The 68,039-nt window shown below is 46.1% G+C and overlaps 2 protein-coding genes and 1 pseudogene across 18 annotated transcripts; 2 read left to right on the top strand and 1 right to left on the bottom strand.

The window, feature by feature from the left end:
- The first annotated feature begins 1,747 nt into the window (after nucleotides 1-1,747).
- Nucleotides 1,748-27,340, top strand: LOC120093159 (natural killer cell receptor 2B4-like). 12 transcript variants are annotated; one of them, XR_015636150.1, is made up of 8 exons: nucleotides 1,748-1,890; nucleotides 3,238-3,437; nucleotides 5,569-5,663; nucleotides 19,306-19,629; nucleotides 19,718-20,054; nucleotides 23,698-23,802; nucleotides 24,270-24,424; nucleotides 25,884-27,339. XR_015636150.1 is itself a non-coding variant. In XM_087582002.1 (8 exons), exons 4-8 carry the CDS (start codon nucleotides 19,617-19,619, stop codon nucleotides 25,899-25,901), a joined length of 774 nt encoding a protein of 257 aa, XP_087438128.1. In that variant the 5' UTR covers nucleotides 1,748-1,890; nucleotides 3,238-3,437; nucleotides 5,569-5,663; nucleotides 19,306-19,616; the 3' UTR covers nucleotides 25,902-27,340. The 12 variants fall into 12 exon arrangements, 10 of the variants coding, with proteins under 10 accessions (XP_087438128.1, XP_087438134.1, XP_087438126.1 ...); XM_087582002.1 differs by having other exon boundaries at nucleotides 19,718-19,993; nucleotides 23,491-23,802; nucleotides 25,884-27,340; XM_087582008.1 differs by having other exon boundaries at nucleotides 19,718-19,993.
- Nucleotides 22,845-23,269, bottom strand: LOC148001812 (large ribosomal subunit protein eL31 pseudogene; annotated as a pseudogene).
- Nucleotides 27,341-37,428: 10,088 nt separating the features above from the next.
- Nucleotides 37,429-59,420, top strand: Cd244l1 (CD244 molecule like 1). Of its 6 annotated transcripts, none has more exons than XM_087581554.1 (6): nucleotides 37,429-37,641; nucleotides 50,887-51,207; nucleotides 51,296-51,571; nucleotides 55,199-55,303; nucleotides 55,771-55,925; nucleotides 57,972-59,420. In XM_087581554.1, exons 2-6 carry the CDS (start codon nucleotides 51,057-51,059, stop codon nucleotides 57,987-57,989), a joined length of 705 nt encoding a protein of 234 aa, XP_087437680.1. In that variant the 5' UTR covers nucleotides 37,429-37,641; nucleotides 50,887-51,056; the 3' UTR covers nucleotides 57,990-59,420. The 6 variants fall into 6 exon arrangements, 3 of the variants coding, with proteins under 3 accessions (XP_087437680.1, XP_087437681.1, NP_071595.2); XR_015635374.1 differs by lacking the exon at nucleotides 37,429-37,641 and adding an exon at nucleotides 42,652-42,860 and having other exon boundaries at nucleotides 51,296-51,632; XR_015635375.1 differs by lacking the exon at nucleotides 37,429-37,641 and adding an exon at nucleotides 42,652-42,860 and having other exon boundaries at nucleotides 51,296-51,440.
- Nucleotides 59,421-68,039: the final 8,619 nt, after the last annotated feature.

The raw sequence follows: 68,039 nt of genomic DNA on the forward strand, positions 1-68,039 counted from the left end.
GCCAACCAATGTGCGAGGACACATGGGATTTGTCACTGGTGCACATGCTTAGGGAGGCCACAGGTTGATTTAGGGATATCTGCCCAGGGGACAGGGTTTCTCATTGAACCGAGAGGAGGATGGCTGACCAGAAAGTCCCTGGGATCTGCCTCCACCCAGCATTGTGATGCATGTGGCCACCTGACTGTTAAAATGTGGGTTCTGGGATCTAAACTGAGGTCCTCAGGGTTGTGCAGGAAGCCCTTTGCCCACTGAGCCATCTCCTCAACCACTGTGAGTGAATAGTTCTCCAAGACTCACTGGCTGTATTTCTTTTTCAGCTACAATTCTCATTTATTCATGCAAAGTTTCTTGGTAGATTGTCTTTTCCCCTTGGACTTATTAGCTGATTAATAGGAATTCTTTATAAACAAGAATTACTTGCTATTGACCCTTTGGTATGTGTGTCAAAACATATGTCCTCATTATATCTTTAATTTTATTGATGGTTTCTTTTGAAGTTTTGAGGTACAGAACTTCTTAGTGTTAAAGATTGTTTTTAGTCTTTTATGATTAGCCTAGCTTTAGGAAATAAAGATGTTATAGTTTATAATTGGGTTTTTTTTTTTGAGACAGCTAATTAACATTTATTTTTCCAAATACTTGGTGTCATCAGACCTCATTGTTTTTGCCAATTAAATGTTCTTAATTTGCATATCTCTAATTTTTAGGGTGACTGAATCTCTGTGTATGAGTGTGTGTGTGTGTGTGTTTGTGTGTGTGTGTGTGTGTGTGTGTGTGTGTGTGTGTGTGTGTAGTATATGCATATATTGTTCCCTCTAGGCTACCTTAGAACCCACGGTGTAGACGGGGATAGCCTTGAACTTGCCTCTGCTTCCTGAGTGCTGAGACTACATCCAGTGCTTGCTGATATTTTCTATGCTCTTTTACTAAAAAAGTCACCTGGTTCTTCTGTGAACAGCTCTGGCTTATCAGAGAGGTTCACTGTAAATTCCATGAAATTCCGATGACCCAGAGAGGTAAGTTTGAATAAATAAATCTCTTGGCAACAAATACACTAAATACATGTGAAGAGGCTTTGACGCACTCTTGGAACCACAGAGTAGAAAGAGGATGAGAAAGCGAGTTGTCTCCTCACCTTGAGAATTAGAGAAAGCAGGAGGGACAAATGTGCATGGTGGCGGGGGGGGGGGGGGGGAATCTCGATCTGAGAGGCAGAGATTTACAGATTCAGGGAAGGGACTAGGACTCAAGACCTAATAGTCGGGCTTATTACGTGGGATGGAATGGGGACTCCAAATGTAAACACGCACCATCCAAAGTCTCTGATCAGGATTTATAAATCTGGGGGTTGGGGATTTAGCTCAGTGGTAGAGCGCTTGCCTAGGAAGTGCCCTGGGTTCGGTCCCCAGCTCTGAAAAAAAGAAAAAAAAAAAAAGGATTTATAAATCTGAAATTATGCTTTGAGGGCATCGACTGCAGGAAGACATGCATTTTGTCTTGCACGCCTTTCTCGTACACTTGCGAGTGCTGTTGCTCTGCCCAGAGGGAAGGCAGGATCGAGGCACTGGCAGAGAGCAGAGTGAGGGAGGTAACAGTCCTCAGGGCTCACAGATGTGCTAAGGGTCCGGGTCCCTGAAAATCTAGTAGGAAGGGGGCAGTGGAGCCAGGATGGGAAGGAAAAGAGGAACCCAGCAGGACAGGAAGAGGAAGTGAGATCTAGTCTCTTGATTTTTTTTTTTTTTATGACCTTGTGTGGGTGTTTAAACACAATGCGCATGGTCTTCTCGGCAGCAGGCAGCCAGGGAATCTGTCAGCTCTGTCATGGATCCTACAAGATGTCGAAACAAAAACACGGAACAGAGTTAAATCTTCCAGAATGTAGCTGAGGTGTGTAAAATCAGTTTCATTTACAGTCATTACAATGATCTGAGTGGATGCTTGCTAGGGGACGATGATGCTGAACTCTGGTCATGTGCATGTGTATTTTAGGGGCTCTGGGGAGGCACAGCAGAAAAAACCTGAAGGGAACATGGACTTGTACAAGTTACTTGATCATTGAAACTTCAGTTGTTCAGTTAAACTTAGAACTTTGAAAGCCTGTATAATTTACAAAGCAGGCAATCAAGTACCCAGAAGTCATTGTGTGTGGTATATACGTGTGCGTGTTTGGTATATTAGTATGTCAAACTCAGAATATAAAAACTTGAGAATATGATGGTGACTGGCAAAGTCTTCTCTGGATGAGGCTCAGAGGGAAGGCAAAACCTTTCTCAGGGGTCTGAGTGTGAAAGTTTACAGTGTGCAGAAACTGCACACACACCCCCCCACACACACCCACACACAAGAGGAAGCACTTTTATAGCTCTCTTGAGAAGTAACAACGGCAAAAGGACAGTTTCATGTTAAAAGCTTAGTCATGATGGTGAGGTGGGTGTGGTTTGTGTGTGGATTTATATTTCTGGAGCATGGTTCCCAGTGTGCTGAGAAGTGATTGGGTCAGCAGGAGGAAGAGCCTAGTGAGAGATTCTTAGGTTACATGAGGGAAACTATGCACAGAAGGAATCAAAGTACATCATCATGGACCTAGTATGGTGGCTTATACCTGTAATCCCAGCATGTGGGAAGCTGAGGCAGGAGGATCACTATGAGTTTGAGGCCTGCTGGGTTATATAATGAATTCTGGAATATATAGAATGAAACCTTTCCTCAAACAAAAACAAAAACAAAACAAAAACCCAAAAAACAAACCAAAAACAAACCCCCTACAAAACCAACACAGAACCAAACAAAACCAACCAACAACAATGAAAAACCAGTGTGTCTCATGGGACCTCTGAGCTGTGCCTAACTCCTGAGTAGCTCTCTGGCTTCCTGTCTCTGATATGGTTGCGTATTCTCTTGCCACTGTGATACCATCCTGACATTCAAGCAGAACATAGACAGTAATGAGATCGCTAGAAAGGAAGCCATTGAGCATCCTCTTAGTGTGTGTGTCACGGTAACTAATTCTTAAAAACTGGCTAAATATATCTGAAAAGCCAGGTGGGTCCTTTTTGAAAGGCTCATCTTTAACTCCTGAATAATGGTTACTTTTGAGAGGTACACAAAAGGCTTAACCTTACCTGAAGAAAGGCTTTGGCCTTTCCCCTTGGCTCTCAGGAGCCAATGCCTAAGGTCTTAGCCTTAGTGGCTAATCCTTGGAATCTTGCTGACTAAGAACATCTTCATTTATAGGACTTTGGACTATGGCAGTCTGTGCCAATGAAGCGATTTCCGGTGGAAGACTTGGTCCCCTTAGCATCGGATCAGCCTCTGAAGGGGTCAGAGAGAAAGGGCAGCTCTGTTCATGGTGACTCTCTCCATATATGTGACCAAGTACAAAAAGTCTGGTGGCAATACTCCATACATCCTGTCACAAACAATTTCCAGGAGAAGTAAGTTTTTTCTTCCTTTTTTTTAAAATTCATTTTTTGTAATTTATTTTATATTTTAAATGATTTTTAAAATCAGTAACTTTAGTTATATTGTTACATCATAATTGATACTGAAAGACATTTGGTTGAATTTAGTATCAGTCTGGGGACAATTTTGCACACATGTACAATGTACTATAACCATGTTTTGAGAATTAGGCTCTGTCGGCCTACCTCTCTGAGGACCAGAACTCTGTTCATTGGAATAGTCTGGACCTTGCACGATGTTCTTCCTCCCTCGACTCATTTTTGTCTGTAATTTAATTTGTGCTACGAGTCATCTGGAAGTAGCTTTTAATGAATTTTTTGGGTTTTTCTACTGAGTTCACAAACTTCAAGGTAGGCTCGGGGCTCCCAAGTTTGCAAAGTGTCTTGGAGGTGGGTAGCCCTGGGAGGTGGGATTTCCTAGGACGATCTGACTCTCTGTAAAGTAGCTAAGGCAGAGGAGGATAGAGCTTGAGGAACCTTGATCTCTTGGCTGCTGATTTTCAAAGCTCTTGATTAAGCCTCTGTTTCAGACTTTCAGAGACCTGGGGGAATCTCGATCTGTCTGTCTGTCTGTCTGTCTGTCTGTCTGTCTGTTAGTTCATCCATTCATCTGTCCATCCATCCATCCATCCATCCATCCATGAATGAAACACAGAACAGCCTCTGAGTTTACATGAATTTTATCTGGTCTTGAATCTTTATAATAAAATGGTCAAGTCTTAGAAGCTTCCCATCCAAGAACTTGTCATGAGGGGAGAGAACTATGATCGAAGAGCTTACCACTGTATCTCAGTGGGAATGAGAATGCCTTCTTTAGGGAACTCATTCATCCCTTTACCAAATAATGTTGAACCACCTGGAAAAAAGCAGGCTCCAAGACTAAGGAGAGCATTAGGGCTGGACAGCCTCAGGGCGGGACAGGGCAGTATGTAGAAAGGAGTAGCAATTCTATGTACACGGTAGAACTTGTCAGGAGCAGAAGATAGAAAGATGCACATGGCGCTTCTTCCAATTCAGTGTCCAGGAGGTGGTAGGCTGTTTATGTTTGGAAGAAAGGATGGAGCTGGTCCTGGGGTCAGGATTGGTGAAGCAGATTTTCCTTTCCAGAGACCATGTCTTGTGTATATTGCTTTACCAACCTGTTACTCAATATGTATTCCAAGATGGCTTCTGGCTCAAGGCAATGTCCTGCCTCCTCCTCCAGTGTAAGGCTGCTTTTACATTCACGGTTGTTCATTACTTGCTTCCAAAAGCTGAGCCTTGTCTTCTGCCTGTCATGTGAGGAAATGTAGTCTGTTGCATTACGTCTTGGACACTACCTCTCAAAGTCAAGGGTGCTGGTAGGCCCCTGTGCGGGAGCTCCAGGGGTTGAGGGCTCCGTCTTAGGATGAGATGTGGAAAAAGCTCTGTAGGCTGATGCTAAAGAAGCAGAACCTCACTGAAGTCTGCTGGGGTTGTTTAAGTACCACACCCCGGCTGGGTGTCGTCTACCTCTGTCTTTCATGGGTCTGAGAGCTAGACATGCCAAGATCAGGAGGCTTCATAGTCAGGTTCTGGGAAGGCTTCATGTTTTCTCAGTCATGGTAGAAAGAATGAGGGATGAACAGAATTTTTGGAGCCCGAGGGGGGGGGGTCTCCTGACCCTGCTTTTTAAAATAAGACCATTAATTCAATTCAGGAGAGCTCGGTTCTCAAGGCTTGATCACGTCCCCAAACACTCCACTTCCTAATACCACCATACCGTTGCTTAGATTTCAAGATATGAATGAGAAGGGTGGGGGACACTCAGATTCATTTATTTACTGATCTTTTAAGATAATAATTAATAATAAAGAAACAAACAAATCAGAATATTTGATCCTAGCACTCGGAAGGCCTAGACAGACAGATCTCTGAGTTCGGGGCCAGCCTAGTCTACAGAGTGAACTCCAGGACAGGCAGAGCTGTAAAGTGACCCCATCTTGAAAACAACAACAACAACAACAACGAAAACCCAAAACCAAGAGTCTGTTTGGGCTGGAGAGATGGCTCAGCAGTTAAGAGACTGCTGTTTCAGTCAAGTCCCAGCACCCACATGGCAGCTGACAGCTGTCTGTAATTGCAGTTCCGGAAGATCTGATGCCCCCAACACAGACATAAATGCGGGCAGAACACCAAAGCACATGACGTAAAAGTAAACGAAGGAGATTGCCATACGAGGTAAGGGGTTTTACCAGGGCATTTTCACACCAGCGTGTCCCGGAGTGTTATATGCAAGCTCTCAAGGGTAGCTATTGATTTGGTCCTGAAAACTCTCTTGAAGGAAAGCCAAGTATTCACGTATCTGCTGGTCTTTAGGGGGGGAAACCCCCGTATATTTGTTTATTCATGTGTGTGTTCGTTTGGGTGTGTGGGGACGGCAGAGGTGGAGTCCATCCTCCCTCTTCATCATGTGGACTCTGGTGATCTCGTTCGGGTCTTCAGGCTTGACGTTGAGTACCTTCGCCATCTTGCTTGCCCAACTGCTGTTGAGCCAGAGGACTTAGAAAGCAATTTTGTTGGTGCTACACAGGTTGCAAGGTAATGAGCTGGAGTTCAAGTCCAGGTCTTTGACTGCAAATTGATCGTCTAGTCCAGAGCGTCCGTGTTGCCTCCGCTGGCAGCCACCTGTCTCGTCAAGGTTTGGTCAGGCTAGAAATAGATCTAAGGATGGAAAGAGGGGATGGGCTTGGAGGAACCACAAGTATTTGTTGCTAAGGAGCAAAAAAGAGGAAGAAAGCAAGAGGCCTGGCTTCTGGATATGGCCTTGAAGTAAAGTGTTCTGGGGGAGCAGGGGTGCTGGGTACCACTGACTCTATCCCTCCTTGGAGTTCAAAGGGATCTTTGCTGCCTGCTGTCCTACAGGATGAATCCAGCTGTGGAAGCTAGGGAGTAACACAAATGGTTTCACATCCTTTGGTGGAGGGCGGTGAAAGGAGGAACAGTGTTTGCATACGCTGAACATTTGAAATCATAGACTTCCTGGGCTGATTAGATTATTTCCGAGCAAATCTCAATTTTATGTCTCTTCCTTAATCGCCCCATACCACTCTTCCCTTTCAACATTAGCTCCCACTTCCTCAGGGTCCTTCTTCTCAGCCCACCCTACCCCCAAGTTCTTTCAAATTTCTGTTTCCACGGTGCGTGTTGGTAAGGGGCCGTCTTGAATAATCGCCAGTGGTTTTTCTCCACACTGCTGGTGCCACTGAGGATTCAGCACCAGGCTGAGGAGGACCAAGGGCTGAGATTTTGCAGCTGGTTTTGTGAGTCACTATGCACTCTGAGAGAGCACCCACCCACTGGAGGCAGCTTAGCTTGTGGGAACCCAACTGGAGGGACTGAGGCTTTCTCAGTGGCCTTGTCAGTGTGCACAGCAGAAGTGAACAGCCTTGAGTTGAGGAAATTGTGGCTGGACAGGCAGGGAGGTAGTTCTGCTGTGTCCTGCTGGCTGTTAGCTGCAGAGTCTAGATATCAGAGCACCTGGAGGAGACAGGGGCCCCTTAGCCTGCTCTGTTGTGTGGGGATGTTGCAGCAAACTGTCCTGTTGTCACTCTTCCTGCTCCTCAGAGCTCATCAGGGCCAAGGTAAGGATCCTTGTGTTGATGTGGGGTGGGGCCTGGTATGGACTCATGGGGGCCTGAGTGTGTGAGGGAGATCAGAACTCAGAGCCTCTAATCGTGCCATCTACCTAGTCACCTGGGACACAGGGAGCAAGAGGAGAGACTAGAGAATGTGGTCCAGGCCCCTCAGGCCATTGTAAAGTGCTTGGAGTTTAGTCTGTGTGAAAAGTGTGGAAAGTCAGGGTGATGTGTGCCCTATGTTTCTCTGGAGCTGTGTGTACACTAGGTTTCTCTGGATCTGTGTGTGCACTAGGCTTCCCTGGAGAGAAGTGGCCATTAGCTTGCCCTGGAGCGATGTGGGCATCAGCCTTCTTCTTTCTTGCTCTAGGAGCACCAGCCACGGCTTTTTTTCTTCATCCCGTCACAGTTTTGCCCAAACACCACCTTGTCATTGTCACTTTCCCCCACTGAATTCAGGTTTTTGGTTGTCCATTCTGAAGAAAAGGATGGGCTGGGAGTTGTGAGGAGTCCCTGGATGCTGTGGGTCTGGGTGAGGTAAGGTGTTGAAAAGAAGGAAGAACAGGCGGTGTCATGGGTCAGCCCTGGGGTTGCTGTACTTTGCGTGGGTTGTGTTGAGCCTTGCATTTCTCACGGACCAGTTTCTAATTGTCACTGTGCTGGAGGTGACCCAGGGAGGCTCTAGCAGGCCAGACTGTTTCACACTTCTGGTCACCTCACCTCCTCCCAAACAAGGCGTGAGTGAAGAAGCAGCTGCTTCTTCTTCTTTTTTTTCTTTTTTTCGGAGCTGGGGACGGAACCCAGGGCCTTGCACTTGCTAGGGAAGCGCTCTACCACTGAGCTAAATACCCAACCCTGAGAAGCAGCTTCTTGAGGAAGAGATTTGGGCTCGGGACTCAAAGGGACTCTAGTTCTGCAGAACTCACCCCAGGGGCAGCCAAATGATACGCTGACAGACAAACCTTTCTTACTAAAGTGTGACATCTGCACATAGATGTACGTGACGGTGGGTTGCTTCCTGGATGACTTTGGGACAATTGTATGCTCACGTCCAGTCATCATCTATTGTCTTTTCCATGAACCTAGGCAATGTTCTCACTTCAAATCTCAGCTTAGTTTTCCCCAGATGTAAGTGGCGTCCCATGGTATGGCCTCCTGGCTTCTTTTGCTTGACATGTTCATGAGGTTTGTCTACGTTGATAGCTGTAGTTCATCTCTTTACTGGGAGCTGTGAGTCTCTGGATGCCTGCGGTGAGATAATACTATTTCATCCCAGCCTCAGGCCGTTCTTTGTTCATTCTGTTATAGACGCCCATTCGGACTTTAACATGGTTCCTTCCACAATAATGCTTTCCTAACACGCCACAGTACACTTCCAAGGTCCAATCGTGGGAGCGTATGTTCTTAGCAGGTGTTGTCGAGTTCAGGAGTTTTCAGGAATGCTCGAGCTGTGTAGTACCCGGGATTTCAAGTTGCCTCAAGGCGACTGGCTTTTTGTTCTGAGGGCCCGTGAACAGAAAAATTGCAATGGTGTGGAGTCCACAAAGCAAAAGGTCAAAGCCAAGGGTCCTGTGGCTTTATAACTTCTTTGATATTTTGCACAAAATCCCCATAGCAGAGCTACAGAGTTGAATTAATTAAACAGATTCATGGTGGCCTTACTATGTTATGAGAACTAGGTAAAATTTTGCAAGGAAACAGTTGAAGAGCTGGGGTCGATCTTTTTTTTTGTTTGTTTTTTTTGTTTTTTTGTTTTTTTGTTTTTGTTTTGTTTTTGAGATAGAATCTCACATATTCCAGGATAGCCTGAAAGACAGAACTTTGGTCATGGGAGGCAAGGGTCCAACTAACTAAACTATATCCCCAACCCTGGATTTCACCCATGAAAATCTTCTAGTCAGAGAAATAGGTGTGTACAATACCAACTCCAAGGGAAGGCAGAAGAGGCCCTGACAGTCATGGTACATTGAAAGGAATCTGAGAGGATGCTGGATTCTTCTAGGTGGAGAGACAGGGGAACTGGCTTACAGTGGTAAGAGCTCAGAAAACCGAGTACAGAGAACCAATCCGGGCACAGAAAAGGCCTAAATAAAAGCAAGAAAAGAAAGAGTTCGAGTGAGAGGCATAGTATGTAGTTGCCTTGGAGAAAGCAAATACTTCAGTGGACTGGGGATAGGAAGGGACACAGCTGGGGCAGTTTTGACAGACAGGAACAGTCAGCTTGCCCACGAGAAGGAGAGGTGGTGGTCAGTCAAGACAGGGCTAAGGAGGAAGTGGCCTGTGGCCTCTGCAAGAGACTCATTGTTTTGTGAGTTTGCTTTAGCTGGTCCTGTTCACTTCCCAGCATTGACCCAATCTCTCTTGTCCCTCCCCCGAACCTGGTTACCTATGCCCAACTGAGACAAAAAAACCCTCAACATCCTTTTGCAGGCTGGCAGGATTATATCCCCACTCCCACCCCCAATCCATCCCCACCCCCATCCCCGTTTCTACACCTAGCCCCTGGCCCTCTCTCGGGCACTCGGGTCTCCCAGCTTCCGGTGAGCAGAGGGTCTAGGCTGGTGACCCCCCTGCTGAGTCAGAGGTCCCCTAGACCATTGTTTTCTCCTTGGTGCTCACCCCACCAAGCTATACTAGAGTTTATCAACTGTCCTCACTTCCCTAAGCTGCAGTACAGTCTAGCAAACTGCCCCCATTCTTCTTCTATAGACTTAATATTTTACCTCATCCGTTCTTAACCATCGGAAAAGAGCCCCCAAGGCTATGAGCAGCAGCAACAGCCTTGGCTGTGGCGTCCCTGACCACCGGAACTGGCTGCGGCCACTCCCTTCTGAAAGGCAACCCTGTGTAGGCGGTTCACCTCTCTCCCTTTCTCGCTCCCAGCGTGCAAGAACTTGTGAAGTTATTCTCCCTTTCTCTCGTTATCTTTTCACATTAGCATTTCTTTTTTACTCCCTTAAAATATCTGCCTCCGTGGGATGGGAACGAGGGTTTTCTGTCCCTCACAGGTCCGGCCTTTCCTCTGTCTTTACTCAGGCTCCAGCTGCTAGGCTCCTGCAAGAAGCTCAGCTCACCCCAACTCCTTTCTCCTTCCACTAGACTGTGGAGACCTGAAGGAGAAAAGCCCAGCAAAGAGCAGGCATAGATTCACAGCCTCTGAGCTCAGCCGAGTTCCTTTCTTCCTTCGAAAACATTGATTTATTCTTTGAGGATTTCATACAATGTATTTTGATCATGTTCTTTCTTCTTTCCCAACTCCTGCCAGACTCTTCCATATTTGCCAACATCCCCACCTAACACACACACACACACACACACACACACACACACACACACACACACACACACACACAAAGTGTTGGTCAGCCACTCTTGAACACGGGTCCTATTCTGGAATGTGGTTAATATATCGTCTCCTGGTAGCTATAAATTGTGAATAGCTTCTTAGCTATTGGGGGACCTGGGTCCGCGCCCCGCTGGGAGTCCCGCACCCCAACGCGAGTGCGCCCTGGTCTGCAGTGTCTTTTTCTTTTCCTTTTTTTCCGGAGCTGGGGACCGAACCCAGGGCCTTGCGCTTGCTAGGCAAGCGCTCTACCACTGAGCTAAATCCCCAACCCCGGTCTGCAGTGTCTTTTATCCTCCCCGAGGTTGCAGGTGTCTGAAAACCTTTCAGAAAATGGAAGCATGGTTAGGGATTTTTTTCAATCCTACCCACAATTTCCCGGTGTCTCCTACCTGGTCTGCTCCAGCACACAGTCCCTTGGAGAGAGTGTGGTTGCTACCTCCAGTTGTTCTGTTTTTGGCCAGCACCAGCTTCCCACTCCTAGTTAAGTTTTCGCCCATCTGAAAAGCCCAAACCAACAACTGTCGTGACACCTGTGGGTCCGCCTAACCTTCCCACCCTTTAGATGGTCTTGTTAGGTTGGGCTGATCTCAAACTTGCTATGGGTCTGGGGATGGCTTTGAATTTTTGTCTTGTTTACCTAAAATGAAATACAGGGGTATAGTTTAGTAAGTGCCCTCAGTACAGCATAGCATTAATAAGGGCTACAGATCCCATACTTTCTTTATTATTCAAATTTTATTTCATTTTTTTTGTTTTTTTTTTGTTTTTTGAGACAGGGTTTCTCTGTCTAGCCCTAGCTGTCCTGGAAACTCTCTCTGTAGACCAGGTTGGTCTTGAACTCAGAGATCCACCTGCTTCCTCCTCCCAAGTGCTGGGATTAAAGCTGCGCGCCGTCACCGCCCGGTCCCACACTTCATTTCAAAGAAGTTACAGCCTCGTTAAGGATACTGCTTCTTCTGCAGAGTCCATATTTAACTGTGTGACAGTGGAGAACGGTGTTCTCTGTGGGCCTCTGCTCTGCTGCTGGCTACACAGTAGTTTACTATGTTTATCTGTGGTACTGAATATTTTTTAGATGACGCATCCTTAGATATTTGTGCTACCTCTTACAGGCTTTTTTTTAAGGTTTACACCTTAAAAATTAAACTCATGCTGTTTATCACTCCACTTTCCAAACATGTTGGGGAAGGCTTTGCTGCAGTCATTCCTACACCAGTGTTGGCACCCGGCCCGTGCTGCTGCTATGCCTGTGGTGCCCTCTTCCTTACTCCTTTCTCCCACTAGGCTGACCCTGAGGCTTTCTTCTAAGGGCAGTGTCTAGCCACTTGCACTGAGTGGCCACTTCTAATACACTGGTACGAACGAGGAAGGCATGCTCTTCCCGTGTGCCAACGTCATTATACCGTTGTGTCCTGACCTGTACTGGCTGAAGCAGCAGAGGTTGTACGTAGTTCTGGTAGCCAAGCTTGGTAGTGTAGGAGTCACCAGGTGGTACTGTGTGGCGGGACTAGGGTCCCTGAAGAGGGCCCAGTAGAGGCCATTGGTGAAAGTGCAGCTCAGTTGTAGCAAGAGATGCCAGGAGTTTTGAGATGGCAGTGTCATTGGGATGATCACCGAGGACAGCAATAGCAGTGGAGTGGAGTCAGCCAGAGCCTAGAGGACAAGCTGTGTGTGCTTCAGAGGGCAGAGCTGGAGAGGTGACCCCAAGCCCCTTGGAGGAGCCCAGAAGATCGTGACAGAATCCCAGAGAACTGGACATGGAGTTATTTACACTGTTGGAGTTTGGCTTTGCTTGTTCAGATTGTGACTGTGCCCAGGTTCTTTACTCTTGGAGAAAGTATTTAACTTAATTTTAAATTTTTTAGGAGGCCACAGCTGAGAGACGAAACCTTTAAAAGAGATTTTTGGATCTTTAGAGGAGATTATTTTAAAGAGAGTGAACTTTTAATGTATTTGAGTTTGTAAGGACTGTGAGACCTTTGAAGTTATTATGATATTAATATCGTAATGGTAATTATTGTGATGCTAATACTAATATACCATCCTGGGGATAAGTGAGAAAGATTCTAATTGAAAAGTCATATGCTTATGTGTAAAGTTGACAAGGGTCAGTTGTAATAGCTGCTTTATGTCAACTTCAACCAAGCTAGAGTCATCAGAGAGGAGGAACCTCAAATTGTAAAATGCCTCCAAGATCCAGCTGTAGCAAGCTTATGAGGCATTTTCTTAATTAGTGATGGATCCAGGAGGTCCCAGTCCATTGTGGGCAGTGCCTTCCCTGGGCTGGAGGTCCTGGGTTCTATAAGAAGGCAGGCCAGACAGGCCATTTGGAGCAAGCCAGTAAGCAGCACTCTTTTATGCCTCTGCCTCAGCTCCTGTGTCTAAGGTCCAGCCCTGCTTGAATTCCTGCCCTCGGTGCTTTTGATAATGGACTATTATTATGAAACTGTGGAGTGAAATAAGCCTTTCCCTGTGCTTTTGGTCATGGTGTTTTGTCGTAGCAGTAGTAACCCTAAGTAAACCGTGACCCAATCAATGCTCCTGATAGCTCCATTCTTAAACAGAGAAATGATAAAAATATTACCTACAGGTGTAGGGAGACAACCAATCGTTAACAGCCAGCACTGAGCAACTGAGACATCCCTGTTGATGTGCCCAGTGGCTGAGCTTCTGACCTTGCCTTTGGGCTAGTAGGATGTATCCAACCAGGCTGGATGGCCACGTCTGTCAGCCACTCCTCTTACAGTCTTCTGTTTTAATGGCTCCCCTTTTGTTGATCAGGATTCCATTTTTTATTTAAAATCCTGCCCCGCCCCGCCCTGCCCTGCGGATTTGTATTCTATGGCAAGCACATCAGGGTCTTTTCTCAGAATCTTTAGATTTGGCACTGCTGGCTGCTCTCGGCCCTGTTTCCTGTGAAATACCCAGGACCCATCTCTCATCTCAGCCTTATGTGGGATGGAGTTTGGCTCCCAAAGCTTTCGGCTCAGCTCGAGGCTGACGAATTGCACATCATCGACACAGCTTCTTGTTGACTGGACCTTAGTCTTGACTCTTCGTGTAGCTGATATCGCTGGTCAGTCCTGGGTGCCTCAGATCTTCCCTTTCATCACCTGTTATCTAAGAGGAGCACATCTATCTTCCTGTGTGTTGACCAATCAAGAACCCTCCTCCGACCCACTCACTTAGATTAGTCTCTACAGTGTTATCTGGTTCCTCCCCCTCTTCCCTTCCACAGCATACAGAGTAACGTCAGGCTTCTAGGAGTTGAAGCCTTATGACACATGTCTATTTCTTTACCAACGCTGCCGATCACACAATCAGATGTCTCACTGATCCTGGTTATTTTATCTCTGATGTTCTGCATAGGGGAAGAGCTTGCCTTCCCTCGCTCCCACCACGAGGACTGGGGTTTAATTCCCATTATTGAAAAAAAAAAGTCTGTAATAGGTTCATGCCCTCTGCTTGGGTCCTTTACCAGAGAGGATTTAAACTCTCTGATTCGTGTCCTGGAAATGTTGTTCTGATAGCCCCTTCCGTGGCTAGAGAGCTTTCTGATTTCTCACTTCTCAGTCAGGCACATGCTGACATGGAGGCTTTCCCAGACCAGGCATCTAAAGAAACGCTCATGCTATTCTAAGCGCTCTGGTGTTACCTTTTAAATTAAAATGCTTTAAAAAAGAATTTAAAATCACAGGCACTCAGACTTCTCTGAGAAGTCTTGTCTTAATTTTCTGCTTGCTAACAGCATGCAACTCCAACGGAAATGTGATCTTCGGGGGTCGGGTGGGGTGGGGGAAAGGACCTTGATTCTCTTCCTCACCCCAGTGCCCATTGCTTCTCAATGTTTCCCCTCAGCGGACATTTGGCAATGCCTAAAGACATTTTTGTTTGTCATGATTGAGGCTAGGTAGATACCACTGGCATCTAGTGGGCGAGGCTTGGGACGCTGCTAAATGAGGTATAGCACAAGCTTCCTCCCAATACCCAGGTGTTCTTGGGTCCTGAATATTAAGGGCTGAATTCAGCCAACCCCCGTTCTAGAGCAACGCCCAGCACAAAGAGGAAATTTGACGCCCTCTTCTGGCTCCTTGGAGTAACTGCATTCATATGCCCTCACCCACACGTAGATCACATATGTGTTCACATAATTGTTTTTTTCTATTTCCGTGGCGAACGTCACTGATATTCTGATATGGCTTGCATTGCTTGCATTAATTATTAATAATAATGACTCTTCAAACCCAAGGATGTTTAATGTCTTTCTATTCTTTTGTTCTTTCCAACATCTTTCATTTTGTTATGTACATTTCCTTATGGAGGTCTTTCACTTCTTTTTTTTTTTTTTTTCCTTTTTTTTGGAGCTGGGGATCGAACCCAGGACCTCGCACTTGCTAGGCAAGTGCTCTATCACTGAGCTAAGTCCCCAACCCCTCACTTCTTTAATTATATTTATTCCTAGGATTATTTTTTGGTAGCTCCTTAAATTTTGCTTTTTTTTTTTTTTTTTGACAGAAGGGTGACTATTTTTTTCTTGATTCCACTTTCACGGGAAATTTTGTTTTAACCTTTCACTTCCAGTTTATGCATGTCCTTAGAGATAAGGTGTGTTTCCTTCCTTTGCGTGTTCTCATTCTCTGTCTCTCTCTCTCTCTCTCTCTCTCTCTCTCTCTCTCTCTCTCTCTCTCTCTTTGTATCCCTCTGTCTTTTTCTCTCTGTCTTCCTTCTTTCCTTTTCGCCTTCCTTCCTTTTCCCTCCCTCCCTTCCTTCCTTTCTTTTGTTTTTTCCTTCCTTCCTTCCTTCCTTCCTTCCTTTCTTCCTTCCTTCCTTCCTTCCTTCCTTCCTTCCTTCCTTTCTTTTTGAGACAAGATCTCATCTGTCTGAGGCTGGCCTCAAACTTGTTATGCACCCAAGGGCAACCTTGAATTCCTGATCCTCCGGCCACAATCTCCTGAGTCTTGGGATGCACATTTTATGTAGTGTTTGGGTGTAGGGGGCCAGTGAAGTCCTGATTGAGTCCAGTTCTGAGCCAGTGTGTATTGCTCGACATGAGCCACGTTGAAGACCCCTGAGAAACTGGCAGAGCCTTTGTTTACCCCGTGTCATGCTGTTTTGGTGAAGTCGGTCTGTGAGAGCTAACCTGGGCCATGCTTGAGTTTCACAGCTTCGAGGACCTACACGGCTTCAGGGATGCGTGAGGACCATGTCACAGCTGGAGGGGATGTGGGCTAAGACACACATCTGGCCCATCAGTGCCTAAGTCTTCATTGGATGCAGGGCCTGTCTGTGTGTGAGCTTTGTCCACAGGGGCAGTTTCCCCTCAGCTCTGGTTGTTCCTATGACAGGTCTGTCACTGAGCTCTAAGACAAGCCTACTACCTCCCCTCAGCTGTTGGAGTCTTATTTCCTGCCCTGCTACCTGAAGTTACAAGAGAGAGGTGGAGCATTCAGCCTCTCGGACTAATGTAGTTCTGGTAACTCAGTCTGTGGTGGGTATTGGCTTGGTGGTAGGAGTTGGGGGCTCTGCAGCACATGTGTGGGTTTTACCACGTCAGGCCTGTTACGTGGTTTCAAGCCTAAAGCCGGAATTTAACTTATTCACTCTCACATGCTGGAGACATCATGCTTTACACTGGACTGATTGGAGTTGGGGCGCATGTGACATGGACAGTGGTTCCCTTCTGTATTTGTCTTTTGTTATAATTGGGCACTGTGGTCCCCACTGGATCTTCTTAGGTTTTTATCAAGGTAATTTGGTGTGGGGAGAAGATACTGGATGATCTTACTTAGCTGCCATCTTGTTCTCCCTCGGTCTGCCTTTTTTTTTAATGTGCTCCATTGTTAAGAACCATGTGTGGGGCTGGAGAGATGGCTCAGCGGTTAAGAGCACTGCTCTCCCAGAGGTCCTGAGTTCAAATCCCAGCAACCACATGGTGGCTCACAACCATCTGTGATAGGATCTGTTGCCCTCTTCTGGTGTGTCTGAAGACAGCGACAGTGTATTTATAATAATAAATAAACCTTAAGAAAAAAAAGAGCTCTTGCTCTTACTCATCTCTTGCCTTTACTCTTCTCTGCTCTGGTGTCTTCTTCCCTGTCCCTTCTTGTCCCATCCCTTCCCCTTCCCTCCATGTGCTCATGGCCAGCCTCTGTTCCTCCCCTCTTCTACTCTTCTTCTCTCATTAAACCTCTCCATGTGGAAAAAAAAAAAAGAGAGAACTATGTGTGTAACCATCTCTCTCTTTACCCTCTGACCCCTACTCCTCCCCACTGTAGTCTCGTTAACTCAAGATTGTCATTTTTGTTGTGTCCAGCCTCTGGATGGCACCCTGAGGTAGCCGTCTAAAGTCTACCACTATGTTATAGCCTAGGCTACCACCACCACATTCACTAAATCACATCTTGATTCCTAGGGAGGGAAGTGCAGACATATACCTGTAAGGCACAGTTTTAGAATTTTGGTGAGCACTCCTGCAGAGACCATCAGGTTCCTAAAACAATAGCAAACATTAACCATTAGTGAGCATTGCGCACAGTGCACTGTGCTAAGTGTTCTGAGAGGACTGTGAGTCCAGGTGTATTTTAGAGCACAAGGCCAGCTGTGAAGTCAGCATTGTTTTCATTGGGTCTGGCTGTTCAGGGTTCCTGGAAGTCACTGTTTGGCCATGTGTGCTTCCCTCAGTAGTCAGGGAGTCAGGCTTTCTTTTGCCTCTGTGACAAATACCCGGAGGAACAAATTTCAAATGGGGAAAATTTATATTCGGCCTATTGCAGAGTTTCTATTTGCCCCTTTCTTTTGAGATGAGGTCTCATGTAGCCCAGGCTGGCCTCTGATTTGCCATGTAGCTGAGGATGGCCTTCAATTTCTGATTCTTCTGCCTCTACCTCCCGAGTGCTGAGAGTACTGTTGGGTGCCACCAAGTCCTGGTATTAAGAAGTGCTGAGAATTGAATCCAGGGCATGCTAGGGAACATCTCCAGCCTTATGTCAGAGGCCATAGTAGATGGTTGGCTTAATCCTGTGCCGTGAGACTATGATGAAGCAGTGTCATGGTGGGAGGATGTGACAAAGGTGCTCACCTTCTAGCAGCTGGGCGGCCGAGAGACACAGTCAGAAAGGGAAAGACGTAGCCTTGGAAGATGTGTCCTTAGTGACCCACTGGCCAAGCCCCATCTTTGTGGAGTTGATTGATGAAGTCAGTGCCCATGAGCCAACCACCTCTCAATGATGTCATCAGCTGAGGACCAATCCTACAGCACATGAACATTTGGGGGGGGAAAACTTGGCAGCCAAGTTACAATGGGGTGGGTCATGCCAGTAACGTGGTGTTTCTAACTTTGGTGGTTATGAAATCATCCTCTAGGAAAGCACGGGGAAACATGTCTGTCATTCCAGCTCAATAAGGTAGTGAGCTCATGGCCAGCCAGGGCTACTTAGTGAGATCCTGTCTCAAAATCCCAAAGGAAGGGTCTGAGGAGATGGCTTAGTGGATAATAATAGCACTTGATCTGAAAGCAAGAAGACCCGAGTTCAAATCCCCAACACCCATTAAAAAGCCAGCCTAGATCAAACAAAGAGTTTCAGGTTCGGTGAGAGATCCTGTTTCCAAAAATAAGGCAGAGGTCCAGAAAGCTGGCTCAGTAGGTCAAAATACTTGCCTCGTAAGTCTAACAACCCGAGTTTGATCCCTGGAACACACACACACACACACACACACACACACACACACACACACACACACACAAATACTAGCACTCCTAAGGGGAAATGGGAGGCAGAGATAGGAGAATCACCTGGAAGCTCACAGGCTAGCCTGGAGTACACAGAGTAGGAGAAAGGACAGGAGGAAGCCTGCCTCAAAAAGGTGGGAGGAGAAAAATCAATTTTTGAAAGTTCTCCTTTGGTTCCCAGACGTGTGCTAGAGCCTGAGTGTGCCCCCCACCCCCATACACATAATATGGAGAGTGATAAAGACTCTTACCATCTGCCTCTGGTCTCCACATGCACAAGTGCCTGCGCACACACGCACACATACGCCACAGTAAATTATGTTAGAAGAAAAAACTGAACCAAAATCTCTCTCTAACACCAAATCAGTTGTTCATCATTTTGCTGTGTAACTGGAGTTATTTACTTAAGTATTTTCTTTTTTAAAATATATATAATCTATTTTTATTTTATGTTCGTTGGTGTTTTGCCTGATATATGTCTGTGTGATGGTGTCGGATGCCCTGGAACTGGAGTTACAGACAGGCATGAGCCACCATGTGGTTGCTGTGAATTGAACCCAGGTCTTCTGGAAGAGCAGCCAGTGCTCTTAACCACTGAGCCATCTCTCCAGCCACTACTTAAGTATCTTCTAACACAATTCCTTACCTTATAGAAGTGAGGCTAAGATCTCCACGGGGTTCTTGGGAAGTTAAGTACTGGCAACACATTTGAAACTTGTCTGTCATATAGACTCAGGAGACTCTAGTTTGGGGCTGGAGGGGTGGCTTAGCAGTTCAGAGAGCACACTGCTCTTCTAGACAACCTGAGTTCGGTGCCTAGCACTCTTGTAGGACAGCTCACAACTCTCTCTAAACACCAACTCTAACGAATCCAGTGCCCTCTGCTGGCCGCCTGGGCACCGTCCTCACCTGTACAAACCAATACACAGACACATGTGCATCTACATATGTAAAAAATGAATCTTCAGAAGAGATTTTAGCTGCCATTGTTGGTCTGTGAGTTCCTTCCAACTAGAGGGTGGAGCCTGGGATGTGGAGAAACAGACGGGTCTCAGGGTTTCTCCTCATACTTGCTCCAGGTCCTTAGCCTAAGGAAGTGACGGGCAGCTGCCTGCACTGCTCAGGTCTCATACCCTTTCAGTTACCTGCAGACAAGGTTCTCTTTTCTAGATTGTGCAGATTCTTCTGAAGAAGTGCTTGGAGTCTCAGGAAAGCCTGTCCAGCTGCGGCCTTCCAACATACAAACAAAAAATGTTTTTATTGAATGGAAGAAGAAGACAGGACATCAACAGACTCCCCAGATCATGACTTGGGATACTACGGAAAACAAAAGCTTTAATATGTGTTGTAGTGATATCTATGGTTTTGAGTCTTAGAATTTTGCTCTTAGTATCAAGTCAGCTAAGCTAAATGACAGTGGTCACTACGTGCTGGAGATCACCAACAGCCAAAGAGGAATAGTGTGCACTAAAAACTTCCAGATGCTTATATTTGGTGAGTTTTAAGCACTGTCTACTCTGTCCCTCTGATTCCTGTAGGATTTGCATTTCCAGGACTCTCTGACCAGAACCTCTGTTTCCAGATCCTGTTGAGACACCTCACCTGATTGTCCAGGGGAAGCTCTGGGCTAACGGGACTTGTCAACTGTCTTTGTCCTGCTTTGTGCCCAAGGATGACAATGTGAGCTATGCTTTGTACAGAGGGAGCATGCTGATCTCGAATCAAAGGAATGGCACCCACTGGGAGAACCAGACTGATGCCAGCAGCCTGCACACATATACCTGCAATGTTAGCAACAAGGCCAGCTGGGCAAACCACACCCTGACCTCCCCCCAGAGCTGTCAGAGTGTCCCTTCGAGTAAGTGGGGGCACTTTGGCTCACAGCAGGGATCCTACAACCAGATTCACATGAGACCCAGGTATGAGGTCACATGGCCTTCTGGTCTAGTGCCTTGGGCCTTTCCTCAGAAGGTGCCTGGCCTCTCAGGGGCACAGGCCTGTCTTAGTCTGGGAGGACTTATCTCTTCTTCTTTTACTGGAAATAGTAGTTTCCTTCCTTGCAGGGATTCCTAGTTGTTTACTGATTGTTGTGATGCCCTGAACATTGTCCTCCTAACTGGAGATATTGGGGACCCAGTTTCTCCTGTCTTCCCTCGAGCTGGAGAGTTTCCTGGGAGGTAATAACCCTGTACCTTGTCCGTGGGGGCCGCAGGAAATGCCCAGGTACTTAGCAGAGTTCTGCATTTACTGCTCATCTTGCGTCACCTGAGTCAAGGTTGTACTGCTTTTTATTAGATAAAGGCTTAATACGTTATCGGCATGGCAATTATAAGAAAACCAATCTAGTTCCAACCCAACCCAATGCACCTGTCTTACTTCACAGACATCGCCCTACTCAACCTACCAAACTTCCTCAATAGAATTCTACCCACCTAATCCATCTCCCCAAACCCAACCCAACCTATTCAACCCAACCCAATCTACCCAGCCCTCTCAGCCCAATCCTACCCACCCAACCCTACCCAAACCTCAGAGTCTCTATCCTTAAATTTGTAGCAGAAAATGTGTATAGCTCCTTACTTTGGCCTTGGGTTTTTCTACCATGCTATATTTAGCTTCATGAAGTGTAGTTTCTTATCCCGTGATCAGGTACATCTCCCCTTTTCTCAGAGGAGAAAAACACTGAAAAAGCAGAAGGACTAAGTCCTCAGAAGCTTTCCCTGGAACACCCTTAGGTTCTAACGGGACCGGACAGGACTGAAGTATTTCTGTGCCACATTCAGGCCTGGACTCTGGCTGCAGGTCTACGATCAGTCACTTTAGGCATAAGGAAACTGGCATGGTGTGGGTGGAACTGGCTAGAAAGAGCAGCCCCATCACGTCAGTGTCCTGAGTCACTACTCCACACCATGGCCTGTGCCTCTGAGCTTCCTTCCTTCGGTGGCAGATCCCCAAGTGAGTGTAGTTTCCAAGTTCTGAGCATTGCAGCCAGAGCAAAACACCCAGTTCTTAGCCGCCAGAAGCTTGGTGCTAAGAGAACCAGGAGTTCCTCCTGTAGGAATCCTGAGCTAGGATCCCTCTGTGGAATTAGAGACCTGAACAGGATTAACTCATAGTGTAGACACTGAAGGAGAAGACAAAAGTAATAAGCTCACATTATAAAGAATCTCCCTGCCAATACATTTGCTTAAAAACAGTAAGTTACACAAAGGAGAATGCTGTGCAAGTGCCACCTTCCCCAGGAAGTTCAAAGGAGATGACTGTGTCCTCTCACAGCTGCCCATTAGGCTCCTTCCCCACACCTTGCCTCTGCTGGGAGGTTGAGAGAAGATGACCCTGGCTGATATGGTAGTTGCTCTCTCTGCCTTATCAGAAAAAGGGCACTTCTGCCAGACGGGCAAGGTGACTGTGGTTAACAACTGCCCTGGAAAAGCATCTCTGGCCCATCTCAAGATACCTAAAAATATCTTTTCATTGGAAATGCCCCCAAAGAACTCAACTCGCAGTTTCCGTCTCTGTAAGATGTGTTTAATTATTCCAAGTTTCCGGGACATAAAAGAGATTTGCAGGTGAAAGCGCGTGTAAAGATGTCATGTTATAGTGAGAACTGTGAAGAATCTTTGCTCAGAACCAGGACCAGTTCCCATCTTGCATTTGCCAAAACGCGTTCCACTCTATAATTTAAGAACCTTTCCTTAAGAGGTGGGCCAGCAAAACTAAGTTCTTCCTGGGTAGTGAATGATCAAACAGGAGCGAAGGAAGGCGTAGTAACGGGAACACTGGTTTAGGGGCCTCGGTCATCATTGCTTATTATATCTGTAGTTCTTGGATCCCAGGTAGATTAATTCATTTCTATGAGTTTCTCTGTTAGGCAAATGAGAGTAATAATCAGAGATCAAACGAGAGTAAGATCAAACGAGATAATGTTTATGAAAAACTCATTAGTGGACACCCGTGATACACAATTCTTTGCGGTTCTTCTATTCCTCCTCCTCCTCCTCCTCCTCCTCCTCCTCCTCCTCCTCCTTCTCCTCCTCCTCCTCTTCCTCTGCCTCCTCCTCCTCCTCCTCCTCTGCCTCCGCCTCCTTCTTCTCCTCTTCCTCTTCCTCCTCCTCTTCTTCTTCCTCCTCATCTTCCTCCTCATCTTCGTCTTCCTCCTCCTTCTCTTCCTCCTCCTCCTTCTCCTCCTCCTTCTCCTCCTCCTATTCATCCTCCTCCTCTTCCTCCTCCTCTTCCTCTTCCTCTTCCTCCTCATATTCCTCTTCCTCCTCATCTTCCTCCTCATCTTCCTCTTCCCCCTCATCAACTTCCTCCTCCTCCTCCTCTTCATCTTCCTCATCTTCCTCTTCCCCCTCATCTTCCTCCTCCTCCTCTTCCTCCTCGTCTTCCTCTTCCCCCTCATCTTCTTCCTCCTCCTCCTCTTCCTCTTCCTATTCCTCCTCTTCCTCTTCCTCCTCATCTTCCTCCTCCTTCTCCTCCTTCTTCTCCTCACACTCCTCTTCCTCCTCATCTTCTTCCTCCTCCTTCTCCTCCTCCTCTTTTTCTTCTTCTTCTTCTTCTTCTTCTTCTTCTTCTTCTTCTTCTTCTTCTTCTTCTTCTTCTTCTTCTTCTTCTTCTTCTTCTTCTTCTTCTTCTTCTTCTTTCCTCTTCTTCTTTTGTTTGTTTGTTTTGTTTTTGTTTGGAGGTAGTTTTATTTGACATCCAGCAGGTTAGTCCTCATCCACATTGATCGTCTGTAGATTTTTGAATGTGGTAACAGTCATGTAAGTGACCAGTGTGTAGAGCTTGTTTGCTGAATCCTCGTCCTCATAACGCTTTCTGGACAAAGGTACTCGGATATGGTACAGAACATTCCTTATTCCCTTGGCCCAGATGGCTTTATTGAGCCTGGTGTCAATGCGCACATCTGGAGTCCCCATTTCCTTCATGGCAAATTTCCGAATTTCTTTGAAAGCCCTGAAGCTTTCCTGAAGCCCACTCCATGGATGCGCTTGTGAATGTTGATGGTGTATTTCCGGGTCAACACCTCGTCAATGGCAGAACGGCCCTTCTTCTTCTTGCCACCCTTCTTTGCGGGAGCCATTCTGTTGGGCCCAAGTTGGAAAGGTTGCCGTTCTCTTCTTGTTGGTTGCATTACCGATCAGCATCCACGGGTGACACAGGAGGTGAATGTAGAAGTTCAAATGAGGAAGAACCAGGAAGGAAAAATGGAAGGCTTGTAGCAGTGGGTCTGTGGTGAATGTTTGCTGCGTTAGAACCGTAGGTTGATGAAATAGTTGCGGTACAAGATGTTTTACAGGTTCCAGATCATGTAATTAGCTCTCAGAAGCAGGAAACCTTATCTCCTTTTTTCAGGTGAGGTGAGTAAACAGCGCCAGTCTTCTGGAATTTATAAGCTGGACCAGTCCATCACCCAATTGAGGAGGATCGATAAGGGTGATGGACCCCTAAGATGTGAGGAGACAGGCCGCATGAGAGAGATAGTTCAATCCCTTGGGATAGTTCCTGAAGCTAATGAAGGGGCAGTGGGCGCTCAGTCTTCTCACCTTCTGTGTCCCTCAGAATTCAATTATCTGCCCTTTGTGGTATCCATCGGTATCCTCGTCAAATTTTTTCATGGGGCCATCGATTGCTTCTGTGTGTGGAATAGGAAGAGAAAGCAGTCACGTAAGTAGACGGCTCCTGAAGGGATACTGTTGCTTGGGGTATCAGGTGTAGTGAGTTGACCCTGAGTCCATGGGCTATACGCTATACACAGCATCTTCTTTTCCTGGGAAAGGTGTTGGGATACATGTGAATACAGGTTGGGGAGGGCAACCAAAGTACAACCTCCCGTTCACAGTATCTGTGGTGGCTTGAGAATATTTACAGCATGGTCCCCAATAATGCTGAGTTATCTAGGGCACTGGGTTTGGCTGGTGACTTCCTAGCTTGGTAGAGTATATATGTCATGGCCAATGGCTCTATTGTGTTCTTTATGCATTCTGGCAAGAGCATTAACCTGCCTAATTTCTAGAGCCATTTTAAAGATCGTGAACTTTTTTGGTGGAGGTGTGACTTGTGAAGTGGAATCCTGGACAGGAAACCTTCTGAAGGTTTCTGAAGTTCTAGTCTTTATTTTCTTCCTCACACAGAGTCCATCGCTAAGGAATCTTTGACCATATATGAATACGTCAAGAACGCACAAGTCAGCAGGGACCAACGAGGACATTTTAGGGCCTCTGGATCTTCCTCAGATGTTCGGGGAGATGAGAGGGGACAAAGAGAATCGGACAGACGTCTTTTCCAGGTGATCTTTAGATATCTTCCATCTCTTTTCTCCACCAGTTTCCTGGCTCTGTCCAAAGAGGAAAAGGAGAAAAGAAACAGAGCAGAGAAAATGGAAATGAGGCAGAAGGGGCATCATGGTGCTGTACTTAATCTGCCCAGGGGTAGAACTCAGTAGAAATCAATAGCAAAGGGCAGAATATGTCTACTACTGTCTTCCCAGATGGCAGAGTAGGCTGGAAGGAAGCTCTTGGTCTCTCAGAACACTAGGACACAAGAGGATGGGCCCTGGTGCTCCATTATCCGCTCCAAATCCCTGGTGCTCCATCACCTGTACCATCTCCCTGGTGCTCCATCACCTCCTCCATCTCCCTGGTGCTCCATCATCTGCTCCATCTCCCTGGTGCTCCATCACCTGCTCCATCTCCCTGGTGCTCCATCACCTGCTCCATCTCCCTGGTGCTTCATCACCTGCTCCATCTCCCTGGTGCTCCATCACCTGCTCCATCTCCCTGGTGCTCCATCACCTGCTCCATCTCCCTGGTGCTCCATCACCTGCTCCATCTCCCTGGTGCTCCATCACCTGTACCATCTCCCTGGTGCTCCATCACCTGTACCATCTCCCTGGTGCTCCATCTCTCTAGTGCTCCATCTCCCTGGTGCTCCATCACCTGTACCATCTCCCTGGTGCTCCATCACCTCCTCCATCTCCCTGGTCCTCCATCACCTGCTCCATCTCCCTGGTCCTCCATCACCTCCTCCATCTCCCTGGTGCTCCATCACCTGCTCCAACTCCCTGGTGCTCCATCACCTGCTCCATCTCCCTGGTGCTCCATCACCTGCTCCATCTCCCTGGTCCTTCATCACTTGCTCCATCTCCCTGGTGCTCCATCACCTGCTCCATCTCCCTGGTCCTCCATCACTTGCTCCATCTCCCTGGTGCTCCATCACCTGCTCCATCTCCCTGGTGCTCCATCACCTGTATCATCTCCCTGGTCCTCCATCACCTGCTCCGTCTCCCTGGTGCTCCATCACCTGCTCCGTCTCCCTGGTGCTCCGTCTCCCTGGTGCTCCATTCCCTGCGCCATCTCTCCTGCCCCCGTGTCTTTCCATCATTTCCTGAGCATCACTGCTACTTCCCCTCAGTGGAATGGATCCCTTCCTCCTAGGTGCTGTTTCATGCTTGTGCACAGGGTTGTCTTAGTGCCATAGCATGGCTGTTGCATTGTTTACATGGCTCCTTTGACAGTTCCAGGAAACTTTTATGAGGTTGTACTTGTTAAGCCAATATTTTCTCTATGTATTTACATAGTTCCATAATTTCTAACAAAAGAGATTGAATTACATCTGGGTCTAAGACCAGTGTTCCAATGAAATGCATACTCCCTGTAACACTAGACTTAGCACTTTCCCATCTCTAATGAGGGTTTAGGTTCATCTGGTGGCATATTGCAACTTGTGTCTCATCCTGCACACTACAGTTCATCAACAGGTCTTAGGTTTCATGAAGAGTGAAGCAAGTTGCTAGATTGGAAAGAAGAACTTCCTGCAAGCTGAAGACAGCTCAAGACATGGATCTGTTACTACTTAGATTCAACTGATTTCTACCTCAGCTTTGTATCCAGTAAAAAACGTTCCCTTTCATCTTCTGATAACTGATCTTCAGCTGTAGTTTAGACTTTCTACCTAAACATTCTCTCACCTGGAGAAAAGAACGTCTTTCTCCTCGTGTTTCATCTCTCTGAACCTCAGTATTCACACCAAACATTTACAACAAGCTCTACCTAAGGGAAGGCTGAGGATTGAGCGATGCAGAGCAAGAAGTGAAAGCACTCACTGATAAGTGGAGCCCAGAAGCTCAGAAAAACCACGATACAACTCACAGACCATCTGAAGCTTAAGAGGAAGGAAGACCAAAGTGTGAAAATGCTTCAGTCCTTCTTAGAAGGGAGAACAAAATAATCATGGGAGATAGAGGGAGGGAGAGATGTGGGAAGGAGAGAGGAGTGGGAAGGATAAAGGGGGGGGACCAGATATGGGAAGAGGCAGGAGAGAAGTACAGATGGCCAGGAAAGTGTAGCAGGGGGAATGGGGAATGGGGATAGCCACTAGAAAGTCCCAGATGTCAGGGAAGCAAGAGGTTCCCAGGACCCAACAGGGATGACATTAGCCAAAATACCCAACAAAGGGAAGCTGTAGGGACCACCTCCAGTACATAGATACGACCCCTGGTTGAGAGATAGGGCCACCTACCCATCTCAAGAACTTTAACCCAGAATTTTTCCTATCTAAAGGAAATGCAGAGACAGAAAATGGAGCAGAGACTGAAGGAAAGGCCATTCAGAGACATCCCCACCTAGGGATCCATCCCATCTGCACACACCAAACCTAGACACTATTGCTGATGCCAAGAAGTGCTTGCTGACAGGAGCCTGGTATAGCTGTCCCCTGAGAGGCTCTGCCAGCACCTGACCAATACAGATGCAGATACTCATAGTCAACCATTGGACTGAGTCTGGGGACCCTAGTGGAAGAGTTAGGGAAGGACTGAAGGAGCTGAAGGGGACTGCAGCCCCATAGGAAGAACAACAATATTAACTAAGCTGACCACCCAGAGCTCCCAGGGACTAAACCACCAACTAAAGAGTAGACATGGAGGGACCCATGGCTCCAGCTACATATGTAGCAGAGGATGGCCTTATCTGGCATCAATGGGAGGGGAAGCCCTTGGTTCTGTGGAGGCTTGATACCTCAGCATAAGGGGATGCTAGAGTGGTGAGGTGGGAATGGGTGTATGTGTTACGGAGCACCCTCATAGAGGCAAAGGGGAGAGGGAATAGGATGGGGCATTTGAGGAGGGGTAATCTGGAAGGGGGGGAATACTTGAAATGTAAATAAATAAAATAACCAATAAAAAATGAAAAAATTATTTATTTTATATCTGTTAGTACACTGCTGCTCTCTTCAGACACATCAGAAGAGGGCATTGGATCCCATTACAGATGGTTGCGAACCATCATATGGTTGCTGGGATTTGAACTCAGGACCTCTGGAAGAGCAGTCAGTGCTCTTAACTACTGAGCCATTTCTCCAGCCCTCACTGCTGTTTCTTAACTACATAGTTCTCCGAATAAACACACAGAGACATTTTAATATTTCAGAGCTTAGGCCTTAGCTGGGCAGATGCTCAACTGGCTTATCTAAGTTAACCTGATCACCTAGCCACACCCAGCCATGTGGCTAGCTACAGTTTTCAGGCCTGTAGTCATGTCCATCTTCTCTCATCTCTCCTGGTGAAAACTCTTTCTTCTTCCCAGAGTTCCTTTTTCCCTCCCAGGAAGTCTAGACTTTCATTTCCTGCCCAGCTAATTGGCCATCATATTTTTATAAAGCCAATCAGAGAATGCCTTAGGTAGGTGAAGGACAGAGACACAGCTTAATGCAGCATACTCCACCAGACTACTACTACTAATAAAGGAAGGTGACCTCGAAAACATAATTTCTATGTTCTATCTGTGATGTCAGAGCAGCTGAAAAAAGCTAAAACTAAAATATGGTCAACAAATGTGTACAGTATACATATTGCTCACAAGTGATACCAAGAGATAGCTGTTGTATGAAAGAGTTTAGGAAATACTTACTGTGTTGCAGTAAATCTCTAACCCCAATAAACTCATGTAAAAATGTAAAACTCAGTTATAATAGTTATGAGCTGCATTCCTAGATTGGGCAGATTCACCACTATTCACTATTCGCTATTCGCTATTCGCTATTTGCTATTTGCTGTTCACTGTTCACTATTCACTATTCACTATTCACTATCCACTATTCACTATCCACTATTCACTATTCACTATCCACTATTCACTATTCACTATCCACTATTCACTATCCACTACTCACTATTCACTATCCACTATTCACTATTCACTATTCACTATCCACTATCCACTATTCACTATTCACTATTCACTATTCACTATTCACTATGCTATGCCACTCCCCAGCTATGAGATCCCTTGCTACTTGCAACTTCTCCAGGCCACGTGGTTCTGCTCCATCTTCCTTCTAACTCTTCTTCTTCCTTCTCCTTTTTTCCTCTCATTCCCTACTCTCCCCCACTCTCTCAAACCTCTAGTCCCACCTTTCTCTTCCACTGCCCAGTCACAGGCTCTAGCTCTTATTTGACCAGGTAACATGGGAAGAACCTTCACATGAAGGTTACATGATCCACTCCTTGTGGGGGCAGCCCATCTTGAGGAAGCAGAATTAACATCAGAATACACACAGCACCAGGGGCAACCCCACAACATTTCCCCCTTTTTGTCCAATTAAAAGACTCTTTTCTTTCAGTTACAAATTGAGCATAACCGTTACAATTATGTAAATTATAAAGTATAAAATACACTTGTAGGTTGATGTGATTGTGCAGGTGACGGCAGACAAGATAAAACGAGGTCTGTCATTGGACGAGAAGGAAGGGAGGTGGGAACAGAGGTTTTAGAAGGGAGGGAGAAGCAGAGAGGGGGCTGGAGCAAGGAGGAGGAGCTGGGAGAACATGGTGACATGTTAAGATTCTTCTCTGCACATAGATACAGGTTATGAATATTTTTAAGGGATGGGTGTGTATAGGGTTTTGTGCTGTCTAGATGGGCAAATTATATCTTATCAGTTGAGTCAGAGGTTATTGTGTGGTGTGTTCTTTCCTGGGCTACTTAATTGAGTTCAAGATAGTGTGTGGTGGTGGGATGTACTGGGCCCACCACAGAAGTGGGATGTGTATGCCTGGTGTGGTGGCAACCCACCAAAGGAATTGTGAGTGAACCACTTGCAGACTGCCCGGGTCAGAGGGAGCCTGGGAGAGAAAGAATGCCCAGCAGTACATAGGGGAGAAAGTGCAGAGTGGTAGGTAGGCCATATGCAGGAACCACAGGAACCAGTTGCCAAGCACGCCTTTTTCTTTTTTACCACAAAATGCACTTAACACTCAGTTCATCATATTTGTCAACTTAGATAAAGCACTCTAATCTATCCTAATTGAAAGAGCTTATAATTTTATACCTGAATTATGTTCTAGTTTTAGCTGGTATTACCGTCTGCAAACCATCTTCTCAAATCTATATCATCTCTCTCAATGTTAAACAACTTGAGTTGACTATGACACTATAACTAGTCTTCAGCCCCATCAGAAATCTGAGAATGACTTAAATATTACCTGAAAATATAGGAAGCACAAAACATAGCTTCCAAAACGTAACCAATTTGTAGAGATGTCTGACTACCTGGGCAGTCCTCATTCCTTAAAACATTGGAGCACCAGTCTTTGACCTTTTGGCTCAGGATCATCTGATGGACTCTTGTAAAGCAGAATTTTGAAGAACTGCTTACCCTGTCTTGGCAGAGTTATTGATCGACTATTCTGCATAGTGTGTCCTTTATTTTTTGGACAGTATTTTTGTCTGTAGATGAACTGAAGCAGTTCTTGCCTAGTGCCTGTCTTGCGACAACTGGAGCAAATCTGTTGATGCTCAATTTCTTCTTTGAACCAAGAAGGGGGTGTTGTCAGGAGCAGACATGTTTCTAGTCAAATACTCTTTAATAATGAAATGGCCTTATGTGTCATATTCTGTGGACTTTTGACATTTTTGAAGACTATTTATGTAAAGTATATCTGAAATGTTACACCTTAACTCTTCTTAATCATTTTGATTTGAGTAAGTTAAAAACACTTTATTATAATTAAATCAGAATCTGGCATAACCATGAGTTTACTACCTGGCCCTTAACTTGTGTTACTTAATCATGTTAAACGAGTTTGTAATAACAGCTATAGAAGGACTGGGTCTAAGCCTTGTATTTTTAGTGAGTTGTATAGGTACAATGCCTGTCAAAGAGTAACACTATTAATCTCAAATTTTGTATCAATAAAGAAATTCACACCAATGAATCCAAGTCTCTAGTGGCAGCTTCTCCTATTAAGGTCGTATCAGGCAAACTGGTCTAAAATCAGCTGTATGTCTAATCTACTGTCTATTGATGCTCACTTTGCCCTCAGAAGTCTGACTACTTCCTTGCACTCAGCATTTGAGTTTTTAAAGGCTAAAGACTTGACCATTGTCTTTTTTGTTGATGGTTCTTAAATGATTCAACTTCCCTTGTAGCCCACCACCCACCAGAGCTAGTGGAAAAGAAAGGATATGGGGGAAGTGGACCTGTTTAGAAAGGTTCTTTGGAGCAACTCCATTCTGTGTTATCTGGAAATCAGCAGTTCAGTTTGCAGCTTAGCAGGTAGCAGCAGCTCTGTCCACCTGCAAACACCTTATGGGTCCACCAGCATTCCAGTTTGGTAAAGTTGGTTTAGCAACAGAGGTGACGAGACCTAGCAGAGAGAGCTAGGCCTCAGCCTCAGCTTCAGTCAGCAGGAGGAACCAGGAGGAGGGAAGTTCTCAGCTGTGCCTCTCTCAGCGAAGAGATGAGACTCACAAGTGTTTCATAGCTATCTGTACCAGCAAGTTAAGCTGTCTCTGTCACTCTGTGGAATCCTATTTAAACCCTTCAGACACCACGTTTCCTCCACAGCCTTGCTTCAGTGCAGGTCCTGCCTCAGCATGTGCATCCAATCAGCCTGAGTCCTCTGAGTCCTGACAAATGCAGCTGAACTACACAACATAAGGCAGACCAATATATGCACGTCGTTAGCACAGAATCCTTCGTCACATGTCCTTTCACACGCTTGCTTTAGCTGAACATCCTCTCTCCTGTGTCTGCTTCATTGAAACATTCCTTCAGGAGTCTGCCTTAGTCTTTCACTCCTGTGTCCACTTTAATGAAACATTCCTTCAAATGTTTGCCCCAGCAAAACACCATCCAACTGACTTTCCAAAGAACCCTTAAGTAGTGCTGGTCTAACATTCCTCTATCACTTATAAACATGTCGCCAAGATGACTGCTACTTTGTTATCAATCTGTGGTGCTGTTGGCAGGGGGTGAAACCATTCAGAAATGAAGTATTGGAGGAGGAAGTTAGGACACAAGGGGTGTACCCTTGAAGGAGGTGTTGGGGGGCCTGGCCTGGTGCCTTCCTTTTCCTCCCTTTGCTTTGTGGTCACCATGACTACCACATGTTTTTCACCGTGATGTTTTCTCCACAGGCCCAAGCAACAGTGCCAATTAACCACTGATCAAAACTGCAGCCCACATAAACTTTTCTTCCTTAGCAATTGATTGTCTCAGGTACATTGCCACAGTGACAGAAGGGTCAGAAACACCACAAATGCTATACATTTTAGGAATTTATTGAGTTTGGAAAAGAGGTTGACAGATGCCTTGTCTTACTCAAAGGCTCCAGCCTCAAAGTGACTATGCTTATATTTTGTGTCTAGAACAATTGCACAATCCATTTTAACTTCAAAGAAATGAAGTAATATTCTTTGCACCTTCTAGGAAAAGGACTGAATATTAATGATTGCCTGAGAAGATTTATGGTGAGGTAATATTCTTCATGGCTGGGAAAAATATTAGAGATGTATGATAGAATGGTCCCCAGCCCTCCCTTTTTCCTCCCTCCCTCCCTTCTTTCCCTCCTAACACACTTATAAGCCATGTCACAACCCGAAGAACTAGAATGCTATTAGTAACGGTATTATTAGTCAGGGTTCTAGAGTAACAGACCTTATAGAGTGAAGCTTTCTCTATCAAAAGGGATTTATTAGAACGACTTGCAGGCTGTGGTTCAGCTAATCCAACAATGGCTGCCTATGAACAGAAGGCCCAGGAATCCAGTAGTTGTTCAGTCCACGGGCTGGTGTGGGCCTTCCTGTTCAGATGGGAAGGTGTCCTGGGACTCAGCAACCTAGGAACCACACAGTCCTGGGCTGGGACAGTGTTCCAGTGGAAGAGAATCCTGAGACACGGGAGCCCAGGAACCAAATAGCTCTTAGCAGAGGGGTTACAGCTCCCAAAGGAGGGCTCCTCAGCTGAGCTGAGGAGCTCAGGAGCCTCAGCCCTGCTCCACTTCTTCCCTTCACTGCTGCCTGGCTTCTTCTGATGACAGAGTCACGCCAGGCAGCAAATCTTATAAAAGAGATTTATTAAGAAGGTTAATTTAAGGGTGTGGAGGCATGAGTCCAGGGGTGGCCACCTCTGCTCCCAGAAGTGTACAGCAGGATGTAATTTTAATTTTTTTAATCATTTTTAATGATGGCTTTTAAACGCTTTTAACTATTTTTTCTTTTTAACCTACCACCCACCAGTGGGAGTGAAAGAGAAAGGATATGGGGGAAGTAGACCTGTTTAGAAAGGTTCTTTGGAGCAACTCCATTCTGTGTTATCTGGAAATCAGCAGTTCAGTTCGCAGGTTAGCAGGTAGCAGCAGCTCTGTCTGCTTGCATCCGCTTGTTGGTTTAGCAACAGAGGTGACGAGACCTAGCAGAGACAGCTAGGCCTCAGCCTCAGCTCAAGTTAGCAGGAGGGACCAGTAGGAACACCAGGAGAAGTTCTCGGTTGTGCCTCTCGGGGAAGCAAAGATCAGGGAAGCAAAGATTATCGAAGACTCTGTCACTCTGTGGAGTCCTATTTGTACCCTCCAAACACCACGTGTCTTCCACACGCCTTTCCTCAGCACAGGTCTTGCCTCAGCTTGTGCATCGAGTCAGCCTGAGTCCTTGAAAGAGGCAACAAATTGCTGCCCATCACCAGAAGTTTTTTGGTGCATTTCTCTCCACGGCGTCCCGACAAATGCAGCTCAATTACACAGTGTATGGCAGACTAATACATTCATGTCGTTAACACAGGATCCTTCATCACCTGTTCTCTCACGTGCTTGCTTTAGCAGAACATCCTCTCTCCTGTGTCTGCTTCAGCGAAGCATTCCTTCATGAGTCTGCCTTAGTCTTTCACCTGTGTCCACTTGAATGACGTGCTTCTTCACATGTTTGTCCCAGCAAAAACACCATGCAACCGACTTTCTAAAGAACCCTTAAATTTCCACTTCAGCAGGGAACTGAGCAGAAACAGCCTTTATGTGAGACTTGGGGGTGGGGTGGGGTGCAGTGCAGAGCTTTTTAGATTGCCACGGTGAAGGTTGGTGAGAGTTCAAGTCCTGCTTGGGGGAGCTCAGGGATTGGTGGGTTTCCCTGTTCAGACTTTTCACCTAAAATTAGCATAATATGGGGAGGGTCCTATGGAGGGGCCAGAGATGACCTTTTTGACAGTTACCTAGGCTGGCAATGTCATTATGACAGGTGAGGTCTAGGGGAGAGGCTAGGCTGCTGGAGCACCGACCCCTTTTCTGCATTTCAGGTACAAACTTGGGGGTTGGGGATTTAGCTCAGTGGTAGAGTGCTTGCCTAGAAAGCGCAAGGCCCTGGGTTCGGTCCTCAGTTCCAAAATAGAATTCAAAACATTGAAGGTTTACAAACTTACCAAGTATATGACGTTTACAAAGGGAGACCAAGGCTGGGAGGCTTTCCCCGCCATTGAGCCACGTGTGTAGCCAACAGCTGGATGTCTCAGGTGGTCTTCAGTACATGCTGAAATCTCAAAGTAGACTCTAATACTACTATTCCTTCTAATAATGAAGGAATGGTCTTGCTAGTGAGGACCAAAGCAAGCAGGCAAAAAAGAGAGTTTCCGTCTTTCATGACCTTATGTGGGCTGCCCATAGAAGGCGTGGTTCAGACGTTTTCCACAGTTCAAAAGATGTGGATTAAAGGTGTGTCTTCCCGCCTCAAAGACCTGAATCAGAAGTGGATCTTCCTACTTCCGATTAAGCAGAAATCCTTTATATATGTGCTCCTTCACTTTTGGGTTTTAGTTAATTACAGGTGTAGTCAAGTTGACAACCAAAAGTCGCCATCACTGTGATCTACACCTGCCCGGTGTCCCAGGCTCATCTCTTGGTCCTTCCACACTCAGGCATTGTCTTTGTCTCAATTTGTAGCTATTCTATTGTTTATGTTACCTTTATCTGTCCTGGTCTTTGCTACTTTGTGGGTTTTTTTCTCACCTGTTATCTCCCAGTTTCACCTCTTAACCCTAGAGAGGAGAGAAAGAAGGATGTGTGTGTGTGTGTGTGTGTGTGTGTGTGTGTGTGTGTGTGTGAGAGAGAGAGAGAGAGAGAGAGAGAGAGAGAGAGAGAGAGAGAAAGAGAGAGAGAGAGAGTTCTTGAATTTAATTTCTTTCTCAACTGTTCCAGTTTCCAGTCCAGCCTCCTTAAATGTTTCTTCCAACTGTTCCTCCCTGAGGTCCCCAACAGGCTGCTTACACAGTCCCTCCTCCCAGTTTCCCCAACACAAGCAGCTCCAAATTATAATAGCTTTTCTAGCTTTTCTGCTCAGCTCAGCTTCTCCTGGCTCAGCTGACTCCTACCAATATCCTCTGCACCAACTGCCTTCTCCTCTCACTCTGGGAGCTCAACTCTCTCTCCCAGCTTCAGCTGGCTTTTTCAAATAGCTTGTGGTCCTGGTGTTTCATCTCAGCATTGATAACCCTAAACTAAGATACTATGATTCTCAGGTCCTGGGATTAAAGGTGTGTGCCACCATGCTCGGGTGATTCTAGTAGTTTTTATTACTTATAAATTATTATTGAGACAGGTCTCATGTATCCCAGGCTGTCCTCGAACTTGTAATATGGCTAAGGATGACCTTGAACTTGGATTACAGGTCTGTACGACTATCATTGGGCAGCATTCCCCAGCGCTAAAGATTGAACCCAGGCCCTCTTACATTCTAGGCAATCATTCTTCCAACTTAGTTACAACATAGACCCTGGTGCTTTAAAACTTACTTTTGTCTTATTTTATGTGTATGGGTGTTTGCCTGTGAGGATGTCTATGTCCCCTGTTGTCCCCTGTGCCTGTTGCCCATGAAGGTTAGAATAGAGCATCAGATCCTCTGGAACCCGAGTTATGGATGGTTGTGAGCCACCATGTGGGTGCTGGGGATTGAACTCAGGTCCTCTCCAAGAGCAACAAGTGTCCTTAACCACTGAGCAATCTTTCAAAACCTCTGTTTTGTTTTGTTTTGCATTATAAACAATGTGCTATATTCTAGGTATAGATGAGTCTAGATTTCATTTGAATATATGGGTCTATAACTAGAAGTCAAATTGCTGGGTCACTAATTTTGTGAATATTTAGCTTATTAGAGTATTATTAGATTTGTGAATAAGGTAGTTTTAACTTATTTCCAAAGAATGCCCCCACTAACACTCCCATCGCCAGTATATTATTGGTTCAGTTAATCCTTATCCTATCAAATACTTGATGTTTTCAGACTTGATTATTTTTGCTAATTACGTGCTCTTGATTTACATGTCTCCTAATTCTCCTAATATCTCTTTGTGTGTGTGTTGTGCGTGTGTAGTATATGCATATGTGCCAACCAATGTGCGTGGACACATGGGATGTGTCACTGGTGCACATGCTTAGGGAGGCCACAGGTTGATTTAGGGATGTCTGCCCAGGGGACAGGGTTTCTCATTGAACCGAGAGGAGGATGGCTGACCAGAAAGTCCCTGGGATCTGCCTCCACCCAGCATTAGGGCTACAAGCACGTTGTGATGCATGTGGCCACCTGACTGTTAAAATGTGGGTTCTGGGATCTAAACTGAGGTCCTCAGGGTTGTGCAGGAAGCCCTTTGTCCACTGAGCCATCTCCTCAACCACTGTGAGTGAATAGTTCTCCAAGACTCACTGGCTGTATTTCTTTTTCAACTACAATTCTCATTTATTCGTGCAAAGTTTCTTGTTAGATTGTCTTTTCCCCTTGGACTTATTAGCTGATTAATAGGAATTCTTTACAAACAAGAATTACTTGCTATTGACCCTTTGGTATGTGTGTCAAAACATATGTCCTCATTATATCTTTAATTTTATTGATGGTTTCTTTTGGAGTTTTGAGGTACAGAACTTCTTAGTGTTAAAGATTGTTTTTAGTCTTTTATGATTAGCCTAGCTTTAGAAAATAAAGATGTTTTAGTTTATGATTGGTTTTTTTTTTGAGACAGGCTTTCATGATATAGCTAATTAATTTTTATTTTCCCAAATACTTGGTGTCATCAGACCTCATTGTTTTTGCCAATTAAATGTTCTTAATTTGCATATCTCTAATTTTTAGCGTGACTGAATCTCTGTATGAGTGTGTGCACGCACGTGTGTGTGAGTGTGTGTGAGTGTGTGTGTGTGTGTGTGTGTGTGTGTGTGTGTGTGTAGTATTTGCATATGTTGTTTCCTCTAGGCTACCTTAGAACCTACGGTGTAGACAGGGATGGCCTTGAACTTGCCTCTGCTTCCTGAGTGCTGAGACTACATCCAGTGCTTGCTGATATTTTCTATGCTCTTTTACTAAAAAAGTCACCTGCTTCTTCTGTGAACAGCTCTGGCTTATCAGAGAGGTTCACTGTAAATTCCATGAAATTCTGATGACCCAGAGAGGTAAGTTTGAATAAATAAATCTCTTGGCAACAAATACACTAAATACATGTGAGGAGGCTTTGATGCACTCTTGGAACCACAGAGTAGAAAGAGGATGAGAAAGCGAGTCGGCTCCTCACCTTGAGAATTAGAGAAAGCAGGAGGGACAAATGTGCATGGTGGCAGGGTGGAGATCTCGATCTGAGAGGCAGAGATTTACAGATTCAGGGAAGGGACTAGGACTCAAGACCTAATAGTCGGGCTTGTTACGTGGGATGGAATGGGGACTCCAAATGTAAACATGCACCATCCAAAGTCTCTGATCAGGATTTATAAATCTGAAATGATGCTTTGAGGGCATCGACTGCAGGAAGACATGCGTTTTGTCTTGCACGCCTTTCTTGTACAATTGTGAGTACTGTTGCTCTGCCCAGAGGGAAGGCAGGAAGGAGGCACTGGCAGAGAGCAGATCGAGGAGGTAACAGTCCTCAGGGCTCACAGATGGCTATGGTCCGGTCCGTGATCAGAGGCAGCTGGCAGGACAGGATGTGCCAGAAAACTGCTCGTGAAAATCTAGTAGGAAGGGGGCAGTGGAGCTAGGATGGGAAGGAGAAGAGGAACCCAGCAGGACAGGAAGAGGAAGTGAGATCTAGTCTCTTGATTTTTTTTTTTTTTTTTTGTGACCTTGTGTGGGTGTTTAAACACAATGCGCATGGTGTTCTCGGCAGCAGGCAGCCAGGGAATCTGTCAGCTCTGTCATGGATCCTACAAGATGTCGAAACAAAAACACGGAACAGAGTTAAATCTTCCAGAATGTAGCTGAGGTGTGTAAAATCAGTTTCATTTACAGTCATTACAATGATCTGAGTGGATGCTTGCTAGGGGACGATGACGCTGAACTCTGGTCATGTGCATGTGTATTTTAGGGGCTCTGGGGAGGCAGAAAAAACCTGAAGGGAACATGGACTTGTACAAGTTACTTGATCATTGAAACTTCAGTTGTTCAGTTAAACTTAGAACTTTGAAAGTCTGTATAATTTACAAAGCAGGCAATCAAGTACCCAGAAGTCATTGTGTGTGGTATATACGTGTGCGTGTTTGGTATATTAGTATGTCAAACTAAGAATATAAAAACTTGAGAATATGATGGTAACTGGCAAAGTCTTCTCTGGGTGAGGCTCAGAGGGAAGGCAAAACCTTTCTCAGGGGTCTGAGTGTGAAAGTTTACAGTGTCCAGAAACTGCACACACACACCCCCCCCACACACACCCACACACAAGAGGAAGCACTTTTATAGCTCTCTTGAGAAGTAACAACGGCAAAAGGACAGTTTCATGTTAAAAGCTTAGTCATGATGGTGAGGTGGGTGTGGTTTGCGTGTGGATTTATATTTCTGGAGCATGGTTCCCAGTGTGCTGAGAAGTGATTGGGTCAGCAGGAGGAAGAGGCTAGTGAGAGATTCTTAGGTTACATGAGGGAAACTATGCACAGAAGGGATCAAAGTACATCATCATGGACCTAGTATGGTGGCTTATACCTGTAATCCCAGCATGTGGGAAGCTGAGGCAGGAGGATCACTATGAGTTTGAGGCCTGCTGGGTTATATAATGAATTCTGGAATATATAGAATGAAACCCTTCCTCAAACAAAAACAAAAACAAAACAAAAACCCAAAAAACAAACAAAAAAACAACCCCCCCACAAAACCAACACAGAACCAAACAAAACCAACCAACAACAATGAAAAACCAGTGTGTCTCATGGGACCTCTGAGCTGTGCCTAACTCCTGAGTAGCTCTCTGGTGTCCTGTCTCTGATATGGTTGCGTATTCTCTTGCCACTGTGATACCATCCTGACATTCAAGGAGAACATAGACAGTAATGAGATCGCTAGAAAGGAAGCCATTGAGCATCCTCTTAGTGTGTGTGTCACGGTAACTAATTCTTAAAAACTGGCTAAATATATCTGAAAAGCCAGGTGGGTCCTTTTTGAAAGGCTCATCTTTAACTCCTGAATAATGGTTACTTTTGAGAGGCACACAAAAGGCTTAACCTTACCTGAAGAAAGGCTTTGGCCTTTCCCCTTGGCTCTCAGGAGCCAATGCCTAATGTCTTAGCCTTAGTGGCTAATCCTTGGAATCTTGCTGACTAAGAACATCTTCATTTATGGGACTTTGGACTATGGCAGTCTGTGCCAATGAAGCGATTTCCCGTGGACGACTTGGTCCCCTTAGCATCGGATCAGCCTCTGAAGGGGTCAGAGAGAAAGGGCAGCTCTGTTCATGGTGACTCTCTCCATATATGTGACCAAGTACAAAAAGTCTAGACACAAAGTTTGCGAGCTTTTCTGGTGGCAATACTCCATACATCTTGTCACATACAATTTCCAGGAGAAGTAAGTTTTTTCTTCCTTTTTTTTAAAATTCATTTTTTGTAATTTATTTTATATTTTAAATGACTTTTAAAATCAGTAACTTTAGTTATATTGTTACATCATAATTGTTACTGAAAGACATTTGGTTGAATTTGGTATCAGTCTGGGGACAATTTTGCACACATGTACAATGTACTATAACCATGTTTTGAGAATTAGGCTCTGTCGGCCTACCTCTCTGAGGACCAGAACTCTGTTCATTGGAATAGTCTGGACCTTGCACGATGTTCTTCCTCCCTCGACTCATTTTTGTCTGTAATTTAATTTGTGCTACGAATCATCTGGAAGTAGCTTTTAATGAATTTTTTGGGTTTTTCTACTGAGTTCACAAACTTCAAGGGAGGCTCGGGGCTCCCAAGTTTGCAAAGTGTCTTGGAGGTGGGTAGCCCTGGGAGGTGGGATTTCCTAGATCTGACTCTCTGTAAAGTAGCTAAGGCAGAGGAGGATAGAGCTTGAGGAACCTTGATCTCTTGGCTGCTGATTTTCAAAGCTCTTGATTAAGCCTCTATTTCAGACTTTCAGAGACCTGGGGGAATCTCGATCTGTCTGTCTGTCTGTCTGTCTGTCTGTCTGTTAGTTCATCCATTCATCTGTCCATCCATCCATCCGTCCATCCATCCATGAATGAAACACAGAACAGCCTCTGAGTTTACATGAATTTTGTCTGGTCTTGAATCTTTATAATAAAGTGGTCAAGTCTTAGAAGCTTCCCATCCAAGAACTTGTCATGAGGGGAGAGAACTATGATCGAAGAGCTTACCACTGTATCTCAGTGGGAATGAGAAGGCCTTCTTTAGGGAACTCATTCATCCCTTTACCAAATAATGTTGAACCACCTGGAAAAAAGCAGGCTCCAAGACTAAGGAGAGCATTAGGGCTGGACAGCCTCAGGGCGGGACAGGGCAGTATGTAGAAAGGAGTAGCAATTCTATGTACACAGTAGAACTTGTCAGGAGCAGAAGATAGAAAGATGCACATGGCGCTTCTTCCAATTCAGTGTCCAGGAGGTGGTAGGCTGTTTATGTTTGGAAGAAAGGATGGAGCTGGTCCTGGGGTCAGGGTTGGTGAAGCAGATTTTCCTTTCCAGAGACCATGTCTTGCGTATATTGCTTTACCAACCTGTTACTCAATATGTATTCCAAGATGGCTTCTGGCTCAAGGCAATGTCCTGCCTCCTCCTCCAGTGTAAGGCTGCTTTTACATTCATGGTTGTTCATTACTTGCTTCCAAAAGCTGAGCCTTGTCTTCTGCCTGTCATGTGAGGAAATGTAGTCTGTTGCATTACGTCTTGGACACTACCTCTCAAAGTCAAGGGTGCTGGTAGGCCCCTGTGCGGGAGCTCCAGGGGTTGAGGGCTCCGTCTTAGGATGAGATGTGGAAAAAGCTCTGTAGGCTGATGCTAAAGAAGCAGAACCTCACTGAAGTCTGCTTGGGTTGTTTAAGTACCACACCCCGGCTGGGTGTCGTCTACCTCTGTCTTTCATGGGTCTGAGAGCTAGACATGCCAAGATCAGGAGGCTTCATAGTCAGGTTCTGGGAAGGCTTCATGTTTTCTCAGTCATGGTAGAAAGAATGAGGGATGAACAGAATTTTTGGAGCCCGAGGGGGGGGGGTCTCCTGACCCTGCTTTTTAAACTAAGACCATTAATTCAATTCAGGAGAGCTCGGTTCTCAAGGCTTGATCACTTCCCCAAACACTCCACTTCCTAATACCACCATACCGTTGCTTAGATTTCAAGATATGAATGAGAAGGGTGGGGGACACTCAGATTCAGTTATTTACTGATCTTTTAAGATAATAATTAATAATAAAGAAACAAACAAATCAGAATATTTGATCCCAGCACTCGGAAGGCTTAGACAGACAGATCTCTGAGTTCGGGGCCAGCCTAGTCTACAGAGTGAACTCCAGGACAGGCAGAGCTGTAAAGTGACCCCATCTTGAAAACAACAACAACAACAACAACAACAACAACAACAACAACAACAACAACGAAAACCCAAAACCAAGAGTCTATTTGGGCTGGAGAGATGGCTCAGCAGTTAAGAGACTGCTGTTTCAGTCAATTCCCAGCACCCACATGGCAGCTGACAGCTGTCTGTAATTGCAGTTCCAGAAGATCTGATGCCCCCAACACAGACATAAATGCGGGCAGAACACCAAAGCACATGACGTAAAAGTAAACGAAGGAGATTGCCATACGAGGTAAGGGGTTTTACCAGGGCATTTTCACACCAGCGTGTCCCGGAGTGTTATATGCAAGCTCTCAAGGGTAGCTATTGATTTGGTCCTGAAAACTCTCTTGAAGGAAAGCCAAGTATTCACGTATCTGCTGGTCTTTAGGGGGGGAAACCCCCGTATATTTCTTTATTCATGTGTGTGTTCGTTTGGGTGTGTGGGGACGGCAGAGGTGGAGTCCATCCTCCCTCTTCATCATGTGGACTCTGGTGATCACGCTCCGGTCTTCAGGCTTGACGTTGAGTACCTTCGCCATCTTGCTTGCCCAACTGCTGTTGAGCCAGAGGACTTGGAAAGCAATTTTGTTGGTGCTACACAGGTTGCAAGGTAATGAGCTGGAGTTCAAGTCCAGGTCTTTGACTGCAAATTGATCGTCTAGTCCAGAGCGTCCGTGTTGCCTCCGCTGGCAGCCACCTGTCTCGTCAAGGTTTGGTTAGGCTAGAAATAGATCTAAGGATGGAAAGAAGGGATGGGCTTGGAGGAACCACAAGTATTTGTTGCTAAGGAGCAAAAAAGAGGAAGAAAGCAAGAGGCCTGGCCTCTGAATATGGCCTTGAAGTAAAGTGTTCTGGGGGAGCAGGGATGCTGGGTACCACTGACACTATCCCTCCTTGGAGTTCAAAGGGATCTTTGCTGCCTGCTGTTCTACAGGATGAATCCAGCTGTGGAAGCTAGGGAGTAACACAAATGATTTCACATCCTTTGGTGGAGGGCAGTGAAAGGAGGAACACAGTTTGCATACGCTGAACATTTGAAATCATAGACTTCCTGGGCTGATTAGATTATTTCCGAGCAAATCTCAATTTTATGTCTCTTCCTTAATTGCCCCATACCACTCTTCCCTTTCAACATTAGCTCCCACTTCCTCAGGGTCCTTCTTCTCAGCCCACCCTACCCCCAAGTTCCTTCAAATTTCTGTTTCCACGGTGTGTGTTGGTAAGGGGCCGTCTGGAATAATCGCCAGTGGTTTTTCTCCACACTGCTGGTGCCACTGAGGATTCAGCACCAGGCTGAGGAGGACCAAGGGCTGAGATTTTGCAGCTGGTTTTGTGAGTCACTATGCACTCTGAGAGAGCACCCACCCACTGGAGGCAGCTTAGCTTGTGGGAACCCAACTGGAGGGACTGAGGTTTTCTCAGTGGCCTTGTCAGTGTGCACAGCAGAAGTGAACAGCCTTGAGTTGAGGAAATTGTGGCTGGACAGGCAGGGAGGTAGTTCTGCTGTGTCCTGCTGGCTGTTAGCTGCAGAGTCTAGACATCAGAGCACCTGGAGGAGACAGGGGCCCCTTAGCCTGCTCTGTTCTGTGGGGATGTTGCAGCAAACTGTCCTGTTGTCACTCTTCCTGCTCCTCAGAGCTCATCAGGGCCAAGGTAAGGATCCTTGTGTTGATGTGGGGTGGGGCCTGGTATGGACTCATGGGGGCCTGAGTGTGTGAGGGAGATCAGAACTCAGAGCCTCCAATTGTGCCATCTACCTAGTCACCTGGGACACAGGGAGCAAGAGGAGAGACTAGAGAATGTGGTCCAGGCCCCTCAGGCCATTGTAAAGTGCTTGGAGTTTAGTCTGTGTGAAAAGTGTGGAGAGTCAGGGTGATGTGTGCCCTATGTTTCTCTGGAGCTGTGTGTACACTAGGTTTCTCTGGAGCTGTGTGTGCACTAGGCTTCCCTGGAGAGAAGTGGCCATTAGCTTTCCCTGGAGCGATGTGGGCATCAGCCTTCTTTCTTGCTCTAGGAGCACCAGCCATTCTTCATCCCGTCACAGTTTTGCCCAAACACCACCTTGTCACTGTCACTTTCCCCCACTGAATTCAGGTTTTTGGTTGTCCATTCTGAAGAAAAGGATGGGCTGGGAGTTGTGAGGAGTCCCTGGATGCTGTGGGTCTGGGTGAGGTAAGGTGTTGAAAAGAAGGAAGAACAGGCGGTGTCATAGGTCAGCCCCAGGGTTGCTGTACTTTGCGTGGGTTGTGTTGAGCCTTGCATTTCTCACGGACCAGTTTCTAATTGTCACTGTGCTGGAGGTGACCCAGGGAGGTCTGCACATAGACATACGTGACAGTGGGTTGCTTCCTGCATGACTTTGGGACAATTGTATGCTCACGTCCAGTCATCATCTATTGTCTTTTCCATGACCCTAGGCAATGTTCTCACTTCAACTCTCAGCTTAGTTTTCCCCGGATGTACGTGACATGGTATTGGCCTCCTGGCTTCTTTTGCTTGACATGTTCATGAGGTTTGTCTACGTTGATAGCTGTAGTTCATCTCTTTACTGGGAGCTGTGAGTCTCTGGATGCCTGTGTTGAGATAATACTATTTCATCCCAGCCTCAGGCCGTTCTTCGCTCATTCTGTTATCGACGCCCATTCGGACTATAACATGGTTCCTTCCACAATAATGCTTTCCTAACACGCCACAGTACACTTCCAAGGTCCAATCGTGGGAGCGTATGTTCTTAGCAGGTGTTGTCGAGTTCAGGAGTTTTTAGGAATGCTCGAGCTGTGTAGTACCCGGGATTTCAAGTTGCCTCAAGGCGACTGGCTTTTTGTTCTGAGGGCCTGTGAACAGGAAATTGCAATGGTGTGGAGTCCACAAAGCAAAAGGTCAAAGCCAAGCGTCCTGTGGCTTTATAACTTCTTTGATATTTTGCACAAAATCCCCATAGCAGAGCTACAGAGTTGAATTAATTAAACAGATTCATGGTGGCCTTACTATGTTATGAGAACTAGGTAAAATTTTGCAAGGAAACAGTTGAAGAGCTGGGGTCGATCTTTTTTTTTTTTTTTTTTTTTTTTTGAGATAGAATCTCACATATTCCAGGATAGCCTGAAAGACAGAACTTTGGTCATGGGAGGCAAGGGTCCGACTAACTAAACTATATCCCCAACCCTGGATTTCACCCATGAAAATCTTCTAGTCAGAGAAATAGGTGTGTACAATACCAACTCCAAGGGAAGGCAGAAGAGGCCCTGACAGTCATGGTACATTGAAAGGAATCAGAGGATGCTGGATTCTTCTAGGTGGAGACACAGGGGGACTGGCTTACTGTGGTAAGAGCTCAGAAAACCGAGTACAGAGAACCAATCCGGGCACAGAAAAGGCCTAAAGAGTTCGAGTGAGAGGCGTAGTAAGGTAGTTGCCTTGGAGAAAGCAAATACTTCAGTGGACTGGGGATAGGAAGGGACACAGCAGGGGCAGTTTTGACAGACAGGAACAGTCAGCTTGCCCGCGAGAAGGAGAGGTGGTGGTCAGTCAAGACAGGGCTAAGGAGGAAGTGGGTTGTGGCCTCTGCAAGGGACTCATTGTTTTGTGAGTTTGCTTTAGCTGGTCCTGTTCACTTCCTAGCATTGACCCAATCTCTCTTGTCCCTCCCCCAAACCTCGTTACCTATGCCCAACTGAGACAAAAAAAAAAAAAAAAAAACAAAAAAAACCCAAAAAACCCTCAACATCCTTTTGCAGGCTGGCAGGATTATACCCCCACTCCCACTCCCACTCCATCCCCACCCCCATCCCCCTTCTACACCTAGCCCCAGCCATCAGAGTCTTGCCCCTGGCCCTCTCTCGGGCACTCCCAGCTTCAGGGGAGCAGAGAGTCTAGGCTGGAGAAAGCTGAGCTGACTCTGATGTGGCAGCACAGGTGACCCCGCTGCTGAGTCAGAGGTCCCCTAGACCATTGTTTTCTCCTTGGTGCTCACCCCACCGAGCTATATTAGAGTTTATCAACTGTCCTCACTTCCCTAAGCTGCAGTACAATCTAGCAAACTGCCCCCATTCTTCTTCTATAGACTTAATATTTTACCTCATCCGTTCTTAACCACCGGAAAAGAGCCCCCAAGGCTCCTTGGCTGAGGCGTCCCTGACCACCAGAACTGGCTGCGGCCACTCCCTTCTGAAAGGCAACCCTGTGTAGGCGGTTCACCTCTCTCCCTTTCTTGCTCCGAGGGTGCAAGAACTTGTGAAGTTATTCTCCCTTTCTCTCGTTATCTTTTCACATTAGCATTTCTTTTTTACTCCCTTAAAATGTCTGCCTCCCTGGGATGGGAACGAGGGTTTTCTGTCCCTCACAGGTCCCGCCTTTCCTCTGTCTTTACACAGGCTCCAGCTGCTAGGTTCCTGCAAGAAGCTCAGCTCACCCCAACTCCTTTCTCCTTCCACTAGACTGTGGAGACCTGAAGGAGAAAAGCCCAGCAAAGAGCAGGCATAGATTCACAGCCTCTGAGCTCAGCCGAGTTCCTTTCTTCCTTCGAAAACATTAATTTATTCTTTGAGGATTTCATACAATATATATTATTATTATTATTATTTTTTTCCGGAGCTGGGGACCGAACCCAGGGCCTTGTGCTCGCTAGGCAAGCGCTCTACCACTGAGCTAAATCCCCAACCCCGCTATACAATATATTTTGATCATGTTCTTTCTTCTTTCCCAACTCCTGCCAGACTCTTCCATATTTGCCAACATCCCCACCTAACACACACACACACACACACACACACACACACACACAAAGTGTTGGTCAGCTACTCTTGAACATGGGTCCTATTCTGGAATGTGGTTAATATATCGTCTCCTGGTAGCTATAAATTGTGAATAGCTTCTTAGCTATTGGTGGGACCTGGGTCCACGCCCCTCTGGGAGTCCCCCACCCCAACGCGCACACGCCCTGGTCTGCAGTGTCTTTTTCTTTTCTTTCCTTTTTCGGAGCTGGGGACCGAACCCAGGGCCTTGCGCTTGCTAGGCAAGCGCTCTACCACTGAGCTAAATCCCCAACCTCTCCCTTCTTTAATTATATTTATTCCTAGGATTATTAATATTATTTTTTTTTGGATCTTTTTTTCGGAGCTGTGTACCGAACCCAGGGCCTTGCGCTTCCTAGGCAAGCGCTCTACAACTGAGCTAAATCCCCAACCCCCCTAGGATTATTTTTTGGTAGCTACTTAAAGTTTGCTTTTTTTTTTTTTGACAGAAGGGTGACTATTTTTTTCTTGATTCCACTTTCACGGGAAATTTTGTTTTAACCTTTCACCTCCAGGTTAGGCATATCCTTAGAGATAAAGTGTGTTTCCTTCCTTTGCGTGTTCTCATTCTCTGTCTCTCTCTCTCTCTCTTTGTATCCCTCTGTCTTTTTCTCTCTGTCTTCTTCTTTCCTTTCCCCCTTCCTTCCTTTTTCCTTCCTCCCTTCCTTCCTTTTTTCTTTTGTTTTTTCCTTCCTTCCTTCCTTCCTTCCTTCCTCCCTTCCTTCCTTCCTTCCTTCCTTCCTTCCTTCCTTCCTTCCTTCCTTTCTTCCTTCCTTTCTTTTTGAGACAAGATCTCATCTGTCTGAGGCTGGGCTGAAACTTGTTATGCACCCAAGGGCAACCTTGAATTCCTGATCCTCCGGCCACAACCTCCCGAGTCTTGGGATGCACATTTTATGTAGTGTTTGGGTGTAGGGGGCCAGTGAAGTCCTGACTGAGTCCAGTTCTGAGCCAGTGTGTATTGCTCGACATGAGCCATGTTGAAGACCCCTGAGAAACTGGCAGAGCCTTTGTTTACCCCGTGTCATGCTGTTTTGGTGAAGTCAGTCTGTGAGAGCTAACCTGGGCCATGCTTGAGTTTCACAGCTTCGAGGACCTACACGGCTTCAGGGATGCGTGAGGACCATGTCACAGCTGGAGGGGATGTGGGCTAAGACACACATCTGGCCCATCAGTGCCTAGGTCTTCATCGGATGCAGGGCCTGTCTGTGTGTGAGCTTTGTCCACAGGGGCAGTTTCCCCTCAGCTCTGGTTGTTCCTATGACAGGTCTGTCACTGAGCTCTAAGACAAGCCTACTACCTCCCCTCAGCTGTTGGAGTCTTATTTCCTGCCCTGCTACCTGAAGTTACAAGAGAGAGGTGGAGCATTCAGCCTCTCGTACTAATGTAGTTCTGGTAACTCAGTCTGTGGTGGGTATTGGCTTGGTGGTAGGAGTTGGGGGGCTCTGCAGCACATGGGTTTTACCACGTCAGGCCTGTTATGTGGTTTCAAGCCTAAAGCCGGAATTTAACTTATTCACTTTCACATGCTGGAGACATCATGCTTTACACTGGACTGATTGGAGTTGGGGCGCATGTGACATGGACAGTGGTTCCCTTCTGTATTTGTCTTTTGTTATAATTGGGCACTGTGGTCCCCACTGGATCTTCTTAGGTTTTATCAAGGTAATTTGGTGTGGGGAGAAGATACTGGATGATCTTACTTAGCTGCCATCTTGTTCTCCCTAGGTCTGCCTTTCTTTTTAATGTGCTACATTGTTTTTTTTTTTTTTTTGGTTCTTTTTTTTGGAGCTGGGGATCGAACCCAGGGCCTTGTGCTTCCCCAACCCCAATGTGCTACATTGTTAAGAACCATGCATGGGGCTGGAGAGATGGCTCAGTGCTTAAGAGCACTGCTCTCCCAGAGGTCCTGAGTTCAAATCCCAGCAACCACATGGTGGCTCACCATCTGTGATAGGATCTGTTGCCCTCTTCTGGTGTGTCTGAAGACAGCGACAGTGTATTTATAATAATAAATAAACCTTAAGAAAAAAAAAGAGCTCTTGCTCTTACTCATCTCTTGCCTTTACTCTTCTCTGCTCTGGTGCCCTCTTCCCTGTCCCTTCTCGCCCCATTCCTCCCCCTTCCCTCCATGTGCTCATGGCCAGCCTTTGTTCCTCCCCTCTTCTACTCTTCTTCTCTCATTAAATCTCTCCATGTGGAAAAAAAAAAGAACTATGTGTGTAACCATCTCTCTCTTTACCCTCTGACCCCTACTCCTCCCCACTGTAGTCTCGTTAACTCAAGATTGTCATTTTTGTTGTGTCCAGCCTCTGGATGGCACCCTGAAGTAGCCGTCTAAAGTCTACCACTATGTTATAGCCTAGTCTACCACCACCACATTCATTAAATCGCATCTTGATTCCTAGGGAGGGAAGTGCAGACATATACCTGTAAGGCACGGTTTTAGAATTTTGGTGGGCACTCTTGCAGAGACCATCAGGTTCCTAAAATAATAACAAACATTAACCATTAGTGAGCACCGCCCACAGTGCACTGTGCTAAGTGTTCTGAGAGGACTGTGAGTCTGGCTCTATTTTAGAGCACAAGGCCAGCTGTGAAGTCAGCATTGTTTTCACTGGGTCTGGCTGTTCAGGGTTCCTGGAAGCCACTGTTTGGCCATGTGTGCTTTCCTCAGTAGTCAGGGAGTCAGGCTTTCTTTTGCCTCTGTGACAAATACCCGGAGGAACAAATTTAAAATGGGGAAAATTTATATTCGGCCTATTGCAGAGTTTCTATTTGCCCTTTTCTTTTGAGATGAGGTCTCATGTAGCCCAGGCTGGCCTCTGATTTGCCATGTAGCTGAGGATGACCTTCAATTTCTGATTCTTCTGCCTCTACCTCCCGAGTGCTGAGAGTACTGTTGGGTGCCACCAAGTCCTGGTATTAAGAAGTGCTGAGGATTGAATCCAGGGCATGCTAGGGAACATCTCCAGCCTTATGTCAGAGGCCATAGTCAATGGTTGGCTTAATCCTGTGCCGTGAGACTATGATGAAGCAGTGTCATGGTGGGAGGATGTGACAAAGGTGCTCACCTTCTAGCAGCGGGGCAGCCGAGAGACACAGTCAAGAAAGGGAAAGATGTAGCCTTGGAAGATGTGTCCTTAGTGACCCACTGGCCAAGCCCCATCTTTGTGTAGTTGATTGATGAAGTCAGTGCCCATGAGCCAACCACCTCTCAATGATGTCATCAGCTGAGGACCAATCCTACAGCATATGAACATTTGGGGGGGGGGAGGAACTTGGCAGCCAAGTTACAATGGGGTGGGTCACGCCAGTAACGTGATGTTTCTAACATTGGTGGTTATGAAATCATCCTCTAGGAAAGCACGGGGAAACATGTCTGTCATTCCAGCTCAGTAAGGTAGTGAGCTCATGGCCAGCCTGGGCTACTTAGTGAAATCCTGTCTCAAAATCCCAAAGGAAGGGTCTGAGGAGATGGCTTAGTGGATAATAATAGCACTTGATCTGAAAGCAAGAAGAGCCGACTTCAAATCCCCAACACCCATTAAAAAGCCAGCCTAGATCAAACAAAGGTTTGGTGAGAGATCCTGTTTCCAAAAATAAGGCAGAGGTCCAGAAAGCTGGCTCAGTAGGTCAAAATACTTGCCTCGTAAGTCTAACAACCCGAGTTTGATCCCTGGAACACACACACACACACACACACACACACACACACACACACACAAATACTAGCACTCCTAAGGGGAAATGGGAGGCAGAGACAGGAGATTCACCTGGAAGCTCACAGGCTAGCCTGGAGTACACAGAGTAGGAGAAAGGAGAGGAGGAAGCCTGCCTCAAAAAGGTGGGAGGAGAAAAATCAATTTTTGAAAGTTCTCCTTTGGTTCCCAGACGTGTGCTAGAGCCTGAGTGTGCCCCCCTCCCCATACACATAATGTGGAGAGTGATAAAGACTCTTACCATCCGCCTCTGGTCTCCACATGCACAAGTGCCTGCACCTGCGCGCACACGCACACATATGCCACAGTAAATTATGTTAGAAGAAAAAGCTGAACCAAAATCTCTGTCTAATGCCAAATCAGTTGTTCATCATTTTGCTGTGTAGCTGGAGTTATTTACTTAAGTATTTTCTTTTTTAAATATATATAATCTATTTTTATTTTATGTTCATTGGTGTTTTGCCTGATATATGTCTGTGTGATGGTGTCGGATGCCCTGGAACTGGAGTTACAGACAGGCATGAGCCACCATGTGGTTGCTGTGAATTGAACCCAGGTCTTCTGGAAGAGCAGCCAGTGCTCTTAACCAGTGAGCCATCTCTCCAGCCACTACTTAAGTATCTTCTAACACAATTCCTTACTTATAGAAGTGAGGCTAAGATCTCCACGGGGTTCTTGGGAAGTTAAGTACTGGCAACACATTTGAAACTTGTCTGTCATATAGACTCAGGAGATTCTAGTTTGGGGCTGGAGGGATGGCTTAGCAGTTCAGAGAGCACACTGTTCTTCTAGACAACCTGAGTTCGGTGCCTAGCACTCTTGTAGGACAGCTCACAACTCTCTCTAAACACCAACTCTAACGAATATAGTGCCCTCTGCTGGCCGCCTGGGCATCGCCCTCACCTGTACAAACCAATACACAGACACACGTGCATCTACATATGTAAAAAATGAATCTTCAGAAGAGATTTTAGCTGCCATTGTTGGTCTGTGAGTTCCTTCCAACTAGAGGGTGGAGCCTGGGACGTGGAGAAACAGACGGGTCTCAGGGTTTCTCCTCATACTTGCTCCAGGTCCTTAGCCTAAGGAAGTGACGGGCAGCTGCCTGCACTGCTCAGGTCTCATACCCTTTCAGTTACCTGCAGACAAGGTTCTCTTTTCTAGATTGTGCAGATTCTTCTGAAGAAGTGCTTGGTGTCTCAGGAAAGCCTGTCCGGCTGCGGCCTTCCAACATACAAACAAAACATGTTTCTATTGAATGGAAGAAGAAGACAGGACATCAACAGACTCCCCAGATCGTGACTTGGGATACTACGGATAACAAAAACTTTAATATGTGTTGTAGTGATATCTATGGTTTTGAGTCTGAGAATTTTGCTCTTAGTATCAAGTCAGCTAAGCTAAATGACAGTGGTCACTACCTGCTGGAGATCACCAACCAAAGAGGAATAGTGTGCACTAAAAACTTCCAGATGCTTATATTTGGTGAGTTTTAAGCACTGTCTACTCTGTCCCTCTGATTCCTGTAGGATTTGCATTTCCAGAACTCTCTGACCAGAACCTCTGTTTCCAGATCCTGTTGAGACACCTCACCTGACTGTCCAGGGGACGCTCTGGGCTAACGGGACTTGTCAACTGTCTTTGTCCTGCTTTGTGCCCAAGGATGACAATGTAAGCTATGCTTTGTACAGAGGGAGCATGCTGATCTCGAATCAAAGGTATGGCACCCACTGGGAGAACCGGACTGATGCCAGCAGCCTGCACACATATACCTGCAATGTTAGCAACAAGGCCAGCTGGGCAAACCACACCCTGACCTCCCCGCAGAGCTGTCAGAGTGTCCCTTCGAGTAAGTGGGGGCACTTTGGCCCACAGCAGGGATCCTACAACCAGATTCACATGAGACCCAGGTATGAGGTCACATGGCCTTCTGGTCTAGTGCCTTGGGCCTTTCCTCAGAAGGTGCCTGGCCTCTCAGGGGCACAGGCCTGTCTTAGTCTGGGAGGACTTATCTCTTCTTCTTTTACTGGAAATAGTAGTTTCCTTCCTTGCAGGGATTCCTAGTTATTTAGTGATTGTTGTGATGCCCTGAACATTGTCCTCCTAACTGGAGATATTGGAGACCCAGTTTCTCCTGTCTTCCCTCGAGCTGGAGAGTTTCCTGGGAGGTAATAACCCTGTACCTTGTCCGTGGGGGCCGCAGGAAATGCCCAGGTACTTAGCAGAGTTCTGCATTTATTGCTCATCCTGAGTCACCTGAGTCAAGGTTGTACTGCTTTTTATTAGTTATTGGCATGGCAATTATAAGAAAACCAATCTAGTTCCAACCCAACCCAATGCACCTGTCTTACTTCACAGACATCGCCCTACTCAACCTACCAAACTTCCTCAATAGAATTCTACCCACCTAATCCACCTCACCAAACCCAACCCAACCTATTCAACCCAACCCAATCTACCCAGCCCTCTCAGCCCAATCCTACCCACCCAACCGTACCCAAACCTCAGAGTCTCTATCCTTAAATTTGTAGCAGAAAATGTGTATAGCTCCTTACTTTGGCCTTGGGTTTTTCTACCATGCTATATTTAGCTTCATGAAGTGTATTTTCTTATCCCGTGATCAGGTACATCTCCCCTTTCTCAGAGGAGAAAAACACTGAAAAAGCAGAAGGACTAAGTCCTCAGAAGCTTTCCCTGGAGCACCCTTAGGTTCTCACAGGACTGGACAGGACTGAAGTATTTCTGTGCCACATTCAGGCCTGGATTCTGGCTGCAGGTCTACCTTCAGTCACTTTAGGCATAAGGAAACTGGCATGGTGTGGGTGGAGCTGGCTAGAAAGAGCAGCCCCATCGCGTCAATGTCCTGAGTCACTACTCCACACCATGGCCTGTGCCTCTGAGCTTCCTTCCTTCGGTGGCAGATCCCCAAGTGAGTGTAGTTTCCAAGTTCTGAGCATTGCAGCCAGAGCAAAACACCCAGTTCTTAGCCGCCAGAAGCTTGGTGCTAAGAGAACCAGGAGTTCCTCCTGTAGGAATCCTGAGCTAGAATCCCTCTGTGGAATTAGAGACCTGAACAGGATTAACTCATAGTGTAGACACTGAAGGAGAAGACAAAAGTAGTAAGCTCACATTATAAAGAATCTCCCTGCCAATACATTTGCTTAAAAACAGTAAGTTACACAAAGGAGAATGCTGTGCAAGTGCCACCTTCCCCAGGAAGTTCAAAGGAGATGACTGTGTCCTCTCACAGCTGCCCATTAGGCTCCTTCCCCACACCTTGCCTCTGCTGGGAGGTTGAGAGAAGATGGCCCTGGCTGATATGGTAGTTGCTCTCTCTGCCTTATCAGAAAAAGCACACTTCTGCCAGACGGGCAAGGTGACTGGTTAACAACTGCCGCGGAAAAGCATCTCTGGCCCATCTCAAGATACCTAAAAATATCTTTTCATTGGAAATGCCCCCAAAGAACTCAACTCGCAGTTTCTGTCTCTGTAAGATGTGTTTAATTATTCCAAGTTTCCGGGACATAAAAGAGATTTGCAGGTGAAAGCGCGTGTAAAGATGTCATGTTATAGTGAGAACTGTGAAGAATCTCTGCTCAGAACCAGGACCAGTTCCCATCGTGCATTTGCCAAAACGCGTTCCACTCTATTATTTAAGAACCTTTCCTTAAGAGGTGGGCCAGCAAAACTAAGTTCTTCCTGGGTAGCGAATGATCAAACAGGAGCAAGGGAAGGCGTAGTAACGGGAACACTGGTTTAGGGGCCTCGGTCATCATTGCTTATTATTTCTGTAGTTCTTGGATCCCAGGTAGATTAATTCATTTCTATGAGTTTCTCTGTTAGGCAAATGAGAGTAATAATCAGAGATCAAACGAGAGTAAGATCAAACGAGATAATGTTTATGAAAAACTCATTAGTGGACACCCGTGATACACAATTCTTTGCGGTTCTTCTATTCCTCCTCCTCCTCCTCCTCTTCCTCCTCCTCCTCCTCCTCCTCCTCCTCTTCCTCTGCCTCTGCCTCCTTCTTCTCCTCTTCCTCTTCCTCCTCCTCCTCCTCTTCCTCCTCCTCTTCCTCTTCCTCTTCCTCCTCATATTCCTCTTCCTCCTCATCTTCCTCCTCATCTTCCTCTTCTTCCTCATCAACTTCCTCCTCCTCCTCCTCTTCATCTTCCTCATCTTCCTCTTCCCCCTCATCTTCCTCCTCCTCCTCCTCTTCCTCCTCGTCTTCCTCTTCCCCCTCATCTTCTTCCTCCTCCTCTTCCTCTTCCTCCTCTTCCTCTTCCTCCTCATCTTCCTCCTCCTTCTCCTCCTTCTTCTCCTCACCCTCCTCTTCCTCCTCATCTTCTTCTTCCTCCTCCTTCTCCTCCTCCTCCTCTTTTTCTTCTTCTTCTTCTTCTTCTTCTTCTTCTTCTTCTTCTTCTTCTTCTTCTTCTTCTTCTTCTTTCCTCTTCTTCTTTTGTTTGTTTGTTTTGTTTTTGTTTGGAGGTAGTTTTATTTGACATCAAGCAGGTTAGTCCTCATCCACATTGATCGTCTGTAGATTTTTGGTTCTTTTTTTTTTTTTTTTTCGGAGCTGGGGACCGAACCCAGGGCCTTGCGCTTCCTAGGCAAGCGCTCTACCGCTGAGCTAAATCCCCAACCCCGTCTGTAGATTTTGAATGTGGTAACAGTCATGTAAGTGACCAGTGTGTAGAGCTTGTTTGCTGAATCCTCGTCCTCATAACGCTTTCTGGACAAAGGTACTCGGATATGGTACAGAACATTCCTTATTCCCTTGGCCCAGATGGCTTTATTGAGCCTGGTGTCAATGCGCACATCTGGAGTCCCCATTTCCTTCATGGCAAATTTCCGAATTTCTTTGAAAGCCCTGAAGCTTTCCTGAAGCCCACTCCATGGATGCGCTTGTGAATGTTGATGGTGTATTTCCGGGTCAACACCTCGTCAATGGCAGAACGGCCCTTCTTCTTCTTGCCACCCTTCTTTGCGGGAGCCATTCTGTTGGGCCCAAGTTGGAAAGGTTGCCGTTCTCTTCTTGTTGGTTGCATTACCGATCAGCATCCACGGGTGACACAGGAGGTGAATGTAGAAGTTCAAATGAGGAAGAACCAGGAAGGAAAAATGGAAGGCTTGTAGCAGTGGGTCTGTGGTGAATGTTTGCTGCGTTAGAACAGTAGGTTGATGAAATAGTTGCGGTACAAGATGTTTTACAGGTTCCAGATCATGTAATTAGCTCTCAGAAGCAGGAAACATTATCTCCTTTTTTCAGGTGAGGTGAGTAAACAGTGCCAGTCTTCTGGAATTTATAAGCTGGACCAGTCCATCACCCAATTGAGGAGGATCGATAAGGGTGATGGACCCCTAAGATGTGAGGAGACAGGCCGCATGAGAGAGATAGTTCAATCCCTTGGGATAGTTCCTGAAGCTAATGAAGGGGCAGTGGGCGCTCAGTCTTCTCACCTTCTGTGTCCCTCAGAATTCAATTATCTGCCCTTTGTGGTATCCATCGGTATCCTCGTCAAATTTTTTCATGGGGCCATCGATTGCTTCTGTGTGTGGAATAGGAAGAGAAAGCAGTCACGTAAGTAGACGGCTCCTGAAGGGATACTGTTGCTTGGGGTATCAGGTGTAGTGAGTTGACCCTGAGTCCATGGGCTATACGCTATACACAGCATCTTCTTTTCCTGGGAAAGGTGTTGGGATACGTGTGAATACAGGTTGGGGAGGGCAACCAAAGTACAACCTCCCGTTCACAGTATCTGTGGTGGCTTGAGAATATTTACAGCATGGTCCCCAATAATGCTGAGTTATCTAGGGCACTGGGTTTGGCTGGTGACTTCCTAGCTTGGTAGAGTATATATGTCATGGCCAATGGCTCTATTGTGTTCTTTATGTATTCTGGCAAGAGCATTAACCTGCCTAATTTCTAGAGCCATTTTAAAGATCGTGAACATTTTTGGTGGAGGTGTGACTTGTGAAGTGGAATCCTGGACAGGAAACCTTCTGAAGGTTTCTGAAGTTCTAGTCTTTATTTTCTTCCTCACACAGAGTCCATCGCTAAGGAATCTTTGACCATACATGAATACGTCAAGAACGCACAAGTCAGCAGGGACCAACGAGGACATTTTAGGGCCTCTGGATCTTCCTCAGATGTTCGGGGAGATGAGAGGGGACAAAGAGAATCGGACAGACGTCTTTTCCAGGTGATCTTTAGATATCTTCCATCTCTTTTCTCCACCAGTTTCCTGGCTCTGTCCAAAGAGGAAAAGGAGAAAAGAAACAGAGCAGAGAAAATGGAAATGAGGCAGAAGGGGCATCATGGTGCTGTACTTAATCTGCCCAGGGGTAGAACTCAGTAGAAATCAATAGCAAAGGACAGAATGTGTCTACTACTGTCTTCCCAGATGGCAGAGTAGGCTGGAAGGAAGCTCTTGGTCTCTCAGAACACTAGGACACAAGAGGATGGGCCCTGGTGCTCCATTATCCGCTCCAAATCCCTGGTGCTCCATCACCTGTACCATCTCCCTGGTGCTCCATCACCTCCTCCATCTCCCTGGTGCTCCATCATCTGCTCCATCTCCCTGGTGCTCCATCACCTGCTCCATCTCCCTGGTGCTCCATCACCTGCTCCATCTCCCTGGTGCTCCATCACCTGCTCCATCTCCCTGGTGCTCCATCACCTGCTCCATCTCCCTGGTGCTCCATCACCTGCTCCATCTCCCTGGTGCTCCATCACCTGCTCCATCTCCCTGGTGCTCCATCACCTGTACCATCTCCCTGGTGCTCCATCACCTGTACCATCTCCCTGGTGCTCCATCTCTCTAGTGCTCCATCTCCCTGGTGCTCCATCACCTGTACCATCTCCCTGGTGCTCCATCACCTCCTCCATCTCCCTGGTCCTCCATCACCTGCTCCATCTCCCTGGTCCTCCATCACCTGCTCCATCTCCCTGGTCCTCCATCACCTGTACCATCTCCCTGGTCCTCCATCACCTGCTCCATCTCCCTGGTGCTCCATCACCTGCTCCATCTCCCTGGTGCTCCATCACCTGTACCATCTCCCTGATGCTCCATCACCTCCTCCATCTCCCTGGTCCTACATCACCTGCTCCATCTCCCTGGTCCTCCATCACCTGCTCCATCTCTCTAGTGCTCCATCACCTGCTCCATCTCTCTAGTGCTCCATCACCTGCTCCATCTCCCTGGTGCTCCATCACCTACTCCATCTCCCTGGTGCTCCATCACCTGCTCCGTCTCCCTGGTGCTCCTCACCTGCTCCATTTCCCTGGTCCTCCATCACCTGCTCCATCTCCCTGGTGCTCCATCACCTGCTCCATCTCCCTGGTGCTCCATCACCTGCTCCAACTCCCTGGTGCTCCATCACCTGCTCCAACTCCCTGGTGCTCCATCACCTGCTCCAACTCCCTGGTGCTCCATCACCTTCTCCAACTCCCTGGTGCTCCATCACCTGCTCCAACTCCCTGGTGCTCCATCACCTGCTCCAACTCCTTGGTGCTCCATCACGTGTACCATCTCCCTGGTGCTCCATCACCTGCTCCATCTCCCTGGTGCTCCATCACCTGCTCCATCTCCCTGGTCCTTCATCACTTGCTCCATCTCCCTCGTGCTCCATCACCTGCTCCATCTCCCTGGTCCTCCATCACTTGCTCCATCTCCCTGGTACTCCATCACCTGCTCCATCTCCCTGGTGCTCCATCACCTGTATCATCTCCCTGGTCCTCCATCACCTGCTCCGTCTCCCTGGTGCTCCATCACCTGCTCCGTCTCCCTGGTGCTCCATCACCTGCTCCGTCTCCCTGGTGCTCCGTCTCCCTGGTGCTCCATTCCCTGCGCCATCTCTCCTGCCCCCGTGTCTTTCCATCATTTCCTGAGCATCACTGCTACTTTCCCTCAGTGGAATGGATCCCTTCCTCCTAGGTGCTGTTTCATGCTTGTGCACAGGGTTGTCTTAGTGCCATAGCATGGCTGTTGCATTGTTTACATGGCTCCTTTGACAGTTCCAGGAAACTTTTATGAGGTTGTACTTGTTAAGCCAATATTTTCTCTATGTATTTACATAGTTCCATAATTTCTAACAAAAGAGATTGAATTACATCTGGGTCTAAGACCAGTGTTCCAATGAAATGCATACTCCCTGTAACACTAGACTTAGCACTTTCCCATCTCTAATGAGGGTTTAGGTTCATCTGGTGGCATATTGCAACTTGTGACTCATCCTGCACACTACAGTTCATCAACAGGTCTTAGGTTTCATGAAGAGTGAAGCAAGTTGCTAGATTGGAAAGAAGAACTTCCTGCAAGCTGAAGACAGCTCAAGACATGGATCTGTTACTACTTAGATTCAACTGATTTCTACCTCAGCTTTGTATCCAGTAAAAAACGTTCCCTTTCATCTTCTGATAACTGATCTTCAGCTGTAGTTTAGACTTTCTACCTAAACATTCTCTCACCTGGAGAAAAGAACGTCTTTCTCCTCGTGTTTCATCTCTCTGAACCTCAGTATTCACACCAAACATTTACAACAAGCTCTACCTAAGGGAAGGCTGAGGAGTGAGCGATGCAGAGCAAGAAGTGAAAGCACTCACTGATAAGTGGAGCCCAGAAGCTCAGAAAAACCACGATACAACTCACAGACCATCTGAAGCTTAAGAGGAAGGAAGACCAAAGTGTGAAAATGCTTCAGTCCTTCTTAGAAGGGAGAACAAAATAATCATGGGAGATAGAGGGAGGGAGAGATGTGGGAAGGAGAGAGGAGTGGGAAGGATAAAGGGGGGGGGACCAGATATGGGAAGAGGCAGGAGAGAAGTACAGATGGCCAGGAAAGTGTACAGTGGGGAATGGGGAATGGGGATAGCCACTAGAAAGTCCCAGATGTCAGGGAAGCAAGAGGTTCCCAGGACCCAACAGGGATGACATTAGCCAAAATACCCAACAAAGGGAAGCTGTAGGGAACACCTCCAGTACATAGATACGACCCCTGGTTGAGAGATAGGGCCACCTACCCATCTCAAGAATTTTAACCCAGAATTTTTCCTATCTAAAGGAAATGCAGAGACAGAAAATGGAGCAGAGACTGAAGGAAAGGCCATTCAGAGACATCCCCACCTAGGGATCCATCCCATCTGCACACACCAAACCTAGACACTATTGCTGATGCCAAGAAGTGCTTGCTGACAGGAGCCTGGTATAGCTGTCCCCTGAGAGGCTCTGCCAGCACCTGACCAATACAGATGCAGATACTCATAGTCAACCATTGGACTGAGTCTGGGGACCCTAGTGGAAGAGTTAGGGAAGGACTGAAGGAGCTGAAGGGGACTGCAGCCCCATAGGAAGAACAACAATATTAACTAAGCTGACCACCCAGAGCTCCCAGGGACTAAACCACCAACTAAAGAGTAGACATGGAGGGACCCATGGCTCCAGCTACATATGTAGCAGAGGATGGCCTTATCTGGCATCAATGGGAGGGGAAGCCCTTGGTTCTGTGGAGGCTTGATACCTCAGCATAAGGGGATGCTAGAGTGGTGAGGTGGGAATGGGTGTATGTGTTACGGAGCACCCTCATAGAGGCAAAGGGGAGAGGGAATAGGATGGGGCATTTGAGGAGGGGTAATCTGGAAGGGGGGGAATACTTGAAATGTAAATAAATAAAATAACCAATAAAAAATGAAAAAATTATTTATTTTATATCTGTTAGTACACTGCTGCTCTCTTCAGACACATCAGAAGAGGGCATTGGATCCCATTACAGATGGTTGCGAACCATCATATGGTTGCTGGGATTTGAACTCAGGACCTCTGGAAGAGCAGTCAGTGCTCTTAACTACTGAGCCATTTCTCCAGCCCTCACTGCTGTTTCTTAACTACCTAGTTCTCCGAATAAACACACAGAGACATTTTAATATTTCAGAGCTTAGGCCTTAGCTGGGCAGATGCTCAACTGGCTTATCTAAGTTAACCTGATCACCTAGCCACACCCAGCCATGTGGCTAGCTACAGTTTTCAGGCCTGTAGTCATGTCCATCTTCTCTCATCTCTCCTGGTGAAAACTCTTTCTTCTTCCCAGAGTTCCTTTTTCCCTCCCAGGAAGTCTAGACTTTCATTTCCTGCCCAGCTAATTGGCCATCATATTTTTATAAAGCCAATCAGAGAATGCCTTAGGTAGGTGAAGGACAGAGACACAGCTTAATGCAGCATACTCCACCAGACTACTACTACTAATAAAGGAAGGTGACCTCGAAAACATAATTTCTATGTTCTATCTGTGATGTCAGAGCAGCTGAAAAAAGCTAAAACTAAAATATGGTCAACAAATGTGTACAGTATACATATTGCTCACAAGTGATACCAAGAGATAGCAGTTGTATGAAAGAGTTTAGGAAATACTGTGTTGCAGTAAATCTCTAACCCCAATAAACTCATGTAAAAATGCAAAACTCAGTTATAATAGTTATGAGCTGCATTCCTAGATTGGGCAGATTCACCACTATTCGCTATTCGCTATTCGCTATCCGCTATTCGCTATTCGCTATCCGCTATCCGCTATCCGCTATCCGCTATCCACTATCCACTATCCACTATTCACTATTCACTATCCACTATTCACTATTCACTATTCACTATCCACTATCCACTATCCACTATTCACTATTCACTATTCACTATTCACTATTCACTATGCTATGCCACTCCCCAGCTATGAGATCCCTTGCTACTTGCAACTTCTCCAGGCCATGTGGTTCTGCTCCATCTTCCTTCTAACTCTTCTTCTTCCTTCTCCTTTTTTCCTCTCATTCCCTACTCTCCCCCACTCTCTCAAACCTCTAGTCCCACCTTTCTCTTCCACTGCCCAGTCACAGGCTCTAGCTCTTATTTGACCAGGTAACATGGGAAGAACCTTCACATGAAGGTTACATGATCCACTCCTTGTGGGGGCAGCCCATCTTGAGGAAGCAGAATTAACATCAGAATACACACAGCACCAGGGGCAACCCCACAACATTTCCCCCTTTTTGTCCAATTAAAAGACTCTTTTCTTTCAGTTACAAATTGAGCATAACCGTTACAATTATGTAAATTATAAAGTATAAAATACACTTGTAGGTTGATGTGATTGTGCAGGTGACGGCAGACAAGATAAAACGAGGTCTGTCATTGGACGAGAAGGAAGGGAGGTGGGAACAGAGGTTTTAGAAGGGAGGGAGAAGCAGAGAGGGGGCTGGAGCAAGGAGGAGGAGCTGGGAGAACATGGTGACATGTTAAGATTCTTCTCTGCACATAGATACAGGTTATGAATATTTTTAAGGGATGGGTGTGTATAGGGTTTTGTGCTGTCTAGATGGGCAAATTATATCTTATCAGTTGAGTCAGAGGTTATTGTGTGGTGTGTTCTTTCCTGGGCTACTTAATTGAGTTCAAGATAGTGTGTGGTGGTGGGATGTACTGGGCCCACCACAGAAGTGGGATGTGTATGCCTGGTGTGGTGGCAACCCACCAAAGGAATTGTGAGTGAACCACTTGCAGACTGCCCGGGTCAGAGGGAGCCTGGGAGAGAAAGAATGCCCAGCAGTACATAGGGGAGAAAGTGCAGAGTGGTAGGTAGGCCATATGCAGGAACCGCAGGAACCAGTTGCCAAGCACGCCTTTTTCTTTTTTACCACAAAATGCACTTAACACTCAGTTCATCATATTTGTCAACTTAGATAAAGCACTCTAATCTATCCTAATTGAAAGAGCTTATAATTTTATACCTGAATTATGTTCTAGTTTTAGCTGGTATTACCGTCTGCAAACCATCTTCTCAAATCTATATCATCTCTCTCAATGTTAAACAACTTGAGTTGACTATGACACTATAACTAGTCTTCAGCCCCATCAGAAATCTGAGAATGACTTAAATATTACCTGAAAATATAGGAAGCACAAAACATAGCTTCCAAAACGTAACCAATTTGTAGAGATGTCTGACTACCTGGGCAGTCCTCATTCCTTAAAACATTGGAGCACCAGTCTTTGACCTTTTGGCTCAGGATCATCTGATGGACTCTTGTAAAGCAGAATTTTGAAGAACTGCTTACCCTGTCTTGGCAGAGTTATTGATCGACTATTCTGCATAGTGTGTCCTTTATTTTTTGGACAGTATTTTTGTCTGTAGATGAACTGAAGCAGTTCTTGCCTAGTGCCTGTCTTGCGACAACTGGAGCAAATCTGTTGATGCTCAATTTCTTCTTTGAACCAAGAAGGGGGTGTTGTCAGGAGCAGACATGTTTCTAGTCAAATAATCTTTAATAATGAAATGGCCTTATGTGTCATATTCTGTGGACTTTTGACATTTTTGAAGACTATTTATGTAAAGTATATCTGAAATGTTACACCTTAACTCTTCTTAATCATTTTGATTTGAGTAAGTTAAAAACACTTTATTATAATTAAATCAGAATCTGGCATAACCATGAGTTTACTACCTGGCCCTTAACTTGTGTTACTTAATCATGTTAAACGAGTTTGTAATAACAGCTATAGAAGACTGGGTCTAAGCCTTGTATTTTTAGTGAGTTGTATAGGTACAATGCCTGTCAAAGAGTAACAATATTAATCTCAAATTTTGTATCAATAAAGAAATTCACTCCAATGAATCCAAGTCTCTAGTGGCAGCTTCTCCTATTAAGGTCGTATCAGGCAAACTGGTCTAAAATCAGCTGTATGTCTAATCTACTGTCTATTGATGCTCACTTTGCCCTCAGAAGTCTGACTACTTCCTTGCACTCAGCATTTGAGTTTTTAAAGGCTAAAGACTTGACCATTGTCTTTTTTGTTGATGGTTCTTAAATGATTCAACTTCCCTTGTAGCCCACCACCCACCAGAGCTAGTGGAAAAGAAAGGATATGGGGGAAGTGGACCTGTTTAGAAAGGTTCTTTGGAGCAACTCCATTCTGTGTTATCTGGAAATCAGCAGTTCAGTTTGCAGCTTAGCAGGTAGCAGCAGCTCTGTCCACCTGCAAACACCTTATGGGTCCACCAGCAGTCCAGTTTGGTAAAGTTGGTTTAGCAACAGAGGTGACGAGACCTAGCAGAGAGAGCTAGGCCTCAGCCTCAGCTTCAGTCAGCAGGAGGAACCAGGAGGAGGGAAGTTCTCAGCTGTGCCTCTCTCAGCGAAGAGATGAGACTCACAAGTGTTTCATAGCTATCTGTACCAGCAAGTCAAGCTGTCTCTGTCACTCTGTGGAATCCTATTTAAACCCTTCAGACACCACGTTTCCTCCACAGCCTTGCTTCAGTGCAGGTCCTGCCTCAGCATGTGCATCCAATCAGCCTGAGTCCTCTGAGTCCTGACAAATGCAGCTGAACTACACAACATAAGGCAGACCAATATATGCACGTCGTTAGCACAGAATCCTTCGTCACATGTCCTTTCACACGCTTGCTTTAGCTGAACATCCTCTCTCCTGTGTCTGCTTCATTGAAACATTCCTTCAGGAGTCTGCCTTAGTCTTTCACTCCTGTGTCCACTTTAATGAAACATTCCTTCAAATGTTTGCCCCAGCAAAACACCATCCAACTGACTTTCCAAAGAACCCTTAAGTAGTGCTGGTCTAACATTCCTCTATCACTTATAAACATGTCGCCAAGATGACTGCTACTTTGTTATCAATCTGTGGTGCTGTTGGCAGGGGGTGAAACCATTCAGAAATGAAGTATTGGAGGAGGAAGTTAGGACACAAGGGGTGTACCCTTGAAGGAGGTGTTGGGGGGCCTGGCCTGGTGCCTTCCTTTTCCTCCCTTTGCTTTGTGGTCACCATGACTACCACATGTTTTTCACCGTGATGTTTTCTCCACAGGCCCAAGCAACAGTGCCAATTAACCACTGATCAAAACTGCAGCCCACATAAACTTTTCTTCCTTAGCAATTGATTGTCTCAGGTACATTGCCACAGTGACAGAAGGGTCAGAAACACCACAAATGCTATACATTTTAGGAATTTATTGAGTTTGGAAAAGAGGTTGACAGATGCCTTGTCTTACTCAAAGGCTCCAGCCTCAAAGTGACTATGCTTATATTTTGTGTCTAGAACAATTGCACAATCCATTTTAACTTCAAAGAAATGAAGTAATATTCTTTGCACCTTCTAGGAAAAGGACTGAATATTAATGATTGCCTGAGAAGATTTATGGTGAGGTAATATTCTTCATGGCTGGGAAAAATATTAGAGATGTATGATAGAATGGTCCCCAGCCCTCCCTTTTTCCTCCCTCCCTCCCTTCTTTCCCTCCTAACACACTTATAAGCCATGTCACAACCCGAAGAACTAGAATGCTATTAGTAACGGTATTATTAGTCAGGGTTCTAGAGTAACAGACCTTATAGAGTGAAGCTTTCTCTATCAAAAGGGATTTATTAGAACGACTTGCAGGCTGTGGTTCAGCTAATCCAACAATGGCTGCCTATGAACAGAAGGCCCAGGAATCCAGTAGTTGTTCAGTCCACGGGCTGGTGTGGGCCTTCCTGTTCAGATGGGAAGGTGTCCTGGGACTCAGCAACCTAGGAACCACACAGTCCTGGGCTGGGACAGTGTTCCAGTGGAAGAGAATCCTGAGACATGGGAGCCCAGGAACCAAATAGCTCTTAGCAGAGGGGTTACAGCTCCCAAAGGAGGGCTCCTCAGGTGAGCTGAGGGGCTCAGGAGCCTCAGCCCTGCTCCACTTCTTCCCTTCACTGCTGCCTGGCTTCTTCTGATGACAGAGTCACGCCAGGCAGCAAATCTTATAAAAAAGATTTATTAAGAAGGTTAATTTAAGGGTGTGGAGGCATGAGTCCAGGGGTGGCCACCTCTGCTCCCAGAAGTGTACAGCAGGATGTAATTTTAATTTTTTTAATCATTTTTAATGATGGCTTTTAAACGCTTTTAACTGTTTTTTCTTTTTAACCTACCACCCACCAGTGGGAGTGAAAGAGAAAGGATATGGGGGAAGTAGACCTGTTTAGAAAGGTTCTTTGGAGCAACTCCATTCTGTGTTATCTGGAAATCAGCAGTTCAGTTCGCAGGTTAGCAGGTAGCAGCAGCTCTGTCTGCTTGCATCCGCTTGTTGGTTTAGCAACAGAGGTGACGAGACCTAGCAGAGACAGCTAGGCCTCAGCCTCAGCTCAAGTTAGCAGGAGGGACCAGTAGGAACACCAGGAGAAGTTCTCGGTTGTGCCTCTCGGGGAAGCAAAGATCAGGGAAGCAAAGATTATCGAAGACTCTGTCACTCTGTGGAGTCCTATTTGTACCCTCCAAACACCACGTGTCTGCCACACGCCTTTCCTCAGCACAGGTCTTGCCTCAGCTTGTGCATCGAGTCAGCCTGAGTCCTTGAAAGAGGCAACAAATTGCTGCCCATCACCAGAAGTTTTTTGGTGCATTTCTCTCCACGGCGTCCCGACAAATGCAGCTCAATTACACAGTGTATGGCAGACTAATACATTCATGTCATTAACACAGGATCCTTCATCACCTGTTCTCTCACGTGCTTGCTTTAGCAGAACATCCTCTCTCCTGTGTCTGCTTCAGCGAAGCATTCCTTCATGAGTCTGCCTTAGTCTTTCACCTGTGTCCACTTGAATGACGTGCTTCTTCACATGTTTGTCCCAGCAAAAACACCATGCAACCGACTTTCTAAAGAACCCTTAAATTTCCACTTCAGCAGGGAACTGAGCAGAAACAGCCTTTATGTGAGACTTGGGGGTGGGGTGGGGTGCAGTGCAGAGCTTTTTAGATTGCCACGGTGAAGGTTGGTGAGAGTTCAAGTCCTGCTTGGGGGAGCTCAGGGATTGGTGGGTTTCCCTGTTCAGACTTTTCACCTAAAATTAGCATAATATGGGGAGGGTCCTATGGAGGGGCCAGAGATGACCTTTTTGACAGTTACCTAGGCTGGCAATGTCATTATGACAGGTGAGGTCTAGGGGAGAGGCTAGGCTGCTGGAGCACCGACCCCTTTTCTGCATTGAAGGTACAAACTTGGGGGTTGGGGATTTAGCTCAGTGGTAGAGTGCTTGCCTAGAAAGCGCAAGGCCCTGGGTTCGGTCCTCAGTTCCAAAATAGAATTCAAAACATTGAAGGTTTACAAACTTACCAAGTATATGACGTTTACAAAGGGAGACCAAGGCTTGGAGGCTTTCCCCGCCATTGAGCCACGTGTGTAGCCAACAGCTGGATGTCTCAGGTGGTCTTCAGTACATGCTGAAATCTCAAAGTAGACTCTAATACTACTATTCCTTCTAATAATGAAGGAATGGTCTTGCTAGTGAGGACCAAAGCAAGCAGGCAAAAAAGAGAGTTTCCGTCTTTCATGACCTTATGTGGGCTGCCCATAGAAGGCGTGGTTCAGACGTTTTCCACAGTTCAAAAGATGTGGATTAAAGGTGTGTCTTCCCGCCTCAAAGACCTGAATCAGAAGTGGATTTTCCTACTTCCGATTAAGCAGAAATCCTTTATATGTGTGCTCCTTCACTTTTGGGTTTTAGTTAATTACAGGTGTAGTCAAGTTGACAACCAAAAGTCGCCATCACTGTGATCTACACCTGCCCGGTGTCCCAGGCTCATCTCTTGGTCCTTCCACACTCAGGCATTGTCTTTGTCTCAATTTGTAGCTATTCTATTGTTTATGTTACCTTTATCTGTCCTGGTCTTTGCTACTTTGTGGGTTTTTTTCTCACCTGTTATCTCCCAGTTTCACCTCTTAACCCTAGAGAGGAGAGAAAGAAGGATGTGTGTGTGTGTGTGTGTGTGTGTGTGTGTGTGTGTGTGTGTGTGAGAGAGAGAGAGAGAGAGAGAGAGAGAGAGAGAGAGTTCTTGAATTTAATTTCTTTCCCAACTGTTCCAGTTTCCAGTCCAGCCTCCTTAAATGTTTCTTCCAACTGTTCCTCCCTGAGGTCTCCAACAGGCTGCTTACACAGTCCCTCCTCCCAGTTTCCCCAACACAAGCAGCTCCAAATTATAATAGCTTTTCTAGCTTTTCTGCTCAGCTCAGCTTCTCCTGGCTCAGCTGACTCCTACCAATATCCTCTGCACCAACTGCCTTCTCCTCTCACTCTGGGAGCTCAACTCTCTCTCCCAGCTTCAGCTGGCTTTTTCAAATAGCTTGTAGTCCTGGTGTTTCATCTCAGCATTGATAACCCTAAACTAAGATACTATGATTCTCAGGTCCTGGGATTAAAGGTGTGTGCCACCATGCTCGGTGATTCTAGTAGTTTTTGTTACTTATAAATTATTATTGAGACAGGTCTCATGTATCCCAGGCTGTCCTCGAACTTGTAATATGGCTAAGGATGACCTTGAACTTGGATTACAGGTCTGTACGACTATCATTGGGCAGCATTCCCCAGCGCTAAAGATTGAACCCAGGCCCTCTTACATTCTAGGCAATCATTCTTCCAACTAGTTACAACATAGACCCTGGTGCTTTAAAACTTACTTTTGTCTTATTTTATGTGTATGGGTGTTTGCCTGTGAGGATGTCTATGTCCCCTGTTGTCCCCTGTGCCTGTTGCCCATGAAGGTTAGAATAGAGCATCAGATCCTCTGGAACCCGAGTTATGGATGGTTGTGAGCCACCATGTGGGTGCTGGGGATTGAACTCAGGTCCTCTCCAAGAGCAACAAGTGTCCTTAACCACTGAGCAATCTTTCAAAACCTCTGTTTTGTTTTGTTTTTAATTATAAACAATGTGCTATATTCTAGGTATAGATGAGTCTAGATTTCATTTGAATATATGGGTCTATAACTAGAAGTCAAATTGCTGGGTCACTAATTTTGTGAATATTTAGCTTATTAGAGTATTATTAGATTTGTGAATAAGGTAGTTTTAACTTATTTCCAAAGAATGCCCCCACTAACACTCCCATCGCCAGTATATTATTGGTTCAGTTAATCCTTATCCTATCAAATACTTGATGTTTTCAGACTTGATTATTTTTGCTAATTACGTGCTCTTGATTTACATGTCTCCTAATTCTCCTAATATCTCTTTGTGTGTGTGTTGTGCGTGTGTAGTATATGCATATGTGCCAACCAATGTGCGTGGACACATGGGATGTGTCACTGGTGCACATGCTTAGGGAGGCCACAGGTTGATTTAGGGATGTCTGCCCAGGGGACAGGGTTTCTCATTGAACCGAGAGGAGGATGGCTGACCAGAAAGTCCCTGGGATCTGCCTCCACCCAGCATTAGGGCTACAAGCACGTTGTGATGCATGTGGCCACCTGACTGTTAAAATGTGGGTTCTGGGATCTAAACTGAGGTCCTCAGGGTTGTGCAGG

The sequence above is a fragment of the Rattus norvegicus genome, chromosome 13 (assembly GCF_021556685.1).
Source record: "Rattus norvegicus strain SHRSP/BbbUtx chromosome 13, alternate assembly SHRSP_T2T, whole genome shotgun sequence".
NCBI classification, from domain to species: Eukaryota; Metazoa; Chordata; class Mammalia; order Rodentia; family Muridae; genus Rattus; species Rattus norvegicus.

What these genes read in the sequence shown, in the direction of transcription:
- LOC120093159 (XM_087582002.1), top strand. An exon ending in CTGTCAGAGTGTCCCTTCGA is followed by an intron (nt 19,994 to 23,490) that starts GTAAGTGGGGGC and finishes TCCTTTTTTCAG; the next exon opens with GTGAGGTGAGTAAACAGCGC. An exon ending in TAGGAAGAGAAAGCAGTCAC is followed by an intron (nt 23,803 to 24,269) that starts GTAAGTAGACGG and finishes TTCCTCACACAG; the next exon opens with AGTCCATCGCTAAGGAATCT.
- Cd244l1 (NM_022259.2), top strand. Translation starts at nt 42,800, where the DNA reads ATGTTGCAGCAAACTGTCCTGTTGTCACTCTTCCTGCTCCTCAGAGCT. An exon ending in CTTCCAGATGCTTATATTTG is followed by an intron (nt 51,208 to 51,295) that starts GTGAGTTTTAAG and finishes CTCTGTTTCCAG; the next exon opens with ATCCTGTTGAGACACCTCAC. An exon ending in TAGGAAGAGAAAGCAGTCAC is followed by an intron (nt 55,304 to 55,770) that starts GTAAGTAGACGG and finishes TTCCTCACACAG; the next exon opens with AGTCCATCGCTAAGGAATCT.